The sequence below is a fragment of the Sparus aurata genome, chromosome 16 (assembly GCF_900880675.1).
Source record: "Sparus aurata chromosome 16, fSpaAur1.1, whole genome shotgun sequence".
NCBI classification, from domain to species: Eukaryota; Metazoa; Chordata; class Actinopteri; order Spariformes; family Sparidae; genus Sparus; species Sparus aurata.
In genome coordinates, this window is record NC_044202.1 from 8,045,347 (window position 1) to 8,115,905 (window position 70,559).

At 42.3% G+C, this 70,559-nt stretch overlaps 4 protein-coding genes across 6 annotated transcripts; 2 read left to right on the forward strand and 2 right to left on the reverse strand.

Annotated features, from left to right (window-relative positions):
* The first annotated feature begins 5,882 nt into the window (after positions 1-5,882).
* On the forward strand, positions 5,883-46,451 carry stag1a (STAG1 cohesin complex component a). 3 transcript variants are annotated; one of them, XM_030391662.1, is made up of 33 exons: positions 5,883-6,094; positions 23,218-23,306; positions 33,615-33,823; positions 34,045-34,165; positions 34,326-34,481; positions 34,724-34,820; positions 34,925-35,001; positions 35,767-35,971; positions 36,109-36,260; positions 36,495-36,568; positions 36,764-36,887; positions 37,032-37,130; positions 37,259-37,338; positions 37,442-37,549; positions 37,731-37,845; positions 38,107-38,224; positions 38,468-38,571; positions 38,843-38,935; positions 39,219-39,512; positions 39,616-39,686; positions 39,886-40,054; positions 40,744-40,836; positions 41,129-41,303; positions 41,420-41,559; positions 42,177-42,278; positions 42,403-42,551; positions 43,056-43,184; positions 43,492-43,694; positions 43,776-43,944; positions 44,029-44,145; positions 44,285-44,399; positions 44,526-44,606; positions 44,753-44,776. In XM_030391662.1, exons 3-33 carry the CDS (start codon positions 33,795-33,797, stop codon positions 44,774-44,776), a joined length of 3,783 nt encoding a protein of 1,260 aa, XP_030247522.1. In that variant the 5' UTR covers positions 5,883-6,094; positions 23,218-23,306; positions 33,615-33,794. The 3 variants fall into 3 exon arrangements, with proteins under 3 accessions (XP_030247522.1, XP_030247521.1, XP_030247520.1); XM_030391661.1 differs by lacking the exon at positions 23,218-23,306; XM_030391660.1 differs by lacking the exons at positions 5,883-6,094; positions 23,218-23,306 and having other exon boundaries at positions 33,795-33,823; positions 44,753-46,451.
* Positions 46,452-47,566: 1,115 nt separating this feature from the next.
* On the reverse strand, positions 47,567-54,030 carry pccb (propionyl-CoA carboxylase subunit beta). The gene is made up of 15 exons (XM_030443862.1): positions 53,748-54,030; positions 52,422-52,541; positions 52,233-52,301; positions 52,079-52,135; positions 51,825-51,938; positions 51,552-51,662; positions 51,137-51,245; positions 50,686-50,806; positions 50,494-50,575; positions 50,276-50,399; positions 49,992-50,099; positions 49,516-49,616; positions 49,155-49,253; positions 48,957-49,056; positions 47,567-48,834 (listed from the first exon to the last, which is right to left on the reverse strand). Exons 1-15 carry the CDS (start codon positions 53,991-53,993, stop codon positions 48,713-48,715), a joined length of 1,683 nt encoding a protein of 560 aa, XP_030299722.1. The 5' UTR covers positions 53,994-54,030; the 3' UTR covers positions 47,567-48,712.
* A 427-nt stretch (positions 54,031-54,457) lies between these two features.
* msl2a (MSL complex subunit 2a) lies at positions 54,458-60,060 on the forward strand. Its single transcript, XM_030443863.1, has 3 exons — positions 54,458-55,639; positions 56,558-57,960; positions 58,294-60,060. Exons 1-3 carry the CDS (start codon positions 55,498-55,500, stop codon positions 58,594-58,596), a joined length of 1,848 nt encoding a protein of 615 aa, XP_030299723.1. The 5' UTR covers positions 54,458-55,497; the 3' UTR covers positions 58,597-60,060.
* Positions 60,061-60,645: 585 nt separating this feature from the next.
* On the reverse strand, positions 60,646-67,778 carry LOC115597689 (tumor necrosis factor ligand superfamily member 10-like). Its single transcript, XM_030443864.1, has 6 exons — positions 67,394-67,778; positions 65,552-65,692; positions 65,068-65,113; positions 64,852-64,968; positions 62,668-62,888; positions 60,646-61,932 (listed from the first exon to the last, which is right to left on the reverse strand). Exons 1-6 carry the CDS (start codon positions 67,505-67,507, stop codon positions 61,723-61,725), a joined length of 849 nt encoding a protein of 282 aa, XP_030299724.1. The 5' UTR covers positions 67,508-67,778; the 3' UTR covers positions 60,646-61,722.
* Between the last annotated feature and the right edge of the window lie 2,781 nt (positions 67,779-70,559).

Below are 70,559 nucleotides of genomic sequence, written 5' to 3' on the forward strand. Positions count from 1 at the left end.
ATCAGTATGGAAGTATGACATTTAATATGGATAAAAGTATGGAAATTATTATGGATCAAAAGTTTAAATCATGACATAAAAAGTCAAAATCATCGGATAAACTTAACGAGCTGAATGGGCTCCCATATCATGGACGTTAAATTTACAGTTAAATCAATAGTGATGCTTTCTATAATAAATAAACAGGAGCTATTCACTGATGTATCAATCAATATCCTTCACTGTCCCACCTCTCGCTCTGACTGCCACAGGGGATTAAATGGGTCTGTTTTGGGGGGTGTTCGCTGTTTATGAAGCATAACCAGGACGCCATTATTCAAAAAGCTTGGGTCCTTGGATGTCTGAGCGCTTGTTCTCATTACAGCACGAGCTGATGAGAGCAGAAATAAGTGAACCGCAACCGCAGACAGGACACATTCATCACCGGGCCTCCGCGGTGGAGGGGAGGGAGACGGGAGGCAGAAAGGAAAAGTGAATAGAAACACTCCTGTAGAGATTAAGATGAGGATCTTCTACAGGAATTAGGAGCCTTATGGGCCGGAGGTGGATGACACACACACACTGTAGAGAAGAAAATCTTGGCTCTGTCCACTACACCATCTGTATGTGTGTGTGTGTTTGTGTGGTCCAGTGAGGGAGGTGGATGTGACTGCCTGGTTCACAAGTGAGGTTTGTGATAGACTGTAATGGCTTTTTCCCAGCTAATACAGCACTCAGCCTACTCATACATTTTGCATCAGTACAGTGGTGGAAAGGAAGAGAGAGGGTCAGAAGGAGAGGAGCTGGAAACAGGGCGTCAGAAAAAGCAGCGGGCAAAAAAGAAAAAAAAGCCTTGAGGAAAAAAAGCTGCGAGCAAGGTCAGAACAAAAAATAGAACCGACGTAGAGCGGCCACGTAAGGCTTCTCCGTTAGTCAACAGCCCTGGCAGAGATGAGACAGCGCGGGGAATAAAACAGACCTCTCACTACGTCAAGCGAGAGTGTTCCTGCATGAATAAAGAGCCCATGCAGCCGTCATCACCCCCCTCCCTCCCCCCTGTGGACACCTGCGTTGTGAGATGCTTGTCAGCCTCTCTTGACTATTTGGAGTGATAACCTGTGATTACCTTGACAACCTAAAAGGGTTTTTCGCCGTGCTGACACCGCACCAGACAGCCTCTGTTGCCATGGTTACAGGGATATGGATGCCCTGGGATAAGTTCTTTTTTTTTGTTGTAGATTATGGAGGGATGCTTCTGATTGAGTATGGCAAAAATTGTCTCTGCATCAAGACTCCAGAACTGGGGCAAGGATCCAGACGTTGTGATGCAGACACCCCGGAAGTCTACTGGTTACATAACCCAACACATAAACGTGCGCCGTGCATGCTAATAAGATAAAAATGTTTGCGCCTACATTACCGGATGGATTTGAATCAGATTAACCTTGATATGGACAAGCATTGGCAGAATGAGTTTAAGAGTTAATGTTGAGGATTTGAGCCCAAAGGAACAAAATGAAAACCAAAGATAAAACCCTGCAATACATTGCAACACCCTGAACAGACAGCCCCCTTTTGTCTGGGTTTGTCTGACATGGTTGAAAAAAAAGAAAATCTACAAGAGGATATTCAGCCACACAGTTACCTCACAAGTAGTCCATATAGATTTGACGTTGATTGTGTAATCGTACAGATGTAAACAAGAGAATGCAGCAAAAGGTTAAATGTGCAGGGCTATAAATATGCGACTAAATTATTCATCTGCTCACGAATGTGTGTTGACTCAAACTGCATCGCCGCTGTGGGTCAATATGTGTACGTGCAATTTTATATTTAGAACATACAGATATTGATTGGGTTCAATGATGACATGCAAAATTGATATATTGTTGAAGATGTCTCAAGGTACAATGTCGTTATTTGAAACCTGGGTCAAGAAACAGCTTCTGCATGTGTTTTACATTCAATATTGTTGAATTAAAATGGCAGAATTGTGTGCAGAGGGTGGTTTCAGAACACAGGTGTTAAAATATTTTAGCATCTTATCACTGATCCTCTGACTGATGCACCAGATCCTCCTCCAGCCTGGTGAAAATCATCCATCTCTGCTGCTGATGTAATTCATTTTCATGTTTTTTTGTGGACAAAGTCATCACCGGGACCTGTCCTGTTCTAACCCAGTTCTTGCATCTTTGTCTGAGAACCGAACATACTGTACCCTGGTTGTTGCACACAATGTAATTTGCTCTGGAGTGGGGTATTCTGCTACCTTGAGATTTGAGCATTAAAGAATTTCTTTTTTTTTAATTTCTTTTGCGGATCATATAACCTGGTAAATTAATCACAGTTGCAAAAAGATAGAACAGGCTCATGACAAACAAGTCACCCACTCAAAAACTGAAATAAACGATTACTATAAGCCATTTCTTGTTTGTGATGAGTAAAAAGAAATCTGCCAACTGAACAAGTGAAAATGGTCTAATAACAGCTCCTGTCCATCTCACTGGGATGCTTCTTTCTAGGTGATTGCATCTTATATTAAGTGTCATGAGATGGTATTGACTGGAAATTAGTCAAGTACGCTCCTCTGACCTCCCAGTGAATTAGAGGAGAGACGCAGGGCTGAGCTGTTTTCTTAATGTGAGTCAACAGAGCACGTCAAGACAACAGACGTGGATTATTCCACTGGTTTGGATCTCCAGAGCAACCAAGGAGATATAAATGTTGGCCATAAATCACTGAGGCATTACCTGAAGTGGCCTTTCACGAGACACTTGTCCATAAAGCTCCAGACAGCAGGCTCTCGTGAGTAAACACGTCTTCTGTAAGTGAGCATGTGTACTCAGCAGAGACAGAAAAAGGTATTTTAAGCATTGAATTACAGAAAAATTAGGATTATATTCACATATGAATCCACATACTTACAATATTTTGGATGTTAGGGGTAACTCTGGTATTTTTGAAGTATTGGCCCTATTTTTATTCTTCGTTTTTTCAAATGTTGTTGTGTAGATGACTAACAGGTAAAGAAAAACATAATTTGAAAGTTCCAGTGGCTGCGACATAATGTTGTGGGGCAATTGTCATCTTAGTCCGCCCACTAACAGTGTTTGTTTTTGCCACTGAAAGGCTCAGGCTGTTATTCAGCGTGTTTGGCAACATTATGGAAAAGGGCCATTTCACTACAAGACTCAAATCCTTTCTGTTCAACCAGAAAACAGCTATTATCCTGTTCTTTTCAAAGCCACCAGACTCCATAGACAAAATCAGTCATTTTACCAAGCAGAACATGTGAGTAGCCGGTCTACCGCTGCCTCGATCTGTTTGTTTGTTTGTGTTATTGTGCGTCTCATAAAAGTTTAGATCCGAACAAACCTTTTAATGCATAGTAACTTTTACAAAACTTTTGCACCTATTAGTCTTTCAGACACCGAAATATGTAAAAATGGGTTCCGAAATACACTTTAATGCATGAGCAGGGTTTTCAGAATACACAAAATTAAAAAATATATATTTTATAGCATCTTTTCTCTATTTGTTTTGTACAGAAGTACACACATTATTTTAGATGTTTATCAAAGGGTTATTCAAAAGAATTATGAAAGGAGCAGCTTTATAATTGCTTTTTTATATCATTGCACATGGCACCTGTGGAATGCCTCATTACCCAGAATATTAGACAATAATAATGTCTGATTATTCATGTGCGTGTGTGTGTGTGTGCGCGCGTGTGAAATAACCCTGAGGGGAGGATCTGGCTGCAGCTTTTATGAGGAAGACGTGCTGTTGCTATGGCAAAACAACAGTGCGTCCGTCGGATGAAGCAGCACCCGGTGCACTTGCGCGTGTTTGTGTGTGTGCGTCATTGCTTTATCCATCACAAAGATACGCGGATATAAAAAAGACTTTCGGTCATCCTTTCTTTTTTTTCTCATGCACCCACCCACCCACCCACACACACACACACACACACACACACACACATTCATAATGCAGGTGTTTGATTTCCGCCTAATGACTCTCAAGTGGGAATAATATAATTAACCATAGCCTCTCCGTCTCTATCTCTCTCTTTCTGGCAGTATCAGGCCATAGTGAGCAGGAGTGAGTAATGTGCGTACATCCAGACTCTGTAATTGGGTTTATGCGCATCCAATTCCAGCCAAAGGACCTCATGGAGACGAATGGTTATAGGAGTTAGGCCATTGGCACACGCTCACTATTTACTTTTCCTCTCTCCATTTAAAGTTGAGAGGCATAGGTGTGATAGGACGGGAGAGAGAGAGGTGGAGAAAATCAAACAAAACCTCAGGTCAAAGGTCACTGGTGCACTGACGTGCTCTGCAAGCTGAGTGAAAAATCCTTAATATCTCCATACAGACGTGCGCCCAGGGAGTTTATTAGAGCTGCAGTGATCAGTCGAGCGATAATTAAAAATGAATCTGCATCTACTTAGATAAATAATTCATTGTTTCAGTCACTTTAAAAATAACAAATGTTTACGGCTTCCAGCCTCTTCAGTGTGAGATTTGAGCAGCTTTTCTTTGACATAAATAAAACTTATTGGGGTTCTGGACTCAAATCAAGACATTTGAAGACCTCGCTTTTGCCTCTGTAAAAGTGTGATTACTGTTTTTCACTAGAGAGATCGATGTTAGATTTCAAGGCTTATGTTGCCCCCAATATTAGAAAGCATAAAACAATAGAGAGATCGGTATATTTGCTGTTATATACTCATTTTTCTTTTTTGCAATGATCCCTCAAATAACAAGAAACTTTTTGTTTTTTTAAAGATGATATTTGTTTTGACTCTAGCATTTATTTAAGACAAATTTGTTTCACAGGAAATTGGGATGAAAGGGTCACAGGCTGGAATCGAACCTCATCTAAAATCACACCAGTGCACTGAAACAACAAAACTACTAGGATAGCTGATTTATCATCTTTACAGGAGTTTTTATATCGATTCATGTCTGGCAACATTTCCAGATACCAATATATTTGTAATAAGCCAATATTCAGCCCAGCTGCAAGGACATAATGTTAGCAGTTAACCTTCCTGAGAAACCACAGATACATCCAAGACTGACATTTGTACTAAACGTGGCACATCACAGCAACATTATCAGCTGACTTTTACATCCAGACATGAAGGAAATCGTTACTGCCAACAATGCCAACAAATGGCCGACAGCAGTCCGAGTCACACAAGGGGAACATTTTAAGGACACCTGGGGATATTTCCAGGTGTTTTTGCAGCGTCAAAAGCGGCTGTTTGAGTTGTGACGAGAGAAAGAGAAAAGTCACCCTAAACAAACAAAGGAAACATACAAACTCATGAGAGTTTAAACTTATCAGTGGTTTTGCAAAAACTAATACAATATTGGTTGATACTATTGGCCAACACATATGTTGGTAGAGCTCTATTTTTCTTCTCTTTTTTTTGGCATTTCGTTCACTAAATAATCAACGGAGAAAATAACACACAGATTAATTATTTGCAGCCCTGCAGTTTAGACAGGCTCTATTATATCTCGTGAATATATCTTTAAATCTCCTCTGGTGTTATTTAAGGATTGTGTGACTTATTTAAAGCCACAGTGTTTTTGTTTGTTTTTAAAAAAAAATCATATTAGAATGTGTATAAAAAGATAATAACTGTGTGCTGTTCTGAGTCACACCCTTCAGAGTGCTTTACATTTCAATTAGACAGCCTTGTCAAATTAATAATTGAGCTGAGAGAGAGAGAGTGAAAGAGAGAGAGAAGGGGGGAGTCGCTCTGCTCCCGTGCGCGTCCCCGCGACTGTTGTGTTGCGGGGTCTTGCGGTCCCTCCCTTTTTCCCGCGCGCGTGCACCCCCATCCGGAGGCGCGTGCCCGGCGCGGCTCAGTGTGTCCGCCAGGGGGCAGCTGTGTCTCGGTCTGAGGCTGCGCCGCTCCCGCTGCATCACAGAGAGGAAAATACCACCAGATGGCGGTTTAGGATTGCTGCTCTTCTCTCAAGGCGCGGTTCCGCTCGCACGGCCAATTTTCAATATTAAAATACGCACAATATTAACACGAAAATCGATTTATTATTCCGGAAGGTGGTAATCGATTCGGGGATGGTCGTGAAAGGTGAGTGCCTGGTGTTTTTGTCGTGTTTTGTGCGGCGGGAAGGGAGACGGAGCACAGATTAAAGATGGTGGACGCAGACAGGGGAAGACTGGTCGGTTGGGGGATGGGCATTAGCGGCTAACGGGAGGTGAATGTGCTCTCCTCGCGCTTCCCTTCAGTTACATTATAGCCTAGCAGAGCCGTTAGCTTCGCGGAGCTAGCCACACAATTCCAAGGCAAGGCAACTTGGAAGAAGGGGGCAAGTAGGCTGCCGCAGCACCGGCCTCGTTTTTTGCCCCCTCAGATTTCCATCCGGTGCTAGAGTTTGGCTTGTCAACAAATAAAGAGCCATGCGGTGTGACGTGCTTTCTCGCTCTGTTTTTTTTTTTTTTTTTGCGAGGCAGCATTCAGAGCATCACCTTCCCCTCATCTGCACAGCCGTTATTATGATTGTACGCTACGATACGATGCGGCGCGTCCTCTTTTTTTTTTTTTTGCTTTGGTTTGTCATGTCAACCTCAAATGCAACCTTGTTGCTCACTTAGTTTACCACCTTGCCCCCCCTGGTTAGTTCAAGCTCCGTGCACACTCAGGAGGCACAATATGAAGACACATGGACGTGGCTCCTTGTTGCTACTTTTTCTCGTGTCAACATCCCCCCTCTTTGCCTTCCCAAGTTTTTTGGAGTAGTGGCGGTGACTCCCCTCGCACGCCTCTTAAAAACATGTTGTCTTTTCTAATGAATGACAGCACGTGAGTTCTTTGTAGTATAATGTTTTAGTACAATTGTTGTTATTATTATTATTATGGCGCTTCTTTCAGCCCCTCTTCCCGCCCCCTTCTGTGCGGGAAGCAGGCAACACTGAGCGGGGAAACATGAGTCACATCAGGGGGGATGGGCTCCACCACCAGCCGTCCCCACAGGTCTAAATGGGTCCAGTTTTTTTTTTGTTTTTTTTTGTAAGTGACCCACCCTCCCCACCCCACACTGACCTATGTGCATGTCACCCTGTGCCGTGCAGCTGTGGGATGGTTCATAGTGGGTCAGAGAGTGCCTCCTGGCAAGTATGCATGAATCTCAGATTGTTGCATAACTGCTTTGTTTACAGTCAGCCATGTGATTTCTCATCCAGGCTGTCTTGGATTGCTATCTGCGGCCGCTTGCCTGCCAACTTGTCTTCCATTATCACTCAATGTTTCCACCACACACTGCTCAAGTCATTTTTTTTCATATCCTCTATCCATGTGAAACATTGTGAGAATTTCATTTTCACGTTTTGATGAAATGTGTGATTGTTTCCCCTCAAGAATCAGTTTTATCCCCTTTGCTGTTGAACAGGATACAAAGCTAAAGCATTGTTTTTAAAATTGACAGTCTGCCTTAACTATGAGTTAATTATCAATAACCTTTTAAACATTTTCCCCCACGTTTTCTATCAAAAAACAGTTTTAACCACTGACATTGTCTATGTTTGATAAAAAATCAGATTAGGTTATGTTCGCAGTTAAAAGAGCACGAAGAAAACGCCAATTTTCTTGAATAGCAAACTGAATAATGCAAAATAACAACCTTTTACAATTGCAGCCAATCCATTCAGGCTACTAAAGGGCTACGAATAATTTGCATTTTAATTATGTACATTTTCTCATACCAGTATTGTGGCTGCTGAACAACATTCCGTATGATTGTTATCGGCAAGCTCAAACCTGTTGTAGCAAACATCACTGTAATAGAGCAGTTTGGCTTCCTAATGTAGGCGTAATCAATTAAGATAAAACCCTGTATCATATGTATTTTAAAATCAAAATATCACTATAAAACATGATAAAAGAGATATTATTTTGCATCAATCAACTGAAAGATTAAATGCACTTTCTGCAAATCCAGCAACTAAACACTTGACTAATAGATTACTTCAGAAGCAGTACTGCTCATTGTTTTGCAGCATTACCCAAAATGATCTAATACACCCAGAGATGTTGAATGGAAAGAAGCTACCACAGTGGAAACTGTATGGAAAAAATCTTGGAGGGTTGTTTTTAGTTGAAGGTAAAATGTGTAACAAAGACATGCCATTATAACTGAATCATTGTGGTTCAATAGAGATGCCCTGGCGTACAAATCATATTCTCCTGATGTAATGTTAAATGCTTGTTTGATAAAGAGCCCAGCAAAAATCACATCAGCATCTTTTTATAGATTTTCTTCAGTGAAACTTAAATGCCAATGTAATATGACTCATATCCCAATCACGGCATCTGTCAAATATAGATACTCTTGCATACTCTTCATCCCTGATACACTATAAACTACACAAACCATCCTTACGGAAACAATTTCACTAAGGCTAACTAAAGCTAACAGATGGCTCCAGTTAAGCTAGACAGTGGAAGTGAATATACTTTACTGTCAAGGGCAGTGTTTGGCTTTGATTATTATGTTATTATATCATGTCCAGTTTTAACATCATTCCTTGCACAATATTATTACTTATCACCTACTTTTCCCAGACAGAAAATGGATATATAATTTGCATAGGAAAATTAATGTATTGCTTCTCACAAGTGGATTGGCGTATTTAATAGGCTATAGGCTACAAGAATATGTGAATTATACCAGCCACTCAATAGGTTTGATTTGTTTTTCGGCTGCTGAGTGAAGCAAATCCACCAGCCACTTGCGCACTTTACCATCTGGCTTGTGGCTGGTGCTTATCTTGAGCCCTATTTGCATGTATTGAAAACTCTACTGGAATAGTGAAACCATGTGGAAAGATAAGATCTGAATACAGCTCTGAGTAGACTGAGTAGTTAGCTGAAAAAAATCTTGGGTTTTCTCTCATTGCCTTATCAGGATACTTCAGTGTGATATGTATACAGATATCTGAGATCCTCAGTTCCCACACACAAATTGCACACAACGTGACCTTTGCTCTGCCTCCATGTAAATATGCACAATGGGCGCACAAAATTGCACAAATTAATACACATGTCCACATTAATAAACATGTGTATAGTTGGTCTTGCTAACCTAAAGAGGAGATACTTTCTAGGTTTTCCTTGCTGGTTGTGGAATACAGTAATCAATATTCATTTACACGCCAGCCTTTCCTTGCCTTGGGTGTTGGAAGTGAAACAGTTTGACGTATACATCTTGTGGCATTTCTTGCATAACTCTCTAAAGGTGGTTGATATGAAGAGTGTGTCATAGTTTAAACCTTTAGAAAGCATTTGGGGTTAACAAAAAATGGTGACTCCTTTATCCTTTGGATTGCTTGGCTGTTTGCCCTGGTTCTTCCCATAGTAAAAGACTGAAATGCTTCTTATTTGTAAGACATACACATACTGTTGTTTGTTGTCATTTTAAAGGTAATTATGGGCAGATGTGAATATGTAATGTGTTTGTTTGCTTCCGTGAAGGAAAGTCAATAGCGAGAAAATTGACTTTATGAATTAATCCCGATGAAAGCAGATACTGTTAATTGTTTTTGGTGTAAAGGTATTTAAACAAGCATTAAGCCAATGAATAATGCATACTGAATTGTGCCATCTAATAGTCACTAAGCCAGAAGCTCTCAACACTCAACTGCAGTGTGCTTTTTTTGTGAGAGCCATATGCTTATAATGATACTGCCAAGGAGATTATGTAATGGCTTTGACATTTGTCAGAGCCTATTACACGGTGACCTTGATTCAAAAATGTTGGCCATAGAGAGAATGTTTCCTCCAGTCTTTGGCGTTTTTTAGCACAGTGGAAGGAATGTCAAAGAAAAAAACAGATACTAAGGAGATTTGAGTTAATTCCACAATATAGTATCAATACAGTAGTTTTCCTCATAATTATGTGTATATAAGAGATTTCCCTTTAATACAGTGGTGTGGTGCTACTGTGGAATAACGTGCCCATTATGCTAATATATGTAACACCTTATTGTCTAGGTGAAATGATGCTGCAGTTATTATCAGCCTTGAAGTCTGCTGTTCTTAGTGTGCAAACAGACCTGTGTGAAACTTTCTAAAATAGTTCTGTCACCCCTGGCTGGTGTTGAGGCGTTCCCTTGTAATGTGGTTTCCTGTTGTGTAATTAGCCGAGTTGCTGTTGTCACTTTTTTGGTGCAGGGAAAGTAAGGTCAGGTCAGCAATAAGCTTTGTGTTAAGCCAAGATGAGTTTGTTTACTTAATTCTAGGCTGCGGAAATGAGATCGAGCAGTAGATCAGAGCATTTCTTCCCCGTTTTTATACATCCACAGTTGTAGAGATGAAAAAGAAATAATTATGAAAAACATGAAAATCACATAAGAGACTGAAAAAACTAACTTTGCACTTTAAAAAGCTGGAAAACAGTAGCAGGTGTCTTTGTTTTGGCATGTTTTTCCAGTTTCATTGTGTAACTGCTTCAACAGAATTAACTGTAGATTCATTGGCCTCACATCATTTCTTTGCCGCCTCATTACACAGTCATTACGGGGTCGTCCCCTACTTGTTCTGACCTTTTCAAAACTATTACACTTGCACAGAAAACTCAAGGCATCATCGAGCAAAATATTGATTGTTTGGAAATGTTATGCACAGCAGAGTGTGATCAGCAATGAGTAGGTGCCAAAGTGTGAAGAGCTGCTGACCAAAATGTACATTTAATTACCTCCACCAAGGAGTTCATAGTTTCACCCATGTACATTTGTTGGTTGGTTTGGTTGGTTGGTTGGTATGTCAGCAGGGTTATACAGAAACGACAAAAACAGATTTCCACAAACTTGGATGGAGGATGGATGTCAGCCCAGAACAGACTTAATTAACTTTTGGTACGGATCCGGATAAAGAAAAAGATCCAGGAACCTATTCTCACTTTCTTTAACATTGCGAGATCATTGTGTCAGGGAATAAAGCATGGATCTCTAGGGAACAATCTGTCATATTTAGATGGCTGGCAGGTATGCGCTTTGACTGAGTGCCATTTATAGTTAACTATAAGATGTGCATATTTGGAAGTATCATATATGGTAAAATTACTATTGTTTTTGTATACAAAGCCATTGATAGAGTTATAGAGCTGCAGAGATTTGGCAATTAATCAATGGTTGGTTGCCAGCTGTTTTGAAAATCAATATTAAAGCCATCAAGTCTTTTTTAATGCAAACATATTCTGGTTCCAGCTTCTTAATTGTAAGGATTGAAAGAGAGTCTTTGGGTTTTGGACTGTTGGTTGGACAACAGAAGCAATTTGAAGACAACACTTTGGGCTCCTGGAGAATGTGATGTTTAGACCTTCAGAAGAGAATGAGAAAGTGCAGCTGGTACTGGTGTATCGATACTGCCGATACTGTTTCAGTATTTGAATCATGATTCACCTACAGTTGTCGAGCCCTCCATAACTCAAAAGTACAACAAGGTTACAGTAACAGCTGACGACCGCAGCATGTGTACAGGCTGGGAAGTTTCCCCTGTAGATGTTTATACACACATTAAAAAGGATTACATGGATCTCTGGCTTGTGTTCAAAGTGCTAATGCGTGCTAGCTGTGCTTAACACATGACCGGGGCTCATCTTTTATCACACCACCAGTGGTGTTACAATGCTGAATTTTACTGAAGAAGATTGTGTTGAAAATCGCTCAGCAAATATGGAATGAAAATTGCACATTGTCAGATAGCAGATTAATGCAGTGTTGACACAATGATGGTTCAGTTAACATGATATTTCCAGTACGACAAGAGCAGTAGAATCTGCAGTCAGAGGATATTTGTTAAAGTAATGCTCTTCAGCTGTCAGGTTGAACAGTAATGAGATGAGGTACGTCATGTCTCGTTTCTGTGTGTGTGCGTGTGTGTGTGTGTGTGTGTGTTACGGGTTTGTGAGGTCTCTCTGGTATTCCTACATGGCTCAGTGGTTGCTAGGCTGAGCAAGCTGCTTTTACCTGCAGCTAACGTACAAGTGTGTTTGTTGATGCAGCCAAGCCACCGGCTGCCAGTGGCTATTACTAGTTTAATGAGTCAAGAATGTGGAAACAAGACTATGGGTTTACTTTCCATCGTCAAGAAAGACACTTCTTTTTTTCGTAAAACTCAGCTCTGGATCTGACTCAAACATACTGCTGCTGTAGTGCAATTATGAGTCTCAGCCAAAGCCTTCTGCTCCTGCTGATCTAACTCTTCTGACTCCTCTGGCCTTGAAAATTGGTTTCAGAGTTGGATAGCTGGCTTCACACTGTTCTGGTTTGCTTGGCTGCTAGAGCCTACACAAATGCTCTGTAAATCATTTGTCCTGTGTTCTCTTTTGAAAGAAACGACCAGAAACCTGAAGCGATAAACTTATATTGTTTTGCTTTTCAGTTTCATGATGTTACCCTCTTTCGACAGAATGGGTCTCCGTCTATGTATAGCGAGACATGCCTTTCCACAAGTCTTTCCACCCAGCAGCCATCTGGGCAACAACCCTGTGTTATGTTTGAGTTACGACACCCTTCTATGTAATTCTTTGCATTAGCGTGATATCCTCAACTTCGATGCTCATTATGAGTCTGTCTCCAGATGCACCAAATTGGTTGAAACTGTCGCGAATCTCCTCTGTTATAACGCCTCTGACCACATTTCAGTTAGCCATTGAAACTTATATAAATCAGCAACATTGGCAATGGCATCTATTACAGGCAGACCTGGCCGTCAGACTGAGCCAGGCAACACAGGTACCAAAGATTTTAAACGGCAACCCACATTAGCGTTCCTGCGAATCTCCGTCTTCTTCTTATCTAACTGACAAACATTACCATGTCCGTCCTGCACCATAGCTCATTGAATGAATGACAGCATAAAAAGAACATCAGTGAAAAGTGCTCTTCTAAAGCCATTTAGCTAGCCAGATGGCGAATTAGCTGCTCAGCTAACAGCATTCAAACATAAATGAACAATGTCTCAGTTGACTAGTTGCGTGGAAAAGAGGGTTTTATATATGAAATACAATATGATGTATTGTACAGCTGTAACATTAAGAGATTACCATTTAAACCATGAAAGGTGTTTCCACACATTATACTTTTGACTCTGAATTTTGCTCTGAGACTTTTGCTCATTGTTACTTCACTTGGATGTTTGAACCTCACCGCCTTAAATGATGTATGTGCAGAGTTTGGCACTAGAAGGCTGTTTCTGCATTCATTGCTGAAAGGAGGAAAGTTTCCCTGTGCTCACCTTAAATCTGAGTTTGAACTTCTAAAAGGAGAAATATTAGCACGTTCATGTTCAGATTCTGGATTATTCAACACTGTCTGTGCTCTCATGGACACCTCTAATGAATCATAAATCTCAACCTCACAGTGGCTCAATGGGATGTAAATCCATGGTAACACAACCCAAAAATAACCTAGGTAATTAGTGTTATTTTGAATAGTGTGAATGTGATCTGTGATAATGTGTTAATTTTCTTTGCTTTTAATTTTGTTCAAGTCCACTGCAACCACAAACTTGCCTCTCTCTGACAGCATAATAGGTGAAACTGTGTTGCCATTTCCTTTGCTCGAAAAACATCCAATTAAAATGCCAAAGCATGTGGTATGGTTCCTGCGACAGCTCAGCTTATATAAAGAAATATAATGACTGCTATTATTGGCCCACTTGCATCAGATATGTTATGTTATATCTGGGGCATGAAAACAGGTGGCACAGATATATTAAGAGCTGCTATTTGATGAAAACAGCTCATAAAATAACTCAGATTGTTAAAGGATTGAAAATGGTGTATTTTGAGTGTCACACACAAAGATGTTTGGATGGGTGTTTGTGGGCTGTTGGGACAGTGAGGAAGTGATGCTCCCTCCTGTGTTTGGATTGCCTGCTCCGTTGAGACTGACAGCAGTTCATTTTTACATCAGCGCTGTAAAGTGGAGCTTTGTAGACTGGAACACCTTATTAAAGACTGAGCCTCAGACAGACGGCTCTAAGAAAAAGGCTGCCACCAGCACTTCACTCACATTCAACGCAGGGGAGAGTTTGAGGTTGTATGAACACCGAGCTTTTGTGTGAAGGAGCAGATGCAGGTCTCCATACATTCACACTCACTACAGTACTTTAAGCAAAGTAATACAGTCGTTCCGATCATTTTTTGTAAGACATTGCCCCACAGCCCCGTCAGATTATCTCATGTAACACCATAGACTTATACTGAGCCCCTTTATAATAGTGAATGTGACCCAAATATTCATGACTTCTAGCTAATTATTTCAACTCCTCTGCTCTCTTGATAAATTGATTTTTTAAACACACTCTTACTTGCAATTAAAATGCCCTAATCAATGCATTAGTCCCTTGTGAAATTCACCTAAATGTCGAATGTCTCGCAATGTTAATGACAGTGGGAATCTGTCCCTTTTATCCGGATCCATACCAGAAGTCAATGGGGTCTGTTCTGGGCTGAGACCCATCCTCCATCTGAGTTTCATGGAAATCTGTACTGTAGTTTTTCTGTAATCCTGCTGACAAACAATAAACAACCGGACACAGGTGATAGTATATCCTGTCAACAGCCTCTGTAACCAAATAACCTCTGGTAAACAACTGCTGTAAGAGATATACTAGAAAAGACTTCAGACATTGTGCAAAAAGTTGATTTACTTAATTTAAAAACATGCCCCCTATTGAGCAATTATAAGATGATGATTCACACACATTGAAATGTAGCCGTAGTCATTTTAAGCCTTTACTTATCACTTGAAAACTACAACTCAACCGAGTCAAACCTGCTGGTAAATATTGTACATAAATAGATGCATGTTAGTAATTTTTCAAAAGACTGTATTACAATGTGCTATTAAATGATGTAAAATAAAGACAATAACAAATGAGAGAGGTATGAGGGAATAAAAGCATTAATGTAATCAGACAAATCATTTAAATACAAGAAATAATCAGACATTTGAGTGAAAAGCCAGGCTACAGAGATGCCTTAAGATCATCTAGCAGGCTGATCCAGCATGAAAACTCGATGCTAGCTCACCAAATACTGTTCATATGTCAGTCTCCTCACTCCTGGGTGGAAAGAATTTCTTTTGGAGCATTGGCCAACAGTATGGTAGTGAAGTGAAACTCCTGGATTTCCAAAAACATGGATTGAAAATGGTGGGAATGGGTTTTTATGAATGGTGAAGAGAGGTTATGATACATTATTGATCTCTTTGTGGGGCATTAAAAGGTTCCTCCAGTTTAAAAGGCAGATATTTGAACCGTTGCTCTTAGATGCTCGATGTTAGGGGCGGTTAGTACATTCTCGTCTTGGCTTTATAAGGTTTTGACTTGTTATTTTGAATTTATTTTAGTTTGTCAGAGCAGCCAGATCTAAATTTGGCACCGGTTCAGACCCACAAATCCTCTAGGTGTCATTTATACAGGCGAAGTTAACAACCAGCTTCAAGCACCAGCAAATACCACCTCCTCAGCATCAGCTGTGGCTGTGTATGTGTGTGTCTCAGCGGTCAGTGTTATTTGTACACACTCTTATTTAATATTGATTCACTGGCCTGTGCCAAGGCAGTTCTGTGGTTTTTACAGGGTGAAAATGAAGTGGCCGCAAGATGAAAAGAGAATTTCTGCAAAGTGAGCTCTTGACGGGGCTTCCTTGCAGGTCTGGAAGCTGTAAATGTTAAGATATTTTGGGGGATTGGAGGCAGACATCATGAAAAACTCTTTACCACATAAAGAGATAACAATTGATAGTCTCACAAAAGCTTCTCGGAATAAAACTGAGGTCTGGAAAAGCCTTGTCTTGTAGAGCAGCAACGGAAAGAAAGTTGGTTTGATGCTTGGACTGGATCAACAAAGCTGTGTTATCTGGTGTACATGTTTCCGTGGACTTCACATGAATCACTTTGAGGTCTGCTGCTAGTGGAGATGTGACGGGCTAGATTTCCTCCCAAACCTGCCCTGAGACATCATTAGTTTGTATCGCTCAGACCCCATCTGCTGTTTCAGCCTGTGTACAGAGGATTAAGGGGTTTCCCTGCCCGCTCTGGCTGACTCCAACAGATTATTTACCCATAAACCTCCTTCCTTATTCCCCACTGACTGCATTATTCCTGCCAGCATTATCCATGTGTAGCACAACAGTTGGACACATTATCAGACAAACCTGCTGCGAACAGTTTCCTAAAGCTGTTGACAGTTTTATTCAAGGTTTGAAGCCTTAATTGAAAACCATCTACACAGACTTAAGGAATGAAACTGCCAAGACTTAATTAAGATTTGACAAATATTATACATTTAGTTGTCTTTATAGTAAGAACAGAAAGATTTCTACTTCTTAAGATTATTTTGAACCTTCATAGATAAATGATGTATACCACCTATATTAAATAATGCATGTTCACCTTGGTAGCAGTATCCATTTTTCCATCTTATTGTGAAGAGAATTTGAAGCAGACTTTTGAAACGTAACAGAAAATAAAATACAAATTAAGCAAGTTTCCATATACTAGCTTGGAGTAAAGGAGCTAGGCTAACTAAGACGTAGTTTCATCGGAAGTTGTCGGTGTTGGCTACATTATGTATGGCTGACATAAACAGCGTAGAAGAAGTAGAAGACAGCGACGGCAGCAACAATAGCAATGTGCATCATCAAGAGTAAAATGGAATTGCGTGTAATAGAAATAGACGTCGACAGGATAAACAGCTTCTCCTCTCAGAGGACTACGTTCTATGATCTACATTACAATTTATTCCTAAAAGGTGTTTCCACCCCTGGTAAGTGCGTGAATACTTTTTGTGAGTGTTGTGAAATTGAGGACTTTATTTTAATTTAGCCATTTCCATCAACCTTTTCTAATGCGATACTAAGGGGTTATAAAAGAGGAAACGCCTCAGGTTTTAGGTTTTAATGACAGAACTGATTAAATTATTATCATTAATGTCGTTTACTTAATTTTCTGAGATTTGAGGAATCTCATTATTGAATCTGTCTCGGCTCCAATCTGAAGTAATGATCTGTTCTTAATGTGATTGTCAGAAACGATGACACACAACACTGTTGTCGCTCCCCGAGCAGGAGACATTCATCTCAAAACATCATTGAATGTACCTCTCACAATGATTCCTGTGATTTTTAGTCACTCCTTCTCAATGTGCAGTTTGTGTCAGATACCTGGCTGGGATTTAAATACATCACATCTTTCGAAGCATTGTTTTAAATCAGCCATCTGCTTCACCCAAAGCTCTCTAGCCTCTTCTTGTATTCCCTCACACTCAAGTCTATATCTGGGCAGTCATTATTCCCCTCAGCTTCCTCTACATTATCACTACATAACACCATTATAATTTTTTTCTTTTTTTTTGCTCTGACTGCTCAGATTAGCAGGCTTCTCCTGCTCCTGTGAAAATCCTCGACGTGCCGCTAGATCGTTAGGTAGTAATAATGGGTGTGAGAACTAATGGCCTCCGCAAGGGCTTGTGTGTAAGCCTGTGTGTGTTTGTGTGTGTTTGCGAGTGTGTGTCTGCCCCTCTATTAGAAGTGAATATGAGGCAGACAGAAAATCGGGGCCAAGGTGAGAGAGGGAGGGAGCCCAGACAGATGAGAGAAGAACAAATGAGTCTCTCCCTCTCTTCTGCTGCTCTTCTCCTCTGTGCTGCTGTCACACTTTCTCCCCCCTGTTTCCCCACCTTACCCCTCCTCCCATTTGCCCCCTCACTCTCCCTCTCCCCCATCTCCCCCCTTCCTCATTTTCCCTCCCCACTCTCACGGCTCCATTTTGCGTCAGCTGCAGCCAAGCAGGCAGCCATTGCACAGAGAATGGGGGGAGAAACATCCGCTGCCTCCTCTAGCCATCTCTTTTATGCCGTTCCATAGCCTTGCCCTTTTTTTTTTTTATTTCTTATGATCTATTTATCCTTTATTCACAGAGGTAGTTCTCAGGAGATTGTAGAGGGGAGAAAAATCTATTTTTCAACACAGATTTTTATCAGTTTGTGCAGTTTCACAGCATCCTTCCCCTCCCCTGCTTTCTGCTAAGATCAGTCTTTGTGTGCTGCAGAGAACGAGTGTACAGTAGTTTGTAGCTATAACAGATGGCTGTGCATTGCTTGTGTTTGTGTATGTGTGTGTGTGTGCAGGAACATGACGATGCGTCTGACTCTGTGACTCTGTGTCGGATGGGTAATCTCCCGTGTGACATAATCATAATCTGGTTAAACCAGACGGCCACAGTTGGCCTCAAGGCTGTTCCACTGTATAAGGCCAATGCACTTCAGTCTCAGTATGTATGGAGGCTGGCAGCATGATAAAGTGCAATTATTGTTTTGGTGGTTCAGCTCGTAGCGGTGGCCCAGAGGGACCGATTGTGGTGTACGCACACAAGTCAGGCTCTGGATGGCTTTAATTTTACATTGGTTTTGAAAAAGCACGAGAGCTTGCTGATTCTTTTTTGTTCGGTAGTTCAGAGTTTTATGGCTGTCCTGCTTAGGGCTTAGTAATTAATCAGAATATCACACGAAATCCCAATATGGCAATGAAGTACAATATCAAACCATATTCTGCAGACATAAGGGAAGGTTGAACATTGCTTTTTTTTGGTTAAGACAACAGCAAAAAAACATACCAGCATCATTTGAATGTATTTGTCCCGTGAAATTGAGATGCTGCTAAGATAGTGACCATATCTAATATGCATTATTGCCAAAAAACAAAAAAAGCTGCCAAGTGCCAACAGTGTAGGATACACCGTGACAACTAAAGGCTAATTAATGCTCACCATTATATATGCGTATGGATACAGGCGTAGCATTCTCTTCGTATTCTGCGTTCATTTCATCCATATGTCTTCACCTTTTCTGAAAGCTTACGGATACGGACCAACAGTGCAGTACCTCTAGTAGTCATCAAGGGCAATGTAGTAGTGTAAGCAATAGTTCGAGTGAGACAAAGTTTTTAAATTAACTTTTTTTGTGGCGGGGGGTTTTAGTGGTTCTATTGCTCAACATGCCGGCATGAAGGATGCATAGAAGTATGTGGGCTCACTGTTATTTCGTTTGAAATGGATGTTTCTATTTTTGTATGTAAAAGGAGCAAAAATTTGCCTAAGACCACAGAAGCTCCCCAATGGCTTTGTCTGACTGGGGTGTATCAGGGCAATAAGTAAGTGACTGTCAGATAAAAGTTTAGCTTGGGCGTAACTGTCAATAGTCAATTTTTTGTTGTTGTTGTGATACAACTTTGTCTTTGCACACGTGTGCATACTTATTTGTTTCCTCCAGATCAGTAATGACACACTCTCCACGTCCGGCCCCAAACATATTCAGAGTTACATGTTTTCCAGGGAGGAGAAAGCAGACTGCCATTGTGGCAGCAGGATGATTTATGTAGTCTTTAATGTGCTGTTTACTGAGGTGCTGTTAATGCTAAACGCTGTTGTAATGTACAGTAGGTTCAGTGAAGGGATCAGGAAGGTGCACACAATACAGTTTTGAAGTAGTGTGGATGATTAACTCATGGCTGCCATCTCTGTGTCTGCCTTGTATCAGTTCTAACCACATGGTTTTTGAATTCTGCAGGAGTGAAGGCCATGTGTTTAAACTAGCATTTGCCCTGGGTCGTAAAGATGTTAACATCACTTTATTACCATTTTAATTTGAGCTGGCAGGTGCTAGGGTGAATGCCTCATCACACCAAACTTGAACTCTCCCAGCTCTGCCTTTCTGCAGTTGACAGGACTTAATTTCTGCAGCACAGAGAGCTCTGCTGAGAGTAAGTATGCATGGTGTCAAGTAGTTAAGGTTGAGAAGTGATTATGAACTAAAGCTATTGCTAGTATGTGACATATGCCTCTGGTCTACTGAGTCACAAGAGAACTCAAAGTTCCTGTTTGTAGTTGGTTATTGTTGCAGCATGCACAGATCAATGCAGGTTATTGCCTGCTGTTGCCATCTCCCGTTTCTGTTCCTTTATTCAGACAGATCAGTCGTGTCTGATCTTCCAGTAAATCTCTACCTCTACTTGATATTTCTTCCCTTACACAAATGCTTTGTGCTGACTCGCATACGTTTTCATCTAAAGCTATTGTAGTTCACACATTGACATTTGAACTGTGGGCACAGAGGAATATAAATTCAAAGCCCCTCTCAGATATATACGCTCTTTTACATAAATCTGGCAGTAGTTTAACCCTGGTCACTTAGATGTTACAAAGCCTTCAAACATCAAACACATTTGAATTAAATGCCCTGAGATTAATGTAAAGGCTGCATCAGCTCAAGGTGAAACATGTAGAGAGAGGGAGATTAAATGCACAACTTGTACTAGCTTCTAAGATCATTGTTATAGATGTATGTTCTCAATCTGTGAGGGAAACACTGAACGGGTCCATTTAAAACAGGTAAGGAGATCTACCTCCTCATGTCGGATCAGTATGTAAAAACTATTTTCCTTTCACGATGCAATCAGGCAAAAGATGTTAAAATCCATCTTTCAATAATATTTAGACCAACAGCCTCTCCAACAGTTTCCATGTTTATTAATGCCAACTGTGTGGACGGTTAAATGAACATCCTGCAAAACACTTCACATACAGCATGTGAGCAAGTGGACACAACTAAACATCCTCTCATGTAATGCTTGTGCACGGTCTGCTGTTGTAAAAGAGCCAACCGCATTTGCTGTTTGATAGATTTAAATGAAGACACAGATGAGAAAAATTACCAGTAGTTTCACTGTATCCAAATGTCAGAATGGCAGAACGCCAACTCTTCAACAGATGGATGAAGCCTGCAGTGTCACATATTCCTTGTCTGACATATCACATACTCCTTGTTTACAGTTTTCTCCCTTGCCTCACACGCAAAGTAGCCATTTCTGTATTTGCCACCTGGTTGAAACTCAAAAATGTATTTCTGTTAATGCAAAGAGAGTCAGACCGAAACTGAAACCCATTCTATTCTTTTTTCATTGTCATTGCTCAGTAAATTAAAAACAGTGGGAAATATAATTCTGAGTTGGCCAATATAAATGTATTATTATATCGTCATCATAATGTGAGAGAAAACTTCAAAATATTAAGATATATAATGAGCATCCTGATGTATCTTTAATTTAACTTTAACTTGGCTTTTAAACCAGTCACATCTGTAAATGACATGTGCCCATCGTTAGTTTGCTTCATTTGTACTGTTACATCTACTATAATTAAATGAATGTATTACACTACTGGCTACCTAAAAATGATCCATTAACACATCTAGGCTTGTTTTTGCACAGTTTAGTTTCATCCAGTGGTTTGAATTTACTCACATGCTCCAGAAAGGTCACTTCTTTCTTCTCCTAACGCTCCACCTAATGGGGCTTGTGGATAGTCATCACACTGAAGACTGGACTCTCTCAGTTTCCCTCTCTTACTTCTTCGTATGAATGAGACATTTCCTACAGCCTGGTCTATTTTTCACACATTAACTCAGTTAAAAAAAACATATCATGTAATGTCAGGCTGTAAGAGAACCATAAAGGCTTCACCCACAGTGTGATCAGGGTCGGGTTATCCGTGTGAATGTACCGGCGGACTACCGACCTTCATGTAATAAAATATTTCTCCCTCTGCGAGTATTATCGTCCCTACATATTTAAGTCGGCCATTTAGTTCATGTTTCAATCTCTGCATGTATGAAAGCTACTTAAACACGTCCATCAGTTTTTCTCCCAGCGCATGATTTTTTCCCTTTGATTTGTGTCTCAGATCTGAACTGAATGGCCGGTCTGTTGCCATCAGATACCAGCTTTAAGAATAAGCTGTGCTCTGTGTGATGCAGCAGGACTTTTTCGGTGTGAAAAAAAAAGAAATTGGTGCCAGTGCTCGGTATGACAAGCAGAAGGGTCTTAGATGACTGAAATATTTAAAGATGGCATGTTTTACTAATCATACTGTTGCATGGACCTCGTTGGCCCTGCAGCCTCAGAATGTTAGCAAACTGAGCAGCGTACTCTGAATGGATGCTGGCCCCTCGCCAGAGTGTCTTGTAGAACAGAAAAGTCCTCAGATTTAACAGTTTTTTCCTCCAGTGGTTTGTGATGACAGGCTCTCTAGTATTACATTTAATTATAGAAGTACATCATTTTTGTCAGTTACAACCACTAGATGCCGTTCACTGTGCTGCTTAGCCATTCCTCTGAGTGCTCCTGCCTTTAAATTATATTTATGTAGCAGCTCACAGCTTCTCTCGCAGACACAAAGCACATGACCTTGGCCAGTTTATTTAATGAATCTTATAATGTAGTGAGGCTGTTGGAAGCTGCCTGAAAAATACAGTTGTGGATTGTTGATACTGGCACAAACACACCTTTTGATTATCGAAGCTGCTTAATGTAATTTATGAGCCACGAAAACATCGCTCAATCGCCTGTGAATGAATAGAGGAAGGTGTTGAACATTTGTATTTTTTACAAATTTGCATGAAAAATCAACAAAGGTCCTACCAATATCAAAATGCATTTTATAATTGTGGTCTTCATAGCTGTTTATCAGTGGCTTATATTTACCTTGCGTCCTCATGCACTTGCAGACGATAGTGATTAAACATACTGCACATTAACATCCCTTTCATCCTGGATGCATGCTGGGGAAGATCTCAAATACATTCTCATTCGCTCGTGACCCTCTTAGTCTCAAGCCCTGATCAGACTTTTTAAGGATCAATGAGAGATTATCATTGTCCTAACTCGCGTGAGATAAACAGATGTTTCGTAAGAGCAACAATAACCCTTTTAGGTGTGGCAAGTAAAGACCTGAGTTCACACACTGTTTCATTATCAGAGTAAGCAGTGATAGCTGTGAGGAAACTGGTTCTTCCTGAATTGTTCTGCAGCTGAGATTTACACACGCAGCTGTCTGACTTGATTGCAGGCTATTTGTCTTACTTTAAGCTGCTGCGATGTATTTTACAACACATACTGGAGATGTCCGGGGGGCTGCGTGGAAACTAAGCAGGTGGTTCCTCTGGCATTTATAGGAAACGGCTAATTCAGCTCTGACAGACATCGTCAATCTGTTCAAGGATTTCTTTTTCTTTCTTGAAATAGATTGACGAAGGCCTTGTTTCTTCCTGTTTTCCATCACATTTGTTTAATTTCACACTTGTTTTCGTTATAATTCAGAAACACTTACACTGTATGTTCTTGTTGCTTTCAGAGGAATGACCTGCCGTCTAGAGGATTGACCCACTCATTTTCCATGTTATGGGATGATCCCCTCAGGCCAGCAGGTCAACCAAGATTCAGGTTAATTGAATCCATTTAAATCCATCCGTGTTAAACTAGTCGGCTACCCTCGACCGCCCAGACTTCACCTTTTGCTCTTCACTGATACACCACAAATCAATGAAGATTAGAGACACCTCTCTCTGCCTCTGCCTCCTAACAACATCTAAACACTGTGACAAATTGAGGTGGTGAAAGTACATTGAGCAGACCACCACCACATCCTGCCAGGGAGAGGAGGAGATAACACGGCATGCTTTACAGTTCAAGATAACAGCTAAGGCTGATTTGGGTCAAACTCTCCGCAAGCCAAAACTGTCAAGATAAACAGTTTTTGGAGAAAATAATAGAAGTGGTAGATGACCGCTGAGCAGAAAATGACTCAAAGTCTGTGTCAGGTTATGTTGCTATGGAAACCAACCTTGTAAAGACAAATGTTTTTGAAAAGGGGGTTCCCACCTATTTGTTCAGACAGGTCCATCAATCAGTTTTTATGTGATTGGGCCTCCCAGATTATTGTTGGGACGACTTTAGATAGAGCAAACATATAGAACAAGAGAAGGAGGTTTAAAAGTTAATCCACTTCAGCCTGAGCTGAGTGTAACATCAGTACTGTACAGTGTCGAGAGGCTGGAGGGACAAAGTTAAGCAGCTTTAGCTTGTGCCAGTCAGTTAGAGCTCTACAGAGCAGTGCATTAGCTCTAATCTAAAGGGAGATAATAACTTCCCAGTTTCTTCGTCTTGAATTTACTTTACCCCCTCAGCGGTTCATTAAGTAATATAGCGGGATAGTCTTCCTCTTAAGTGGCTTTTTTAATCTTGCACAGCTTTTGTTTCCTTCAAGGACAGCAATTCAGTCTTAATACAAACCATTTCTTTGGAGGCATGTTTTAGAATCTCCCTAAATATCTTCTTTGTGGCACATAACTTTTTGCTTTTTTTCGAAAAGCTGTGGAGATTTTGAGGGAACGCACTCCTTGTGGCATTCAGTCGTCTTGTTATCCGTATGTGCCGCGCTCTTTACTTGAAGAGGCTTAGAGGAGTCATATTATTTTGCAGATATGTTGAGGAGTGGAAGTAATGATGCATGATATTGTGGTGGTAGGGACAAGGCTGTAAAAGCTGTAAGGAAATGTTTAGTGGGTTTTCCTCTCCATCGTCAAGTTGTAAACTCTTAAACTACTTCTGCATGTCTGCGGTTTAGGATTGTCAGCACCTCTTATGTGTGACCAAGTAAGGAAGGATGACCAAAGCGAGATTCAATGATTTAATGACTTCCTTCTTTTTAAGGTTCCTTTTATAATAACCCAGATTGAGGAAATGTAGTGCCTCTCCACAACCATTTACTGAAACGAGAACTACAGATTTATTTTACAGATTTTTTTTAACTATCAGTTTTTGTATCATCAGTATATACCTTGTTGGTTCTTGAAGGTGTTATTGAGACCATTCCTGGAGAAATCCTGATATTTGAGAGTACAAAACCAATTTTTCACCAGCTTTAGCCGAGAAGTGAAAAAACAGAAAAAATAGCTTGTGAACATAATTATGACTTCCTTCCTATTCCTGTATGTTATGTGTGTTTTCTATTTATATTTTTTCCCCTTCCTGCACTACTCTACAAGCCTGTGCTACCGCCCCTTTGGGACAAATATAGTGATTTGAATAATCCTGATTAACAAATGACAATTGTGGTTTTCCTTAGTAGAATTTGGATGTTAGTTCAATCTTCTGAAATGTCCTGCATGTCTTTTGTTTTGTGCAATTGAATGCATTTTTAATGAACTCGTGGGGCGTCTTGTTGACACTCTGTCCTCTTGTGGAGCTTGAATCTCTTTGTGCTTTCACTGGCAGCACACTTTGATGTTTTGCATTGTGCCCACTGCCTACCTGAGGCCACACAGACACTGTAAAAAAAAGGGGGCTAATTATGCATTGTAGCTTAATTAACATGACAATAAAGGCATTGACTTGCAAACAGCTGGTAACTGTTTGACAGAACACACCGAAGCCAGCTTATGCACCAGCACAATGACTAGATTAATATAACTTTTATCAGTGTTTTTTTAAGTACACAAAGATGACATGTTTTCTGGATTAGTCTCCCAAAAATGTCTGTTTTTCGACTTTGTTCTTTCCCGTTATGAATGTACACATTCCTCTCGAAGGTGGCCCTCGTGGGAAGTGTTAATACTCAGCTTTGCTCACCAGTGCAGGATTTTCACATCCTGAAATATTGACTGTAGAGACAGAAATAGTCACAATAGATTTATTGATGACAACACATGCACAAGGACACGTTCAGTATCTGGACAACCATCTGTTTTTAAAGTCTTGTGCTTCTTCCCTCCTTATGTTATTAGTGGTGAATCCAGTCTTGAGTTTTTTTTTTTCATTCTATTCCAAACGCTTCACAGTAGTAGCCCACAGTATTGGATACAGGGGCTCACTACAGTCTGTCTCGAGAGATAACGGCCAATTATAGCAGACGCAGTGCAGGTTATAGTTGTCAAAAGAATCAGCCAGCAGGGACCATGACAGCAGGACTGTGTGTGTGTGTGTGTGTGTGTGTGTGTGTGTGTGTGTGTGTGTGTGTGTGTGTGTGTGTGTGTGTGTGTGTGTGTGTGTGTGTGTGTGTGTGTGTGTGTGTGTGTGTGTGTAGTCGAGTTTGCAGACAGATTTGCAAGACAAGCTCACTGCAGTCATCACCTTATTGTTATCACCTGTTCAATCCTCGTCATGCTGCTTTAAAATTGTAATCGTTAAAATAATTAAAAGGGAATGATTTTAAAGTGCTACAATAAGTTGTCCACCTGCAGTGAAAATGTTGAGCCCCCTGCGGCTACCTGCCATCCACCTTGCTGAAGTGTCACCATTACAAGTGCTCAGTCATTACGAGCTGCAGTGGCACTGTAGTGTGATTGACCCTGCACTCTCTGATCTCACTGTAGAAGGTGGGAGAGAGGTTTCCCATCGGGGATCGTTGAAATAACACCTCATAATAAGCTGTGGGCTATTTTCTCCCCATGTTGCCATAATGGTTTAGCTGTTGCTTCAGCACAGAGCTGTCGGGACGTGTTGCGAACTTGTTATTTTGCTAATATGAGGACATACTGTATATTTCTTTCATGCAATTGCGGTTGTTTAGCTGAAACGGGAGCAGAATTTTAAATGTAAGAAATGAAAAAGACAAATTATTCAAGACTGTTTTCACAGTTGAAGGGCATGAAGTGACCATGAAAGACTTAGCTACAAAGAGAGGTATTTTGTAAAAGTGGATTTAGGCTTTTTCTGTCAAGGTGTTTTGGCTTTCTCGACCATACAAGCCTCTGGCACTGGAATTGATTTATTACCTTGAGAAGGATTTCATCCATTCATTGTCAAAGCACCACCGCATAACCAGGTGTGTCGTGTCGTGCATTCATTGTGTTGACTCTCTAACATTTGCTCAGTGATAACCGGTTTGCCTCTGCAGATTGTTTCTCCTGCTAGAAACACAAGTTTATCGAGCTATTACAAAAGTGTTTTGCCATGTTTCTTCATAGCCAAAGTAATCCTGTTGCTCTTCTTCTCTATAATTGTGGCACTAGTGGTGAGGAGAAACTTTGCACTGGAAATGATGCCGTTGCTGGATCGCAGAGGGAATTGAGAAAACAGTACTACATTTGAAAAACAAAAAAGGGGATGTGTCAGGAATTGGTGAAGTCTGTCTCGGTAATGCATCTAGTAGTTTTAGGCTCATCAGATGACAAAACAAAGGCTGTATTATAACTTTATTCTATTATCATCAGTGTCTTATTGCTGCAGTTACACACACCTTGTTTATGTGTATTTTAATATCAATAAAACTAAATATGTTTACATATGCAAAGTGTACATTTGTGTAGCCATGCGACTGTATTGGAGGCAGGCTATGATACAGTTTAATGATAAACTTTAGTGTCTTAAATGACATTAGAGGTCTGAAACTGTAAATCTCAATGGAGATGTTATAATTTACCTGAGGAATCCTTTTCTGCATCACAATATGTGAAAAAAAAAAGTTTTCATATCAGTACCTATTGGACATCATACATGCTAATACCAATATCTGTTATAGCAGATAATATGGGCTGACTGATATAACAGTTGGGCTCTGATTGAAATAGACTACATCATGTTGCAGCAAAGGGAGGCTTGGTTCAAACTTTTTAAACTTGGCCACCCTCTGATTTTAGTTTGTTTGTTTTTTGGCCCCGATGAAATGAATGAAGAGTTTCTTTTTCCTTTCTTTCTCTCTTTACATTGCGGTGTTGTCTGTCCGAATGTGGCTGTGTAACAGGCTTGTGTGTCTAAAAAATGCACTGGAGCTGCACTGTAAGGGGTGTATTGTTTTGGATACCGGTGAGACAATGAAGTCCAGAAAACCAGGAAGCCCAGTTTCATTAAGAAGTAGTTCAAGTTAAAGTTGGGCCAGGTTTTGCACGCTGTGTCTGCAACTTTTTTCTTAAGTCCGCTGCTCACTGATAGTTGTTGCAAAGTTTTAGCAATATCATGAATGGGATTGAACGGTGACCATAAAGAACTGAAGCAGCAGGCTGATTTAATGAAGCTGTGTGACAGATGTGTGTGGACACCTACAGAATCGTCTCGGTGAGAGAGGAACTAATCAGACAGTAACTTTCCTCTGCACTGTAGGAGTCCTGCAAGAGTCTGTAAGTCAGGTTTCACTGATTGGATCTGCAACTGGTCCCGTTCTGTTCTGCCCCCCCTCTCTTACTGTGGGTCCCTCCTGCCTCCACTCAGCCAATCAAATATGCCGTCACCGCCGGGCTTATGACCCACACCAGTTGCTATAGCAACGCCGGCCTGCCTCCTAGAGAACATGTCATGCATGTTAAGTGGTTCTCAGATGCTCGCTCGTTGTCTCTCTTTCTAACACTCTCTCTTAAGTAGACACACACACACACACACACACAAATCTCTGCAGACCAGAGATAGTTAACATGTGGGTTTGTTTCTAGTTCCTCTGAAGCAGCTCTTGGAACTGCACCACCTGACCCACGGTGTGTTTGTTTAAACATGAGTGTCTATTGTTACCTGATGAGCATCTTGCCACTTCATGAATTTCTTAACAGTTGTAAAATGGAGAAAGTTCTGAGTGTGAAATCAGAATAAAGCTTACCTGCTCTTGCATGTGTAGTTAGTCCAGTTCTCACAGCAGTATAAAACTTTTTACTGTTCTTCTAACGTCTGAGTGAAATGTGCTTGTTTTCCGTCTGTGTTGAAAGTTTGTTCAGTTTTTGGACGGTGTTTTAGAAATTTTAAGATGCTCATTAACACCTCGGTGTCAAAACAAAACAACCCGCGCACATTATTATTTGTTCAGAACAAGAAGAAGTCAATTTTCCATTTTGTTTGCACTGTTAGCTCCTAATGTTCCCTATAAACCTGGCAACGTTTCTGTTGGCCCGGTCTGTGCGTTTGAAGAGGCTACATGAAGTTTTATTATTCTCACTGGGGCTGTAATTCATTTTATTAACCTTCTGCCCTCCTACTGCCAGAATTAAACTCCTCTACTGAGCATTGTGCATATCTATACTGTGTTCCACATTGAGAAGCATGAATGGTTTCAATATGACAACATGCCTTGATGAAATATGGGCCTTTCCAAATTACCATTTAGAGTTCTTACCTGCTGCTTTCCATTTAAACAGCTGTCTTTTTATTTACCTTTTCTCCCTTTCAGTATTTTAAACTATCCCATCTGCAAAAACAAAAAGTGCTGAAAATGTGTATTCTGTGGATAATGAAGAAAGAAAACATGAGAGGTAACTACTTTAGATTCAAGATTTATAGAACTGAAATAAGTTCTCCACTTTTAAAAGCAAAAATGCCAAAATGTCACTGGTTCTTACTGGGTTTCTTGAGGGCCAGGGCACAAAACCGACATTAAAGGCTCAGGAGCACAGGGGCCGACGTTTGAGTTGCCTCTGAGTCATAAAGTTTCACTTGAACACACCACAAACAGTGTAGTAGCAGAGGAGGGGTTTCTGGTACAACTTCACCCACTTATAATGCACGTGGAGAAGGTGAAAAGTCTTAAGAGGTGGAAACTCCAGCAACACTTGTAGTATCTATAACAACTTAAAAGTTACACCAACACAGTTCTGAAGGACCCTGATTAATGTTTTGTCCTTTTTATGCACCACAAAGACTACAACCAACACCAACCAGCTCGTACATTCTGCAACTCTGTGAAACACTCTACTACGAGGTGGAGGTAGTCTGTATTTGTCTTTCAAAAAGGGAAACTGTGAGTGTTGTTCACTGAACATTCATCGGAGGCCAAAATCAATTCCATTGATTGACTGCCTTGCTCAGATTCTGAATTCTTTACTTTTTTTTATTTTGTTGCTACAAACATCTGGCAAGCCAAACTCTATTTGCCCCACTGTGAGCACCTCTGGCCTAATTGAACAGCCAATCAAAGTTGTTATTCTCAGTGATGGGCTCTGCCGCTGATTCAGTACGCGCAGTTGGCTGAAAAGCCTTCTTCAATGGGCGATGGTGCCCGGCATATCGCTATAAATTAAGTTTTCAGACTCTCACCATTGGCCGGACATTAGCTGGTGTCTCTCTGCCTGGTGTTTTAGGGTCCTGATTCTTTTGTTGTAGTAAATGTAATATCTTTTTAGCTTTGGCCTGCTAGTCAGACAAAAAATGACACATGCAGAAGCTTTTCTCTCTAAAGTTTTGATCAGGGACAACACAGCTCAGTTTAGGGTAGAGACGATAGCAGTGCAGCCAGAAATGTATTAAACTGAGTCAACAGGAAAGTGGCCTTACATGCATAATTCATTATTCTGCTTTGGCAGTAATTGCTGTTATTTATTGTGAGAGTTTGTTTCTCTTTTTGCCATTTAGAGTAAATGGTATTGAGCTGAGAAAAAAAGGGGAGAGAGAGGTGCAAAGTATAATGCAATTGGCTGCTTCTATCCTGTCTAAAATTGAGGAACAGTTCAGGAGACTCACTGCAAATTATTCATAGCCTCCTGTTGAAGCTGCTACAATCTCTGTGTGTTTGTGTGCGGGTGTGAGGAAGCCAGGGAGAGTGCCAGTGTGTCGGGAAAAACCAGAAAAGCCAACGTGCAACAAGGATTATTTAGTTGTTGGACGATAGTGGGTCAGACAGACTTTCTTTCACACACACAGACACACACACACACACACACACACACACACACCCTTTTCCTGTCCCTCAAATTCTGTGAAAACATGACACAAGGAAGTTGGCTTTCCCTTTCCCTTCGGAGAAAGATAATCGGATGATGAGAGGGACTCGGAGGCATGTTGGGGTTCAAAATAAGAGCAGGTGGCTGAGATATAACAGTCTCTGAAGTGGATAAGGAGGAGGGTGGAGGTGGAGGTGGAGGGGGGAGTTAGCAGGTGGGACAGTGGTGAAATGACATAATAAGAGCGATCTCGCTGCCTTCGCTATTTGGTGCTTCGATGCCGCTCGGCTGCGGCTTCAATCCAGTTACATTTTGTGATGACATTAATCAATTATTAATTAGTTATAAAGCAGAGCTAATAGCCAGTCTCAAGAGCCAGTCACTGGAGGAGAAATCGTTTTTTTCACTGTGTTCTAGTGTCTTGTATCGACATCCTGATTGTTTTCGGTTACAGCCGGCTCTCTAATGATGTCTGGAGCCTTGAAGTGGGATTCATTCACAAATTAAAATCACTCAAGCTGATAAGACAATATTAAATGACGTGATGATTCATTAACACGAGGCTTCTCCGGTCATTGTCTCGTCAGTTACAGCCAGATTCTTTCCCTACTTCTACAATATTGATCATTTGCAGTTTAATGTTTATTTAAGTTTGTATTTGACAGAGAGCCTCTATGTTTTGTAGGTGCTCCTATCCCTTTGTTTGTTTGTTGGTTCAAATCATCATACTGTATCAGTACCCTGTGTCTGTAGTGGGTAGACTTTGTAGAATACAACACAGCCAAGTTGAAGGAATATAATGTATTCTAATATATTATGTAAATGATTGTGAACAGGAGTAATTGTGCGGATCAGTGTTTTCTTCATTTAAATGATAGCACACAAAAGAAGAAATGGTTACAAAGTGCTGATGTTTAAAATGTTTATCAAACTAAAATAACTCTTATCTTTTGTAAAAACATGAATTCATCAAAAAATAGCTTTAACATAGTGTTAAAAGTATAATGTTTACTTTAGTGAGGCTTTGTCGTTCTTTAGCCTGACTGTCACTTAAACAAGTATTATCTGAAAGTGTCCACACCGCATGTCTCCCTCAGTTCACCTACTTCAAGATTTAAGGAATTCATATTCCTTTTCTAGTTCCCTCTGTCCGTTTCTTTGCCATTTCCCCCAGATCACCTGCCAGCGTCTTATTTAAAGTGATTTATTTGCACATAACTTACAGCATGCTTCTGAGCTGTCAGCCTTTGCACATTTTATCCCGTTCTATGAAATATTCTTCTAATGCTACCGACACTGACGACGCTTGCGTGTGCAGCTTCAGGCATCGCATAACAATTTTAAAGCGCAGCTGGATTTGTCATCTTTATTGTGGCAATTTGTGCGAGTTAACATTTCTGCCGCGTCCAGTGGAGTTTTAACATGCCGTGCAACAGACGGACAGGATTATTTCCCTCACCGGCCTTGTCAGCAGAAATGGGCTTCTCTCTCATTTCTGTAGGTTTAATATCCGCGGTGAGAATATCAAGCACCGAAATCGATGAGGAGCTCGTGTGCATGCAAGCAGGTCGAATACCAGCCTGTGGCCTGTGGAAGGCTGGAAAAGCTCTGATTTCATTTAATATTACTACAACCAGCCAGACGCCAAGCAAAATCTGTGACTTTAAAAATAGACTCTCAGGTGACAATGATTGAAATCCTGCCTTCACCTTGACCTCCTTTCTCACAGTGTTGCTGTTTGCTCAGATGACTGTGTAAGAACTGTGTGTGTGTGTGTGTGTGTGTGTGTGTGTGTGTGTGTGTGTGTGTGTGTGTGTGTGCGCGCAGTTCAGTGTGGTGAAACAGGGGGCTCTTCTGACCATGCTATTCCTCAGTACAAACACTGTGTGGAAGACTGTATTTAAATACATACTCTCTTAGCCTGCCCCCTACTGTTGCCCAGACCTACTTTCAAACACACACGTATACACTCACACACACTCTGGGGAAAATACACCCTTAAAACTGTTCGTAGGTGGACAGAACTGGACCGAAGCCGAGCTGCGAGTTAAATGGGTGTTTTGGTGATTTTTCTGAGTCCACACGTCCCAGTTAAAACACAATGAAGCAGTTTGGAGATGGACTTTGGGCAGAGGACTTTGTGGATCGTACTGCCTCTTGTGGCGAAGAGCGGCAGTGCTCCTCCTCTGCTCTTTGCCCTCATTAGCATACGAACAGGTTAATAACTAATGTCATTATTAATTTAGCTGTCAGTCCTCTGAGTGAGAATTTAGCCACACATTTAGCTGTGACTGCAAGGCATTTTTGGATTGTTTTATTGAGTTTGCATCATTTGTGGCACATGTGGAAATTTCACAATTTAGGACAGATTTGTTTTCTAACAAATAATCAGATTGAATCTCCATATTTTGTCTAAAATAACACTAAATGTCACTTTGAACCAAAGGGCAAAGCTTTGATTCTACTTTCACAAAGTTTAAAATGTGTAATGTCACACTTTAAGATATTCTCAATCTTAATTAAATACATTAAATAAAGGAAGCTTACTGGGTTGAGGTATTGTGATTGGTTTTTAACACTTTACAGGATGTTACTGAAATTGTTTTATACCAAAAACACTCCTGTGTACAAATCCTCACTATACACCCCACAATATTTTGCTGTTGTAGTTCTCAAAGTGGCCAGTTGGTGTCTTCCTTTCCCCGTTTCCACCTCTATAGGCTGATTGACCAGAGTGAATGATTGAACTGTCTCTCTCTGCTTTCAGTGACATGTTTACTATTGTGACACTTTGGAAACTGGGTCCTCACACATCATATACACTGTCAGGAATTAGGTAATGTTATAAGCCAGTTAAAGCAGCCACTTGTCATAGCTGTATCTAAATAAATCATCAGCAATTTGTGGCCATCGGTATTTCACCTCATTCAAAATGTGACCTCTTTCACGTCTAAATCAGTTGTTTGTGTCTGTGCTCATGCTTAACTGTTGCTCAGGCGTCCTTGTAACAGAACACCTGCATCATGGATTGTTATTACTGTTGGATTTATTTTGAAATGCATGTTTTTATAACAATTTCCTCTCTTTCCCCGTGTTGTTTTTTTTATATTTGCAGGAGCTGAAGAGAGTTAAGTGCCACCAAGTTGAGTGCAGTCCGTCCTGGAGCCTCTTCTCCCTGCCCTCTCCTGAACTTTCCCCCCAGCTGAGCAACAGTCTTGCACCTCCAAACACACTTGGTCTTGCAGACGCACATAAGACAGAGTTACACATCCCACCGCCACCCCCATAAACCAGAATGATCACGTCGGAGCTGCCTGTCCTACAGTGAGTGAAACACACACTTAACATGAAAAGAAGATTGCATGCATTTACAGCACTGTAAGAAATATGTGTTTATTCTTGACTAAAACAAGTCATTTGATTTGCTTTTCGCCTCTGTAGTTTGACTGTTATTTATCATTTTGGAGCTAAACATTTCAGCTCTTCTATGGATGAATTAAAGCTTTCAAGTGCATGTGAGTTATATGTCTGTTTTGTTCTCTTAGGGACTCATCCAATGAGTCTGGGGCAACAGATGCAGTGGGCTTAAGTATGAGCATGAGTGAAATGGAAGATCCAGAGGTGAAAGGCAAGAAGAAGAGAGGGAGGCCTGGAAAACAAGCCCCGGTAGGTGCCCACGTCTGTAGACGTGTGTCAGACTTCCCTGCTTTCTATCATTGAGTGGATGCATAAGTCAGACTCTGTGTGCACCTCAAGGTTCTGTCTGAATATGAGTAACTGGGTGATTTGTTTCCCTCCTGTTTGATTGATATATCTGTCCCCACAGGCATCCAATAAGAAGCCTCGGAAGTCACCAATGGACAAGGCTGTGGGCGTAGCAAGAGGGCGAGGGAAGGCGAACGGTGTGGCTCAACATAATGGAGACGGGGGGGACCCCGTCACTCTGTTTGAGGTGGTCAAACTGGGCAAGAGTGCCATGCAGGTGGGTGAATGACACTCTTAACTTTTTAGAGGTGAACTTGTTCAATTAAGTTAAAATTGAATTTGAAATTTGTTTGTGCTTATATCTCACAAGATGTTTTATTTTAAAGTTCCATCTGTGCTCCTGTAGTTTGAAATCAGATTCCGCTTTGTAAAATATGTTTTCTATCTGAAGAGGAGACATTAGTTATGACTGTGAGTTTTACTTTCTCGGTGTGTGTGTGTGTGTGTGTGTGTGTGCAGTCTGTAGTAGACGAGTGGATCGAGTCGTATAAACAAGACAGAGATTTGGCGCTGCTGGACCTCATCAATTTTTTCATCCAGTGCTCCGGGTGCAAAGGTAAGAGTCGTAAATTTAACTGCTGCAGCTTCGTAAAATCAGTTCTAGTGTGAACTTGAATCAAACATCTGGAGTAAATCGTGCTGTTATTGTTGTGTAACCAGGCACCGTGAGGATTGAAATGTTCAGGAACATGCAGAACGCAGAGATCATCCGCAAGATGACTGAGGAGTTTGATGAGGTAATGAAATGTTATGAATATGACTTCTGTTGCCTGAAGGAAAGGTACAACTGTCTCATTTTCCTCATATCTTGCTATTGTACTTTTGTTTATGACATATTTGGTCTATTTGGCTACCCCCTTTGCTGCCGTAAGAGTGCAAAATGCCCAGTTATAAAAGTCCGACTGAATCGATAGATTTTAGGTTTACTTTGTAAGGTATGAATATTTCCATCTCCTCTCAGACCCTCCAACAGGCTGTGCCAACAGATTTGACACTTTCATGTCTATGTTGAGCTCAAACCTGTTTCTTTTTATATTTAAGTTCATACGATTTTTAGATTCCAAACAGAAAATACTGGAAGAAAAACATATTCATATGTGGGTGCAATGATTAATATCACACAATAAAAGATGAAAGTCACTCTGGAATCTCACATCAATTCCGTTTTTATTTGTTTCTCACCATACGACACATTTTTGGACGGATCTGAGAGAAACAAACAAATAGCAGCGGTGAAACAGATGCAAGTGGTTCTGGTCTCGTTCATCTATAACAAGAAAGAAGAACGTCAAAACAAGCGGCCAGAATGAATAAAAGATCATAGAGTTCTCCTGCTGTCAGCGTACAAGAGCGAAGATATTTGTTTTACTCTGACAGTGAAGTGAATAATGGAACGGTTTATTACGTTCAGTAGCTGCAGGAATGCTCTTCATCAAATGCCAATCAGGCTTGATCATTCTGATGAACGATATTAAAGCTACTCTATGTTTTTTCATCAACAGGACAGCGGGGATTATCCTCTCACCATGCCAGGGCCCATGTGGAAGAAGTTTCGCTACAACTTCTGCGAGTTCATCAGCGTTTTGATCCGCCAGTGTCAGTACAGCATCATCTACGACGAGTACATGATGGACACAGTGATCTCACTCCTCACCGGACTGTCCGACTCCCAAGTGCGAGCCTTCAGACACACGTCCACATTAGCAGGTAATGAGACCAGCTTCATGACCACTGCGCTGCTAAATCTTAGCGGCAGGAAATGGCAATGAATAAATAACTGTTATCTCCATGCTTTTGTGCTTATTACCGAGTCTTTTCATGTGTCTATTTGTGTTTCTGCAAAGCGATGAAGCTGATGACAGCGCTGGTGAATGTGGCGCTGAACCTGAGCATCCACCAGGACAACACCCAGAGACAGTACGAGGCTGAGAGGAACAAGATAGCTGGCAAACGAGCCAATGAGAAGCTGGAGCTGCTGCTACAGAAGAGGAAGGAGGTTGGTCACGTTTAATATTTTATGGAAGGCATTAGCTTGTGTAGTGTTGAACTGAAATGCTTAATACTCAGAACCTTCATGCATAGAGCTGAAATTAATGCGCAGCAACTTGTACAAACATATTTTTAAATCAAAATTGTTGATAATAACAGCTGTTACCACTATTTATCTTGTTGTACTATAGATCTAAAATGTTGCTTGCCTGTAACTTGCGTTTTTCACTTTTTCACACAGCTTCAGGAAAACCAAGATGAAATAGAGAACATGATGAACTCCATCTTCAAGGGAATCTTTGTGCATCGCTACAGGTAACACTTCGGGCTGGTCGCTGCTGATAATGATAGATGTAATGATGCTTAACAGAAATCTGTCAGTCCTAATGATAATGGTGATGACAAACATTGATAGTGTTATTAGTTAACATGATCAGTTTTTGTTTTTTTTTCAAATCTTGTCGAGCCTTGTTGGTCACAATGACAACAACGTCTTTTTTTCCTCCCTAGGGATGCTATAGCTGAAATCCGAGCCATCTGCATCGAGGAGATCGGAGTGTGGATGAAGATGTACAGCGATGCTTTTCTTAATGACAGTTACCTGAAATATGTTGGTTGGACACTACACGATAGGGTGAGCACACAGTCAAACAACCACCCAACTCTTTAGTTGGCTTTGTTATCATATTTCTTCAAGACTTGGTTGATGTTTATTTTTAAACATTTCGGTATATTCTGACAGCAGGACTAACTGACTGACTAACTCTGTCTTTTTCAGCAAGGAGAAGTACGTCTGAAGTGCCTGAAAGCTCTGCAGAACCTGTACACAAACAGAGAACTGTTCCCGAAGTTAGAGCTTTTCACCAACCGCTTCAAGGTAACGACTGCAAGAATGCAAACATAAACATTTACTGCTTTTAACTGAGTGATTTTTTTTCTGATTTCTGTTGCACTTCTGCTTATTAATCCCAGTTCTTTTCCTGTTCAATTCTATTTGTTTGACAGGACCGCATCGTATCAATGACACTGGATAAGGAGTACGATGTGGCTGTGGAGGCCATCAGACTGGTCACACTCATCCTGCAGTGAGTAACTTTATATATGTAATACATTTAGTTTTGTGTAACTCTTACTCCTATTTTTTTAAACTGTGTGATGAGTGTGGCTAATTTTGGTGATCTGCTGCAGGGGCAGTGAGGACGCCTTGTCCAATGAGGACTGCGAGAACGTGTACCACCTGGTTTACTCTGCTCACCGACCGGTGGCAGTTGCTGCTGGAGAGTTTCTGCACAGGAAGTGAGTCCATCATGATTTATCTTAAGATAATTCGACTTGAAATAATGACAATCTTGTTTTTTGGGATCTTTTTCGTCATTTGACAGTGGTTTGTAACGCCTACTTTATCCTTTCTAACTGTTTCATCCTCTTTTCCTTCTCTCTCTTTCTCTCTCTCGTTCCCCCTCTTTTCGTCTGTCAGGCTGTTCAGTCGTCATGACCCGCAGGCAGAAGAAGCGCTGGCCAAGCGCAGAGGAAGGAGCAGTCCCAATGGAAATCTCATCCGCATGCTCGTGCTCTTCTTTCTGGAGAGCGAGGTAAGGCTGTCCCTGTTATTACCATGTTGTATAATTTATTGTTACTTCCTCTAAGCTGACACAAATATATAATTGATTTTTTTGAGACAGTAAAATAGATAAGATAACATAAAGAGTGTCTCGATTTTACTCTGTTAAAGAGAAATGTTGCTATCATTGTAGTTTATGTAAAAATGTTTTCAGGTATTTTTGCTGTAACTTTTCACACAATGCGTGTAAAAGTTTATCGTGCTCAGAGTGTCTTTCTTTCTTTGTGTGTAGCTCCATGAGCATGCAGCCTACCTGGTGGACTCGCTGTGGGAAAGCTCTCAGGAGCTGCTGAAAGACTGGGAGTGTATGGCTGAACTTCTGTTGGAAGAGCCTGTGCAGGGAGAGGAAGGTAAGAACACACACACACACACACACACACACACACACACACACACACACACACACACACACACCACACACACACACACATACACACACACACACTCTGTAAGCCTGTTAGCTAAAAGAGGTGATGCAATGAAATCATGTTCATTGAAACTCTGTCTGACTTTTGCTGACATTCTGACTCAATCTTTCTCTCTCCTTTGCTTTAACTCTGTATGTCTGTCTGTCTGTCCGTCTGTCCCTGCAGTGCTGTCAGACAGACAGGAGAGTGCTCTGATAGAGCTGATGGTGTGCACCATCCGACAGGCAGCAGAGGCACATCCACCTGTGGGCAGAGGCACGGGCAAACGGGTAGGTCAAGCATATGAACACTCAGTGTAATGACACAGTTATTAGTCTTTCAGCAGCAAACTTGGATTTTTCACAAGTTGATTTGAAGATGAGACTGATGTGATTAGATGGCAGCTCTGGACAAAATTAGCAAAAGAAGAAGTTTTCTCCCAGTGATTAATATTCCCAGTCATATCAGCAGGGCAGAATACCACCATTTTACTGCCTCTGTCTTGCCTATTTTTACGCCTAAGGCTACATCCGACATAAAATGTTGTGTCTGTGTGTTCAGGTGCTGACAGCGAAGGAGAGGAAGACCCAGATAGACGACAAGAACAAACTGACAGAGCACTTTATCATGGCTCTGCCGATGCTTTTGTCCAAGGTACGACCATCCTGAAATCCAACCCGAACAGAGTCAGCACCAGACAGGCCGGTGACACTGACTAATGACTCGGCTGGAGTGACTGATCTGTTTGTCGATATAATTGATCAGTGTTACTTATGTAGTCGTGAGTAGTGTTATTGAATTGTCCACTCTGGACAAGTATGTCGGCTGAATGCACTCAAACAGGGATACAGAAACAAGTATTAGCTGTTGATTTATGCTTCTTTCTATCTTCTGCTTCTTTATCTAATTCCTGCCTCTCTGTCTCCACCCTCCGCAGTACCAGGCAGACTCGGAGAAGGTGGCCAACCTGCTGCAGATCCCTCAGTTCTTTGACCTGGACGTGTACAGCGCCGGGCGTATGGAGAAGCACCTGGACGCCTTGCTGAAGCAGATCCGGCTGGTGGTGGAGAAGCACATCGAGATGGACGTGCTCGAGGCCTGCAGCAAGACCTACAGCATCCTCTGCTCTGAGGAGTACACCATCATGAACCGCGTGGACATCGCCCGCTCGCAGCTCATCGATGAGATGACCGATCGCTTTACACACTCTGTGGAGGAGCTGCTGCAGGAGGTATGAGGAGGACAAGTCAGGGAAATTTTGTCGAAGTTGTAGCCTTTTATGAAGAAATATGAGTCTAGACTTTGAACACTAACACATGCTTGTTATTCTGCAGGCTGAAGAGGCCGATGATGACGATATCTACAATGTTTTATCTACTCTTAAGAGACTCACAGCTTTCCACAAGTAAGACTTTCTCTTTACCTTTTACTTTCCATCTGTTTAGGGCTGCAACTAACAAATATTTACATTTTTGGTGAATATTTGGCAGTTTTCTCGATTAATCATTCAGTCCATATCTGAAAATAGTTGCAAAAATGTTACTATAAAACTTCCACTACACAAACTTAATGACTTAACTTTTTCCTCTTTTTCCTTGCCTCAGTGCCCACGACTTGACGCGGTGGGATTTATTTGGGAACTGCTATCGGTTGCTGAAGGCAGGCATCGAGCAGGGCTCCATGCCGGAGCAGATAGCCGTTCAGGCCCTGCAGTGCTCGCACTACTCCATCCTGTGGCAGCTGGTCAAGATCACAGAGGGGGCTCCCAGCAAGGTGCTGGATTCACCTCATTGACTGGGCTTTAACAGTACACACTCACAGATCCAAACAGGAGCTTATCTGTATTTCTGCAGAGAGCCGCCCCGATTCAGAGGCTTCACCCCCAATCTATCTCATTTAACACTTTAAATCAGCATCGAGGCGTCAGATCCCAGAGCTGTTTTTCACCATTTTGTGGTGGAGGGAAGATGGAACCTTCACAACAGCTTAACGTTTAATCGATTGCTGGCAAGTCTCTTGCAGCGTAGCATCACAAGTTGAAGGATGCTGTTTTTAGCTCAAGTTCAATAATTCTGCTCTCACCCACAGTAGCTTAAAGATCCCCTGTGTGCAACCATTATATCTCACTAAATTCTTCCCTGTTGACTAGGGTTGTCACAACATGAGCGGAAATTGTATCTGAAGTGGATACAAATAATATAATGATAAACTTGATCATCGTTAGTTGTGCAGTCTGAGCCCTCCGACGGACTCCACCAGTGTCAACACAAAGTGTATTGATTATTCTGCCTCAGCTGAGATAGCTGATGATTAATTCTAATCATTAAAGTTCGATTACTTCATTGGTGCAGTTAGCACAGGCGAGACATTTAGCCTGACAATATTGATTTCTGAGTGTGGCTAATAGTGTGTGTGTGTGTGTGTGTGTGTGTGTGTGTGTGTGTGTGTGTGTGTGTGTGCAGGATGACCTGGTGGCTCTCAGGAGAGTGGTGAAGTCTTTCCTGGCTGTTTGCCAACAGTGCCTGTCCAACGTCAACACACCAGTCAAAGAACAGGTAAGAACACATACCTGACACGACCCCATCTGTGTTGAACTGTGAACGTTACTGTCACAGATGCGTTTGGAGAGTGGATGACAGAAACAGTGCCACAGTGTGCGACGTGTTAGGTCAGCTTGATTTATGAAACAACTTGGAGTTTTTAGAAAATTAAATCAAAGCATCAAATTAACACTTCAGGACTGTGATTGTCCAAAAGTGTGGGACGAGGGAAGCGTTAGAAATGTTTTCTGTCATCTCAAGAAATCAGTATTTTGTTCTGTCCTCCTCATTTGTGCCTCTTGTCCAGGCGTTCATGCTTCTCTGCGACCTGCTGATGATCTTCAGTCACCAGCTGGTCTCCGGCGGCAGGGAGGGCCTCCAGCCGCTGGTTTTCAACCCCGACAGCACTCTGCAGAACGAGCTGCTCAACTTCGTCCTGGACCATGTCTTCATCGACCAGGACGATGAGAGTCAGAGCATGGGTGAGGATGAGGGGAACACCTTTTGGGAATTAGATAAGAATGACGTAAGCTTAAAGATGGCTTTAAGAAGATAAACAAAACCCTCATGTTTATTTGATATTTCCTTCTGCCTTCAGAGGGAGACGAGGAAGACGAGGCCAACAAGATCGAGGCTCTCCACAAAAGGAGAAATCTGCTCGCGGCTTTCTGCAAACTCATCATCTATGATATCGTGGACATGCCCGCTGCTGCCGACATCTTCAAACACTACATGAAGGTGGGTGTTCATATATATTTGACATGAATAATGACACCATCAATAGAAAATATCAGGCGGTATGAAAAGTAATGGAAAAAAAAATCAGAAGCCGGCAAATCATTTGGTCAAAATAAGATGATGACAAAACCGATAATGTGATTCAAAAAATGTGGTTCCGAGATACCATTAAAACTCTCTTCACTACTCGCAGAGATGATTGGTTGATCAATAGCAAAAATGCACATCTTTATTCTTGGGAGTAGATTGTGGAAGAGATTTTAGAGCAATTTTCTCTTGCAGTTTCTTTGATTTCCTATAATAATGCCAAGATAAAGTATTCTCAAGTTTGTGGTTGTTAAATGTGAAAATGAGGCTCTTTAGGATGCTCTAGGGATATAGTTTTATCTCTGTAGTCATTTTTAGTTTTCAGTGATGAAGCACAGAAGTGAACTGGCAGCAGTAAATAAAAACAATGAGGAGGAAAGAACCGTCTAAAGAGGGAAATACATTGGAAACACTAAATAAATATTTTAAAAATACAAAAAAGTAACCCTAAAGTTAGAACATATGATTTTATTCACGTAAGTTGTGGTTCATCTTGCATGTTTTTAACTGTTTGGTTTTTCTGCCCTTAGTATTATAACGATTATGGCGACATCATCAAGGAGACTCTGAGTAAAACCAGACAGACAGACAAGATTCAATGTGCCAAGACCCTCATCCTCAGTCTGCAGCAGGTGAGACACTGATGAAGACCATATGACAGGCTGCTTACACAGCTCCCTGGCCCGAAACATTGCATGCTTTGATTTATGTGCGCTCCAACACCTTGTCAACACGTGTGTGTGTGTGTTGTTGCAGCTGTTCAACGAGCTGCTGCAGGACCAGGGACCAAACCTGGACCGGACGTCTTCTCACGTCAGCGGCATCAAGGAGTTGGCCCGCCGCTTCGCCCTCACCTTCGGCCTGGATCAGATCAAGACCAGAGAGGCTGTTGCCACGCTGCACAAGTAAGACCAGACCGGACTTACAGCTATAATCAGGAAGTTGATAACCATTACACACCCATGTGGGTTTTAAACGTGTGCAGACCACAGTGCTACATTTTAATGATGCTGATTTCAATCTGGAGATAAAAATGTGAATGTTGGCTGCAGGATTTATATTCAGTCATGCACAGAAAGAATCTTCATTCATGTATTCTCAATATAAACACAGGCAAACTGATTATTATTTCAGACTGAAATCAAAATAGGACACTACTCCACCACTTCAGCCTCCACTCTTTGGCTGCTATTACATATGTAGGCAGCTGTAGGTGAAATTCACCAAATCTGCTTCTGTGCTGAAGAAACAAAGATGAATACTGGTGGAAGTGGAAGTGGATGTTTTAATATTTTAAGGTCAACCCAACATTCAATAAACTTAAGTGAAGAGTTTGACTTTTGTGTTGTGAAGATAATGGATTTCTAACTTGGATACAAAACCTTCTGTCTCTTTCTCCCTCTCTTCAGGGATGGAATAGAGTTTGCATTTAAGTACCAGAACCCTCGGGGACCAGAGTTTCCTCCCATCAACTTGGCCTTCCTGGAGGTTCTGAGTGAATTCTCCTCCAAACTCATCCGCCAGGACAAAAAGACAGTGTAAGTGCTCCTGTCCATCTTCTCTCCTACTCTCAGTCAAAACCCTTGATCTTGCCATTTCAAAATAAACCATCATTTATCATCAAGAATTATGTTAAAATGGCACGCAGGTGGTCGAGTGGTTAGAGCGCATGCCACATATGCAGCTGACCCCGGTTCGATTCCGGCCGGAGGTCTTTTGCTGCATGTCACATCCCCCTCTCTCTCCCATATTTCCTATCTGTCTACTGCTTAATAAAGGTGTCTATGCCGGAAAAAATCTTAAAAAAAAAAAAGAATTATGTTAAAACGCCACTTGTCTCCTCAGCCACTCGTACCTGGAGAAGTTCATGTCAGAGTCGATGTCGGAGCGCCGGGAGGACGTGTGGCTGCCGCTGATCTCCTACAGGAACAGCCTGCTGACGGGAGGAGACGAGGACCACATGTCCGTCACATCGGGCTCCAGCAGCAAGACCGGCTCAGTCCGCAGCAAGAAGGGACGACCGCCGATACACAAGAAGCGCATAGAGGGTGAGGAGACGGGCAAACACACACAGATCAGGCTCCGTTCATGAATCTTCTTACTGAACTCTTTCTCTGTGTTCATTTCAGAGGAGAGTAGTGTGGAGGGCTCGTGGATGTTGCGTAATGACACTCTTCAGACACCGGGGGCGCTGCAGACTCCTCAGCTCACCTCAACGGTCCTCAGAGAGAACAGACCAGCAGAACACATGCCAGACCCGGACTCAGAACCCGGATCAGAGAACGACTTCGTACACAAGTGAGTGTTGCGCATCACGAAAAATACACAATGAAACATAACAAACGAGACAGAATGGAGGAAAGTGACTCTGTCTGTCCTCAGTCCTCAGATGCAGATGTCGTGGCTCGGCCAGCAGAAGATGGAGGAGGTGAACAGGAAGGACAGGACGGGCCTGAACTACATCAAGTCACGCAGCAATCAGGGCGTCCGGCAGACTGTGTAAGTGTGTTAGGATTTAAAAGCAGCCGCACGAACTGATGACTTAATTATTCCTAATGAAGTTACAGCTGATAAACAGGTAGATTTGCTCCTTCTTCTGTAATTGTGTGTCTCGTCTCTCCCTTAATTTCCCCTTCAGGCGCGGGCTGATGGAGGATGACGCAGAGCCCATCTTCGAGGATGTGATGATGTCATCGCGGGGTCAGCTAGAGGACATGAACGAGGAGTTTGAAGACACTATGGTGATCGACCTGGTGAGTAAAATCACAACTGTGAAACTCAACAGAAGAAAGAAAGATGAATTCATTATTAAGAGTTATTGACCTGATTCATTGTTTATCATTGTTTAATGGCTTCAATTTGGCTTCTGTCCTTCGCAGCCGCCATCGAGGAACAGACGTGAAAGAGCAGAATTAAGACCAGACTTCTTCGACTCTGCAGCGATGATTGAGGACGAGTCGGTGAGTAAAACATTGACAGTTTGAGTCTTAGTTTGAACTTGTGCCGTTGCCATGGATTGCAAAGGGATGATCAATGTTATTCACTTCAGTGGTTGTAATGTTCAGGTCGATCAGTCTAACAGTCGATCTCGTCTCCACTGTTCCAGGGTTTCAGTATGCCCATGTTCTGATCTGGGAAAGAGGCAACGATCCTGAGATCAGGGTCCACATCAGGAGTAAACACAAAGGGGAGGGACGTCTTAACCCACATAACCTGCCAATCAAACTCTTAAGAAGAAGAAAAAAAACATTGTTGAAGTACTTTTCTCTTTCTATAAGACATGATGGAAGGATGTTTGTCAAGTGGATCTACTGATGGATCCCGCATCGGCCGGATCTCACCTGGAAGTGTGAAGCGCGGACCGGCTCTGTCCTATCAGTTCAGACGGGCCGGAGGATTCGGAATCTTGTCCGGATTATTCGAGAGCTTCGTCTTGCTCCTAATCCTTCTCCTCCTCCTCTTCCTCTTTCCAGCCCGTCGGTTTAGCTCTTGTTAGCGGTAGCTCTGACGGCTGCCGGCCCGACGGAGCACTCTCAGTTTTTATGGTCCCCCTGTAACACAGATGTACAGTCGTTTGGTTCGGCTTCCGATCGGCGTGAAACTCTGTACAGCCCGCCCCTCTTCCCTTCTTTTGGTGTCGCACTTCGATCCGTCTGATTAAATCCAACATAGAGAAGTTCTCAATACTAAATGTTCTATATCTTTGCTCTTATTACCACCCACCGACCCCTCCCCTCTCTCTCTCTCTCTCTCTCTCTCTCTCTCTCTCTCTCTCTCTCTCTCTCTCTCTCTCTCTCTCTCTCTCTCTCTCTCTGTTCGCCATCTGAGTCCTTGTATGTGGTGGTGCTGGTGTGTGACGTGTGTGTGTGCGTGCGTGCGAGTGTGTGTGTGTGTGTGTGTGTGTGTGTAAAAGTGTTGATGGTGGTTGAGTTAGTCGCACATGCACACTGAGGTCAACAGCTATAGGAGGAAGTGATGTAACTGTCTTGTGCGTGACGTCCAAGCAAAGCGAGTGTTGAAGCCACACACCCGCCCCCCCCTGGACGGCCGCTCTACTCTCTCGGATCTCTGACGTGTTCTACACACACCCTCGAATAAAAAAAACGGCTTTTTTGAAGTTAAAACATTTAAAAAAAAGACAATAAACATATTTTGAATTCTGTAGCTTTAGTACTAAAGTTTTAAATCGAGTGTGTTTTTGTTTTTGTCCGATGTTTGTACAGCTTTTTTCTTGAATATGTATCTTGTTTGTTGCCAAATTGTGGCCTACATACTTAAAGTATATTCCAGCCCCGTCCCCTACACCCGTAACTCATATCTAACGGTTACCAAGCTCAGATTGTTGCTGTGGGTTATAGCAGCTTTTTCAGCGCTGTATGGTCTGATTGTAATCGTTTCATGGTTCAGTATTATGGCAGATTATCTGTTCGGTTTGTTCCTTTTACAGGTCAGATCAACTTGCGTTTTTTTTAACACTTGCCTACAGTTTTAACTGATACGAGAAGATTTGTTGTTCATATCCAGTGCAGTGATGGATCTCTACGTCTGACAGATTTGTTTGAATGTGTTCTGAATGTTTCCAGCCATATCGTCGTTCGCCCAACGTTTGTTTATCGATCATTTACCTTTTTTCCCCTGGCTGGCTTGGCAGTCCTGTAAATATCAGAGACAATTGGATCTTTTCTGCAGTGCAGTTGACATCAGTTGCCCTTAAAATGCTCTAAAAGCCTGTTTTTGTTTTTTTTGTTTTTTTCTGTGATCCTAAATTCTTTTTAATAAAATAAAATCTGTAATCGATTTATGGACCAGTGTTTGTGTGTGTGTCTTTGTTTCATAACAGCTGGTGTAGTTTAAAACAGCTGCGTTTTTGCTCGGCTTCGCCAAAAGATTTCATAGTAGAGCGGAGCTGGGCAGCTCATTTACGACCTGAGAAACAAAAGTCTCCAGAGAGGTTTCACTTCTCATTCATGCTGGAGTTTACAATGCTTTCACATGGTCCTCCTCAGCCGTCATGGCAATAAAGGTTTATAACCTTCCATGATTTTTATGAGCTCCTCCTCTTCTCATCCAAGTTGACTTGAATGACGATTTTGACTCTCAAAATGATGGAAAGTTCCACATAAATCCAGCAAACTTTCATCTGCTGGTGAGGACCATGAAAAGGTCAAAGGCTCCAGAACAGAAAACGTAAACATTGACAACAGAAATAATTTGTCAAACGTTAACAGTGAGCACTTTTTATAGTCATAAAAAAACCTGTGGTTTCAGGAAGAAATGATAACAATAACCAAATTGAATTACATGTATCCTGAGCCGGAACTTTTCTTGGCTCCCTCCATTTTATCTTCAATTTAAGTATTTCTTCACAAACTTCGAGGACTTGTGGGAAACCTGATTCTCGCAAAACAGTGAGGTGATAACGTTGACTATCGGCGTGGCTGTAGCTCATTTGAAGGTCACTGGTTTGATTTCCGGTTCTCCCCCAGCTGCACGTCGATGTGTCCTTGAGCAGGAAACTTGCAGTGTGTGAAATTTGTTTTGCTTTCCTGCTAAACATTTTTGTAGCTGATCTTCTAAAATCTTTCTCGCATTAAGTATTTTTTCCAAAACTTCTACACATTTTTCATTCATTTTAATTGTTTGAGTCCAACAGCTTTAGCTTCACCAGAAAACTTGGTTATACCTTCAATCTCTCTCTCTCTCTCTCTCTCTCTCTCTCTACACACACACACACACACACACACACACACACACACACACACACTTAAGTACAAAGCAGCAATTTTAAATCATCTGACTTTATTCTCAAAACCAATACTACTATAATTACATCATACACATTTGTCATATCTTTTAAAAACACCCAACCGGCTACAGATAGAAACTATTTTATCAGGTGAAGTAAAGAAAACACACACCGTATTGAGTCCATGATTTATTTTACAAATGGCAGAGCAGAGGCTGCCGGAGAGAAAAGGCACAGTTCCAGGCTGTAGGTTGACTTTTTCTTGACCATAACAGTGGACATTAAACACAGGGAGTGCATCTGAAAGAGCAAACTACTATACACACCACAACCCTTCAGGACTAAATACAGTACAGTAACAACTCTGGAGACACTTTACAAGGCAACAGACTACTGTATTCTTGCATTTTTCATCATATTGACAGTTGCCCATGTTTTTTCCAGTTGCATTTACGGGTGTCACAATTCTCCAAATTCAGGATTAGATCTGACTTTTGAGTTTGTTTTTTTCAGCACTGACAGCTATGCAACTGTTAGACTCTTTTTTTAGCTTTTCGAACTCTTCTTTACAAAGATTGGCTACATGGTGTCATATTGTTCTTTTGGAATGTACCACTCAAGGTCATATGGTCAAATTTAAATAACTGATTTACAATGTGATGACAGTGTTTCACCAGTCAACTGCTAGAAGGGTGCTTACATGACCCACATGTTTAACTTGTAAAAACTATAAAAGCAGTGTTCATCTGTGAAGATTTTCTTGCTGAACAAAACATGTCAGTATCATGAACTGTTTGTCACAAAGCGCATTTTCTGCTCGAACTTTCGGGTTGGTCTACAAAAATACGTCATCCCTGCAGCACTACATTATATGTAATCTGCCCTTTCAGACACAATCTCTACAATAGTGACCAATATGGCCACTACTCACATGATGAGTAGCTTAAATGTGTGAGACCACTGTAGTATACTGTTCAGGTACTGTAAAGTGGATTTTCCTATCAACATATTGCATATCATTTGGTAAAGATGAACTTTCTGATTTTGTTTTACAGGTCACCAACATTTCCTGTGAATCTTTTCACAGCCCGAGGTTGATGTTTTAACAGTTCATAGTTTAAGGAAGGAAAGTTTGGGCTGTTTTGTAGCATTTACAAAATCAGGGGGTCTATCTCTATGTCCTGCTTTCAATGGAGTTGTAGATGACAGTCATGACAACAAACATCTGCTTGGCAGTCAAGTCATTGTCACAGGGTACCACCGCACTTCATTTGAACGTGAAGCCTTTAGTAGTGTTAATGTGGACAGTGTGGGTGTGTTTCACAGAGGAATGTTGGCGTGTTTCTTCCAGGGGTTGACCTGCTTCTTGCTGGCCAGCACCTCCAGATCTCTGCAAATCTTCTTGCGGGTTGTCGCCGGCTCGATGATGTCATCCACAAAACCTGAAAACAAACATTTGTCCAGTCAGAGACGAGTGTGTAATGTGTTATATTGTTGTATACAGTTTGAACAGACGCAAATACGAGCGTTCAGAGAGAGCTGTAAAAAGTGTGACATTGTTTACCTCTGACAGCAGCTGGGAAGGGGTTGGCGAACTTCTCCACGTATTCCGCCTCTGCCTCCGCCTGGTTCTCCTTTCCTCTGAAGATGATCTGCACAGCGCCCTGAGAAAGAAACGGATGATACACACTGTCAAATCAAAAAGGAGCGAAAGAGGAAGAGAAAGAAAGAAATACAAACAGAAAAACACGTGTGTTTGTACCTTGGCACCCATGACAGCAACCTCAGCTGAGGGCCAGGCGTAGTTCACATCTCCTCTCAAGTGTTTGGAGCTCATCACGTCATACGCTCCTCCGTAAGCCTGGGATACACACACACACCATTTATTTGATCCATTTTATTCACTAAAGGACGTTTTAAATTTCATGTTTAAGTCTAAACATTCTTATAAATCAAAAGTTCATTTCTCTTTGAGAGGATGTACGAAAACTACGTTTAAAAGTTGGTCATATTTTTTTAATCTATACAGCGACAATTTTATTTACATTTTATTTAACTGAACTGCTCAGGTGAAGATCAGCAAAACTTCTAAGGACTTTCAATATCATTTTGATCACACACACCTTTCTGGTGATGATAGTTATTTTCGGGACAGTGGCCTCAGCAAATGCATACAGCAGTTTGGCTCCGTGTCTGATGATGCCTCCGTACTCCTGAGCGGTACCTGTTGACAGCAATCACATTAGTCATAATGAGTGTGAGTGTGCACTGTCAAATGTGACAGTGGGTGTGTTTCAGGGCAAGGAAAAAATGTCTTCTTATGTGTAAAGTAATGCAGTTTTTGGCTCGTTTCATTAGGTAATTATACAGCCATGTTAGCCAATATTTATAGAAAGAGTATCTGTCTTTAGATACCTGCTTAATTCATATCCAAATTTGTAACTGTGTTGTGCATTTATTATTACTACAAGCTTCTTATTTCTTTGCCCTGACAGACTGAGAATCATTGTTCAGTATCCTAACCCGGTTCGGTATGGCCAATAGCTGGATTACTCCATGGATGTAAACAGAAGAGTTTATATGCACAACTGAAGAATACCTGGCAGGAAGCCGGGCACATCCACAAAGGTAATGATGGGAATATTGAAAGCGTCACAGAAGCGTACAAAGCGGGCCCCCTTCACTGAAGAGTTGATGTCCAAGCAACCTGATAAGGAGACAGAAATGAAGGACTGAACAGCAAATCTAAAAACACATCACAGCAGCATCATCATTCAACTAACACTTCCTTTGTTCCACATTCATTTTCAAAATGCAGACAAAGAAGAAAGATGATCTTATGCACACAACACTGATAATGTATCCCTCGATTATTTTACTTACCAGAAGCAACTTTGGGCTGGTTACCCACGATGCCTACAGTGCGTCCGTTCATGCGGGCGAACCCCACCACAATGTTTTTGGCGTAGCTGGGCATGATCTCAAAGAAGTCCCTCTCATCCACTATCTGAAGAGATGCATGCAGAAATGTTTACCACTTGCAGAAGTTAAATGAGGTGTGGTTACACGTGTTTTGATTGCGAGTGCGTTTGTGCACATACTGCGTGAATGATGTCCAACATGTCGTAGGCTTTAGTCGTCTCAAACGGGACGATGGTGTCCAGTGAAGTTACCAGACGGTCGCTGAAAATGAAATGAGATACAAGACATTGAGTTGAAATAATGCAGATATTCTCCAATGAAGAGGAAGTGATTGGTTGTTTGGTAAAGTGGAGGTCAGGGTGATTGGTCACCTGGGGTCGTGGCACGCCCTGATGGGGGAAGGATCTTGATTGCTTAGCGGCAGGAAGTTGAAGAACTCTCGCATGTTGAGCAAGGCGTCAACATCATTCTCAAAAGCATGGTGAGCCACTCCTGAGAGCAAGACATGAGACACAGTTGAGACCCTGAAGACAATATGTTTCAGCTTATCCCTCTTTGAACTGGAAAACCAATCTCAGATGAGTAATTGTGTAGTTTAAATGTTGATGAGACAAGTATTCATGATCAGAGGTTTGAGAAATATGGCCACTGGGATGTAACCGTGACACTGCCAAAGGAAAAATGCTGGTACAGGAAAAAAAAACAAAACACCTTTTTTACAGCTGAATGTTAGCATGACAACAGCAAATACAAAATGGTTTAGAAAGTTAAAACAATTATAAAACTCAGGATTAATGGAAAGCTTTTACAAAAAGAACTTACCGGACACGGTGGTGTGAGTTTTGGCTCCACCGAGCTCCTCTTGAGTCACGTCTTCATTGGTGACAGACTTCACAACATCAGGTCCTGTGATGAACAGGTACGATGTGTCCTATCCAACACAAACATGCACAGTTGTCAGGCAAGTGTTAGACAGAAAACCATCTTAAGTAACTCATACACAGCCTGGAACTGTTGCATCTTTATCCTGCAGTGCGGTTCTTTCCAGGTACAAAGGCGGAATGGAGGAGATATATCAACAAAGTCGGATCCATGTTTATGTAAAAAAGAGTGAGCCAGCAAAGCAGCAGGATGGGACAGGGGTGTGACGTTTGATGATTTGTGATGATGATCTCGTTACAGATTCTAATAAAAAAAACTCGGATTGGTATTCTAGCTCTATTTTGAAGCCCCATACCTTAACCATGAAGGTGAAATCTGTCAGGGCGGGGGAGTAGACGGCTCCTCCTGCACAGGGACCCATGATGAGGGAGATCTGGGGGACGACTCCAGAAGCCAACACATTCCTCTGGAAAAAGGAGAACATTTTGTTGTGGGTTTTTCATTCATAATGTCCAAAAATTATTTACCTGCAGTCAAATAAATGCTGAAAATGTTAGGAATATGGTTAACACACAAACATGTACATCTATGTGAGGTGCCTATAGAAGCAGCCACTCAGCCCAAATACCAGGAATATATCTGCATATCCAGCCAGAGACTCTACTCCCTCCTGGATCCGAGCTCCTCCAGAGTCGTTCAGCCCGATGACCGGAGCTCCAACTGTCATGGCCTGGTCCATAATCTGAACACAGAATGTGTAAATGTTGTACATTCAATCAAGGACAAAACATGAAGAACCACGACAAAATACAAGAAAGAAAATGGATGTTGATATTTTGTCAGTGCCTGTTTCGGACATCTCAGTATCTCAGCTTGGTTTACCTTACATATCTTCTGCGCATGAGCTCCAGACAGACTGCCACCAAAAACTGTGAAGTCCTGAGAGAAACAAAAAGTGCAAGATATAACGAACATGATACACGCTGTCATGTATTTCCACAATGCAGGATTCTTACTGTATAAGTTCACACTGTACCTGGCTGAATACATAAACCAGCCTGCCATTGATCCTGCCTCGACCGGTCACGACGCTGTCACCGGGGAACTGTGGCAAAGACAGACAGTGATGTGATAATAAATATTTCAAATCCCAGAGAAAGAGACAGTTTCTAAAATCCAGTGGATGAGGATGTTTCAGAGTTGTAGCCTCTGTGCAACCTTTTACCTTGTTCCTATCCTGCTCCATGCCGAAGTCAGAGCAGCGATGCTCCACGAACATGTCCGACTCCACAAAGGACTCGGGGTCCAGCAGAAGCTCCACTCGCTCCCTGGCTGTCAGCTTACCCTGCAACACATAACACCAAGTTACTAAATGATGACGTAGTAACACTATGACACCGTACAAACTTGTCAACGAATCAGAAATGGAGCCAAAACCAATAATGGATGTTTTGGGGCCGACACGGATATTCAGAAGTAAAAAATCTGATAGATATATCAGCCGGTGCCCACACTATTTCTTTTGCAATGATACCTTAAATCTGGTTAAACACTGTGACCTAAATATGCAAGGATGGCAGGATACTTAAGGATAAGTTCACCAAAAAATCACAATCAGCCATTATATTCTCACCCTCATGCCGATTAAAAGTTGGGGAAAGATTCGTAGTCCCAGAACATTCCAACATTGCTGTATTTTCCTGAACAACTGAAGTTGATGGGTTTAAAAAAAAAAAAAAAAAAACAACAACCAAAACCAAATATAAAATCGCTCCATATTATTGTCCAGCATGATCCAATACTCCAGAAACTCTCAGAACCAAATTGATTTTAAACGACATGATCTACACCCTTGAGGCGCAGTTGAGCTTGTGCACCCACTTCAGGCAGGGTGCTTATCAGCTACAGTGAAGGTTTAGGCTCAAACAACGGTGTAAATTCATGGTTTTCTAAATGTATTCAGGCTCTCAGGGCTTCAAGAGACTTGGACTAAGCTGGAAGAGCTGTGTGGAGCCATTCCACACTTATTGTTGCAATTGTTTTTTACGTTTTAAAAGCCAGTCCCCATCTGCTTCAGCTGTTTAGACAATCACTGTTTTGCTGGGAAGCTCCAGAAACGTTTTGTGGACTTCAACACTTCTGAGTGGATAATGACAGAACTTTTATTTTGGGGGTGAGTTAACAGTTCCTTTTAGTACATTCTGAACCTGCAAACTATAGTTTCCACCTGCAGTAGCAGAGGATTTGTACCCTGCTCAAGGGCACTGGAAATCAAGATGGATGTTTACCCATATGGAACACTGCTGAATGTCTAACTGTTTAAAGTTAGGCATGCTAGGAAGTTGGTTTTAAAAGGTCACTTTAAAGTGTGTGAGTATTAATCAACACTCAAGCAGCAGTTTTTGACATGACTCGAGCCCTTGAGCAAGGCAGTTCACACCCCTACCACTCCAACAGTCAGTGAAATTTTAAAGTCAGGAGTAAATGCACACATGCTGCTGTAAGTGCAGGTTACATTTAAATTTAAAAAGTCGATGTTAGCTGACTTTACCCTTTTGTGCTGTGCATCTATTCTCTTCTGACCTCCTCCGACTAGCGCCGCCTTTCGCTTCATGTCAATCCGCTCCTTAACGGACAGGTGGCCGACAGAATACCTGCGGCAGTCCGGTAGCAGGCTCGTCTGCAGAGCCGCAGCAGCGACTGCGCCATGTTTCACCGGCGCTAAACTCCTGAAAGATACCCTCAACCCGTTTATCAGTCCGCAGCTGCTCCGAGCCACACTGAAGGCCGCCATCATTGTTCTGCGTGTTCTCGGTTGACAGCGGGCGGAAATGAAACGCAGAGATTTGAGCCAATAGCGAGCGGGGGGCGAGCTCTCACGGCCAATTAGAAAGAAGGAATTTGTAGCAAAGCCGGGTGGGCGGGACCTTGAAGGTATCATGTTTCCCTTTGGTACATCGCGGCCTGGCGTCTCAAAGTCAGGATTCTTTGGTTTTCGCCCTGAGCTTAGCCTGTCAGGTAAACCGTCCTCACAGTTCGGGGCCTCTCCTCCTGCGTGGTTTTTGTCAACCTCAAACATTGCTTTAAACTTATGAAACAGCATGCCAATTTGATCGGTGGAGCTGATTGGAGACCCAAGTTCTGCACTGCCTGACTAGTTCAAGGATTGCCTGACTAGTACAACGCAGGGGGAAAAAAAACCATTTAAAAATACTATATTTCTTTAATGACATTTAAATATTTAAATTTTTTTTACTGTTGTCTGCATTCATGAATGAAGTGTGGTACAGATTTGCTGCTTTTTAGTGTTATTTTGTAATATTTTGATAATATAACCTTTATGCACTGTTGTGTACAGTTCGTACACTACGGTAACCAGGGTAACTAGCAGAAGTCTCGCGTGATGAGCATGCCTGCCGTGAGGGGTTGATGCGAGGAAAACTGGAAAATCAAATGATTGATGCATTTGTAAAACGGATAGTTAGCTATGTTCCGGTCGCTGCTCGCCAACCATTGTTGTAAAACGTATCCAAATCGCAGGATTACATTTTACAGCTTGCATTTCCCTCTTTCGCTTTAGGTATAAGGCGGCCCGAGGGGGTTAGTGATACCGTTGAATTTTTCGCTAGCTAACTTTGCTAGCCATGCTAAAGCTAGTTGGTTAGCTTTGTTTACATCAAGTGCGCGCCTGGGATCTGGTGGCTAATTGCTAACCAAAAGAACTCGTGATCTTAGGAGAAGCTCTTCGCTCAGTTAGACACCGACAAGGAGACACTGTTGGATAGTCAACGGGTTCAATGGCCAACTTCGACCATCTTTCGTGTGAAACGTTTGGTTGATGTCGTAAGCTAACGCTAGCTGCAGTATGCTAACCTTTTGATCATGGGTCGTGTGATCATTTGATTCACTCCCGGCCCCTATTCATCGCTAGGGAGAATGTGAGTAATTAAACCCCATGGTGTAGTCGGTCCGAATTCAGAGAAACTCAAATTTGATCTGAAGGATCTCGGTGGGGAATTGGAGTGGCTACCAACCGGTGATGCTAACTTTAGCTAGCCGCCTGCCGAGCTAACGTTGTGCGCGTTTAGTGATAACCGCTTCAGCATGTTCGTTGTCGATTATCGTGTCTATTACTAATTCATATGCCTGCATTGACACACTGGAGTGGCTGATTGTTGCTGCACCAGGTCAGTTTATATTTCCTCCATCCACCCTGAGACCTGGCTATCTCTAGCACCGTCGCAGCGGCTGGATTTTTTTTTCCCGGGCCGTGTTTCCCTGAGTCTGCGGAGTACACCGCTATGAACCCCGTAAACGCAACGGCTCTGTACGTGTCCGCCAGCCGGGCCGTGCTGCAGTGTGACCCGAGGCAGCCTCACACCTTCTCAGACATGTACACCCTACTGCCCTTCTTCCGACAGTCCCTCGCATGCCTTGTCTGTGGTAAGCAACCTGATTTATCAGTTTATAATAGCAATGCAACGATGCTTCATATCACCAAGCTGATGCTAGCTTATCAGTGCTTTCTTGCTGCAAATTAGTTTCACTTCACTCAAATGAATGGGTGTTTCATAACCTTATCATCCACATTGACTCATGTGTCCGTGGGTGTGTAACAACTGACATGATTTGATGTGCTCACCGCCACCACGGTGTCCTCGGCAACTGAGGCCGAGCCCCAGTCATCTGTCCTCCTGTCAAGACAGATGACTCCTTTGTTGTTGTGTCTGCTGCAGGGCCATGTGTTCCCTATTCATGCTTTATTTACTCAGCTCCACATAGCTTGTGGAATATCAACAGCGGCACAGCTGACATTTGGACATGAGGAAGATTGACAGAAGATCTGTGGCAATATCTCTGATTTCGGTTGTTTGTGTGATGGGGGTTTTTGGCTTGATTATTTATGCTTTCATGCCACATTCAACCAAAAAATGTGGGTTTGGGGGATGTAAACAGTAAAAAGTCAATAATGTGAATATTCGATCACCTTTTATGTTTATTTGACAGATAAGTTCAGAAAAAAAGTCAAAAATCACAACCTTTTAGGGTGGAGAGACAGTAGAAATCCCATCACTGATTATGATATGTCATTGATTTTCCTGTTCTGCTTGAAATGCATCACTTGGTACTGAAACAGTTAGTTGATAAATTGATTAGTTTACTGACAGAAACAATCTTGGATATTGATTCGGTCATTTAACCCCCAACAAAAAAAACAAGCTGTTAATTGAGAAAATAATTGGCTGATTTGTTCAGATGTTTTTTTTAAACAGTTTCCGGAAGCATGATGATGAATGTAAAAGTGTAAGTGCAAAGTGGATAACCGTGTGGTTTAACAGCTCCCTCCTGTTTTTGTTTCAGGTAAACTCCTCCAGGACCCTATTTCCCCAACACATTCAGAGTGTCAGCATTACGTCTGCTTGGGCTGTAAAGGCCAGAAGATGCAGATCAGGCCGTCGTGCAGCCGCTGTAAGGACTATTCCTGCTTCCAGGAGAACAAACAGCTCTCTCTGCTAGTGCAATGCTACAGGAAGCTCTGCCTCTATGTAACTAATTCGCCGTTGCTGCAGTCAATCAGCAGCCATGTAGGAGGCTCTCCGGAGATTATGGACTTGCTAGAGGAGGTGCTGATGTCTCACGAAGAGGAGATAGAGGCAGATGACCCAAGCCTAGCGCTAGAAGATGTGAATCCCTCTGCCCCAGAGTCCCGTACCCCCACAGAGGCACCACCTGCTCCTGCAGAGCTCTCAGCTATACCACAAAGCTCCTCTTCTAACCCTCCCTGTTCCAATGGACCACAGGAATGCAATGGAGAAGTGCTGGAGGACCTGGATCCCTCGTCTCCTGAGCTGGAAGTATGCGAGTTGGTAGAGGAGCAGCCACAGGCAGGCCTGTCTGTGTCCAATACTGGTTGTGGTGGTCTTGAACTGAGTCTGACCACTGGACCTTTAGCCCCAACTCCAGGCACTGTGTGCTCACTCAGGGATGGGGAATCTAGCAGCAGGGAGCTGGAGGAGGGGGAGGTGTTGCTTCTCAGTGTGGAGGAGGTGTTACAGACTTTAGATCCCCTTCAGCCCGGTCGAGATTCTCCTCATATACAGCCAGAAAGAACTCACACTCACATAACAGACAGAGCACATGCTCAGATGTACATACAGCTAGACGCAGCCCACAACTACACACAGAATCGAACAGACAGGACTAACACAGTTGTAGGCCATGGTGCCCACATAAACACATCCTCCTTCGATCCTCCTCCAACCTCAAAGCCCCCACCAGTCCGCCTTAAACGTAAACGCTCTCGTTCAGAGAGCGATAGGGAAAAGGTAAATCCCCTCCCTATCGCCACCATCCTGCAGGGCTCCTCCACCCAACTACACACTCCAAACCCATCTCAGACACTGCACACACAGCCACCCCCACCCTCCTTGACTGTACCAGCACACACATACTCGTCCCTTCCTAACGGGGCGCCTCCCAAGCCCAGTCGCCCTGCGCCGAACCACAACAAAGGTGCCAGGAAGCACGTTGATGGGGGCCCTAAGAAGCCCCATGCGAAGGCACGCAGCGGTGGAGGCTCAAAGACCAAGGACGGAAGCAAAGACCAGCGGTTGATGTCAGGCTGCCTCGTGCCCCCAGCGCCTGTCCGGCCTCCTTATAAGAAGCCGGTGGAGAAGAAGGGCTGCAAGTGTGGCAGGGCTACCCAAAATCCATCTGTGCTGACCTGCAGGGGGCAGCGCTGTCCCTGCTACTCCAACCGCAAGGTTAGACTATGGTTTTATCATTTTTGGTGGTCAGATCTTCATTGAGTCAACTGGCCACACGCTAAATTGTTCCTGTTTAATCAGCACTTCAGATGTGTAATGCGGTCATCATTATTGTAAAGATTTTTTGTTACATTTGTTATAAATCTACCAAAAAAATAAATAAATTAAAACACATTTTTAAAGAGAACATTTGTGTTATTTCCTTGTTCTACAAATAACGTGTTACGTTATCTGGGGTGTTGGAGTAGAAATAACTTAGCAGCATTCCTGTGACACTGGTGTGACGCAAATGCTAATGATCCGTGTCTATCTTTTTGTCACGTTTCTCAGGCATGCTTGGATTGTATCTGTCGAGGTTGCCAGAACTCCTACATGGCCAACGGCGAGAAGAAGCTAGAGGCCTTCGCCGTGCCAGAGAAAGCCTTGGAACAGACGCGGCTCACGCTCGGCATCAACCTCACCAGCATCACGGCGGCCGCGGCGCTCCGCAACCCGGCGACCACCAGCATCCGCGCAAACACCCTCCTCAATGTCGCCACTGCAACGGGGACCCCCGTGACCACGGCCTTCCTGTCCCCCAGCCCCCCGCAAGATCCCAACTACGAGGACAGCCTGGAGCTGCTGATTGGATGAGAGGCTGGGACTCCAAAAAAAACAATAAACAGACAGCTCGGTGCTGATTGAATGTGATGGCTGATCATTGTGTCCGTCAGACAACCTGTGCCTCCCCCCCTCCAGAGGGGAGGCGGTCTAAGGCAGCTATGGGTCTGTCCTGTCCTGTAACCTGCTCTTCTTCTGTGTTGGAAAATGCTGAGTAGTAAGACTAGCATGGGTGTGCCAAAGCCTCCTGTATTGTGCCTGTGTGCCGGTGTGTTCTGTTGCCTGCCTGTAGTTAAACACTTATACTCGGTTCCGAGGCTGTTCTGTACTCCAGAGGTGCTTTTTTTGTTAATAGACCACAGACATACTGTAAGAGGCAATAGGAACCCATCCCAGGTTTTGTGTTCGTTACTGTGTGCGCACAATTATAGATTTGTGCATACGTGTGTTTTTCGGAGCATCATAGTAACAAAGAAACGGCATCACTATATCTCGGTCACCTGTCACAGCATTTTCCATGTTTGAGTATTACTCCATGTATGTTTAAGAAATGCATAATTGGTATTAGGACGGCCCTTACTAACCCCTTAACCCTGTATGTGTTCACACCTTAATTGTGAAGTATGACTAATCTATGGAGAAGTTCTGTCTCACGCAAGACTGTATACCTTTTCTATGTCGTTAACTCTCTCAATCCAAGTACTGTCGACTGATAACGAATTTGTCTTAATGAACTTGACTGATGCAGGCATTTGTACTGTACAGGCAGCGAGATAATGTCAAAGCACTTGGCTGGCTCCACGGTTTCTCTCTGTGTGCGTAAGAGTGTGTGTATATGAGTGTGTGTGTGCGTGTGTGTGCGCATGCGTCCGCCTGCTGAGATTTACTGTAATGTCAGCGGGGAGGCGGATGGTGGGTTGTAAGCACTTAGACTGATTGATTGGCCAAATTACAAGTAAAACCATTCTTGGTTACCATAGCAATAGGAGCACCAACAAGGAGCCTCCCAGCTCTCGTGCGCACACGCAGTTGTTTACAGCATTGCCATTTATTTAGGCTATAACCGACTGTCTTCTAAAATATTACAACGTAATGTTTTCAAGTGTGGGACTGTACATGACTGCGTGCGTGTGTTTGGGTAAACTGAAGCCATAGGTTGTCATTAACAAAGACAAAATATCCTCTGTTGTGTGCATTTCTTTCCCCCCGTTGTAGTGTCCCCGACTGATTAGGAGACCAACTCAGAGACTATTTTTGATACCAAGCGTTCGAGATTTGGTACCACTGTCTTTTTTTTTTTTTTTGTCGTTGTGTGTGTGTGTGTTTTGGTTAAAGCACCTTGAAAGCCCTCCTATAAACTCAAGAGGCCGTGTATCGTCCGTGTTCACGTTTACCGTCTCAGCTGTAACTACAACATGTTTGTCAGTCCAGTCATGGTGACCAAAAAAAAAAAAGAGACCGAAGGACAGAGAGAGAGAGAGAGAGAGAGAGAGAGGACTCGGCAGACCAAACAAAAACACCTTGGTTCTCCACTCATAGACCAGAAAGTAGCAGGTGGATCTCAGTGAGATCAGCATATATGATCTTATCTTCCTGCGAGCGCGTGTATGTTTCAAAAAGATGTATTTCTGTTGGGCATTACTTGAACCCTGATTAGTTTTTTGGTATTGTTTTGTTTTTGTTTTTTTTGTTTTTTTTTTATGTATAAACTCTTGTTTGAGGAGTGACTCTTATTATTGCTGAAACATTCACTGCCATAATATGGAGAACATGTAATACAACATGAATTAAATGATAGTTTTTTACTTTTTCAGTTGTGTGTCTTTTTGTGTAGAGGGGACATTTGACTCAAGTTTGCTTTTAAAACTTGGTCGCGGACGGGTGCAAACAGCGGATCGACACATTATCAACCAGAACACAGCAGTGGAGGGAGGACTGAGGTTGACGATAACAGTCTTTTTTCCTCCTTTTAAAAGTTGGTTAGTCTTAAAGTTTCTCTACTTGGATCTTTTCATACTAGCAGTTAGGGATGCACAGTAAACATTGAACCAATAAATGATCAGCCCAATATTGGGACGTGTGTATTATTGACTTTTTATTGGTATTGGTGAGATTCTAAAAATGTGACATGATGATGGAGCCGACAAAAAGGTTAAGGCACCATCGAAGTTACATTTCATCCTGAGAGGAAGTTGTTGAGATCACTAAAAGTCGTCAACGAACCACAAAAAAAAAAAAAAAAAAAAAAAAACTTTTGCGACCGTTCATTGAAAGGTCGCTGAAATACTACCGTTCTGTTCGCTAGCGTGTCGATTAAGTTATGGAATATGTGGGATGGTTGGTTCTCTTCTGTCACTGGATGAAGAAGCGTAAGTCAGTCAGAAAACACTTTAAATACTCGCTCCATTCATACAAGTAAGCTGTTATCTTTAAAGGCCCCCACTCACAGGCCCCCCGCAGGCCTTAAGACCGCGGGACATCCAGATCTGTGTCACGCCACACATTCATTCATCACGTTGCACAATGAGGAAGTTCAACCAAAAGCAGGCCTGCTTTAAACAAAAAAAAAGAAACAAAAAGGCTTCCTTCATGATATCAAACATCTTAAAAATCTTGTCCTGTGGTGTGATCCTTATTTTTAATAAAAGGACAAGTGTCATGTGTCCCACAGCATGCTGTCACTTCCTGGGCAGGACAAGCCCGACTGTTGGCTGTTGGACCCGCGGGCGAAAAACAGCTCTCTCCGACTCTCAATGGAAGTCATTCACACGCGAGAGCACAACATTTAATCTGCATCTATTGTGCTGCTCCAGATGACCTGGACTCTGAACGCACCATGTAATCCGCGTTTGCTCTGTTATAACGGTTCGGCTCTGTTTACCAGAGTTAATGACCTGTGTGAGGTTTAGCTGTGACCGCTGCTGCAGTAAATACACAGGCCACCAAGAGTCTGCCACTGCGGTCGGTTTGATCTTATCCTTACTGCTTCCACAGTCCAGAGAATGTCCTTTGCACTTCCTTCTTTGCAGTCCATTCTTCTCCAAGTCCTGTACCTTCAGACAGCTGTTCATATGAAGAAGCAAACCCCTTTTTTATTTGGGCCAACTTGAGCTGGTGTCTATATAAAGTTATCACAGTCCCGGACACTTTTTCTTTTCTTTAGCCCACGAGGAAGGCCCCGAAGTAGCTCGCCCTCCCGTCCATCTCCATGGTGCTGGCATTGCTGACGGTGATGAAGAGGCGGTCAGCAGGCTGAAGGAAGGCGGTACCGGCCTGATGCAAGGAGAAGAGACCAGGCTCCTGCCCCCGAGGCCAGCAGGCACTCCGGGACGATTTCATCAGCAAGATGGGGACGGGGTAGGAACTCATCTGTGGGCCACACATCACAAAATCAACATATATGAGCACTTAACAGTGATTTGTTATTAGCTTTATTCTTACTTTTGGTGCGTTTGAGGTCACTGACATTTGAGGTTTGAGGGTAATCAAAAAAAGATCATTCGCCACAATAAACACATCTGACACGTATGTTCTGTTGACAAGACGTTGGTTAGCATGCTTTTTTTATAAAGAATGCACTATATTTGCGCCCCGAATAATTGTCCGCTTGTTTGCATCTGTAAAAATGAAAGCTGCTATATAGAGCAGATAAATTGCGTTTCATTGACTTAACAGGCGCGTCATAGACGCTCTTCGACACAGAAGCTTCACAGTTGGTCTGCAAGCGCCGATGACAGCGGACCAATAAGGTGGACGTTGTTGTCCCGCTCGTGACGTCAAACTGCTGCACCAGTGGACTAGCTAACCAAATGTGTCGTCGACCTTGTGGACATTTTTTCACGCTTCGAGAGGAAGGCAACACAATTGCAACTTGCAGTACATGCTCCACAAGGGGTTTGGAGAGGAGGGAGCAACTCCATCAATCCATCCATCTCACATGTTAGCCTTGCTTAAGTGTGCATAAACTACAGTCTACATCTTTTTTAAGGGTTATCTTATTAGTGTCAGCTTTAAGAAACAGCCTATTAGTCGATATGCATCCCTACTTTAAATTGTGAATTTTAATCAAATGAAACTGTGTGTCTATGTTGTTTCTCGCCTCACCTTCTTGTAGATATACTGGACGAGCTGTGCTTCCTCCTCCCCGTCCGTCTCCCCCGTGGAGGGCAGTCTGAAGTATGTCTGGCCGTAGATGTAGTAGAGGCCTGCTCTGGGCACCAGCAGCTCTCCTCCCCTCAGCTCCATGTTCTGCAGGAAGGACAGACCTCTCTGGCCCTCCCACGCTCTGATTCGCTCGCCCAGGTAGCCCCTGCTGCTCCGTGAGCCTGCGAGAGCCCATAAAACACACACAAACAAGCAGAAACGCACACATGAACACGACAATAAAGGCCATTCACATGCTTCGAGGGTGGAGTGTTGACTGAGTATCAACAGCCACTTCTTTTCAAATAAGAAACAAATGTTACAGAGACACTCAGTCTGTAAATGAAGCTCACAGATGTGCTGACAGACCACTTGTTTTTTTTGTTTTTTTTAACACAACAGTCTTAATAGGCAACAGAAATAACAAATGTTACTCAACTGTTACTAAACTGTCCTGTGGTATGTTCAGCCAACCTTTTTAGTTTCATGGCAGTCAGAAATATATTCCTAATCGACAAAGAAATACAAATTGTTTGTTTGTCATTACTCTTAAATTATCCCATGGAAATGTCTCATCCAGTTAGTGTACTACCCAAGCTGCCGGCCCAAAGCGTCAGTATTGACCATCTGGGGCGATGAGACTCAACAATCTGTCTTTACCCAGGAAGTTTCATTTTTTTTGCTTTAAAAAAAGGCGGAATATTCGCCTAAAGCAGCCAGGCACGGTAGTTTTACGCACACTTTGCTCATACAGGAGTATATGGTGAATTTGTTGGGGACTATTTTCTGCAGCGGATTAATACACATTTGATGCTCTAGTGAGTTTTGGATGGTGAGTGACATCGACTCAAAGCTAATGCACAGTTTTTTCAATAATGAAGGAACAAAGTGCAGCAGTATGGTGTGTATATAATAGTATTTGGTAGGGACGCACAAAATATACTGGGCCAATACTGGAATATGTAGATTATTGGTAAAGTATGGCCAACAGTGGAGCAGCAGTTTTGAGAATAGATCAGGACATTACTGGTTTTGGTCATTTCATGAGGTTTATCTACTATAAAAAAAAAACAAACGTATTACTACTTATTATTACTAACCAACATGGGAAGTCGTGTGGCGTGGGGACCACTTGGCGGCGCCCTGGCCTGCTCAGTCGTCCTCCTGAATTTAAACTCTTGATATATTCTGTCATGTATTTGTATCAGATATTTTTTGTCATTGTAATCAGTGTACTCTGATTTTGTTGGTCTGTTGTGTACATGTTACATTTATCGCATGAGAGATCCCTCCTGTTCTTGAGGTTTCTTCCATGTATTCGTCCCTGTTACAGATTTTTTTTAGGGAAGTCGTTCCTTACTCGAGGCGAGGGGTTGTAAGGACAGAGGATGTTGTTCACTGGACAATGTGATTCCTGATTTTGGGCTACATAAATAAAATAGAACCATACTTGGACTTGTGGAATTAAGAAAAACTTTGACTTTGGCGACCCCTTCTGGTCATATAAAAAAATACACCAGATGTCCCTCCTCCTTCCTGCAGACCTCCCAGGGGAGATGAATGGTCTGAGGGCAGCACAAACACTGCATTAATTATACTCGGCAATTTTAAAATATAATGGGCTTCTAATGGAGTGAAACTAAATGGGTTTGGAGCAACCAAATGAAAAAAAAAACAAAAACACAGCTAGCATCTTTGAAAAACTAATTACAATGGTTGAACAACCTTGTGATTTTGTTGCAATTACAGTCACTTGATTTAATGACTTGAGGAGGAATGGAGGAATTACAGATGTGTGCCTCCCGGCATCTGGGGATAAAATAAACATCTTCTCCCACACTCCTGAAATTTCTGAAGATACCGAAAATGTTTGTTATATATGTCGGGTCAAAAAAGCAAATTGAGGCCTGCTGAAAGTGCACCTGAAGGACACCTGAAGGACGGCGCAGCTGCACACCGGCAGGTCCTGACAGACATGCGGGTCTGAGAGAATCCTCAAGGCACATTCCTCACCTCGGCCCCTGGAAAGGTGCGGGTGGAGCCCCACAGCAGTCGAGGGCGTCTTGAGCACTGTGATTATCCCGAGTCCAGGATGTCTAACTGACTCTACGGCTTGCATGCAACGTGTTTCACTTCTGTCCTCACCCTCAGCTGGTGGAGGCTCCGTGGACGAGCTGACTCCGGTCACGTGGGCGGCGACTTTGGGAAGAGGGACCCCTCGGACCCCAGGCCTCAGGACAGGCAGCACTCCTGTCAGCTTATCTGTGAGAGTACGCACAAGACACGTTTTTTTTTACCGGAAAAAGACACACTCGCTCTGATTAGCAATGCTTGATAGTCAATGGAGGGCATTGTGCTCACCTCTCATAGCCGTGGATATCTCCTTCTGGAATCTGTCAGCCATCGTCTGAAGAAGAAGGAGGAGTGAGTGAACACGCAGCAGGGCAAAGGAACTCGTCCTCTTCAGTTAGGCCTATTACGATATCTTTCCATGTTTAAAATCTAAAAACAACCACAAGGGACCTTGCCACCCCTATGAATCATTCAGTCCCCACGCTGGGTCAACACATATGTCATCCAGCGACCTGCAATAGCAGCATTCCCTTTTGGGTGGGTTGGTATCGTTTAGCAGTGATGTGGAGCGACATCATTTTCCCCATTTCAATCAGAGGTGCCTGGGTAACTGTGTCTAATGACCCCAAAAATATAGTTATTAAGTGCTGCAACACTGTGGACACAATATGTACCGGGTGCACACACAGTCCTGTACAAAAAAAAGTGACCACTGGTGTCTTCCATAAACCGAACACAAATTAAAAATGAGATGAGGAAATAAATCAAAAACCTTCTCTATGTGGTAGTGGAGCTGTTGCGTGACTTGCCAGCAGGGGTCGCTCTTCTTGTCCTCTGCCGAGTCTTCCGACACAAGGAGCTGATTCGCGTTAATCAGACAGGAAACGCTGCTCCGGGAGAAACTCTCCTGCATCTGTCGACAGAGAGGAAGTAAAAACACACACAATACAACCCGATTTTTCTATACAATGTCATAAAAAAAAAGGCCAGTTATATCATCTCAGATCTTCAGATTGATATTATTTTTTCCTGTCAATCAGCGTATGGTTTTTCTTCAGGCTGTCTGAGGGGAAAAGGGCTCCAGTCACGTGTTGTATGGTGCCAATGTGCAGAAAGTCATGATGCATTTATGGTGAAATGGTTCCAAACCCTTTTCCTGGATTTATGGACAGCTTATACAGCAGGGCATTGTATCTGCTGCATTTTTAACGGCACCAATTAGTGAACTTTTCCCCGTAAACCAGCTCGTCCTCATGAGACAAAAGAGCACACAGATAGACCGTGAAAGCAGCTTATTGTGTTGGGATGTTTCATGTTGGGCGACGACCTCTGGTGGCTATAAGTTATTATTACAGCAGCAAAGGAGGAACTCACATGAATAGGGATGGTTTGGTCAAACAAGCACAGGACCTTCACTCAGGAGACCGCTGGTTGTGTCCATTGGGAAGTCAGCAGTGATTTATTTTAAGTTACAGCTCGTCCATATTTAATTCAAGTCACATACGTAAAGTATGTACATTCGTAACTTGAGCTGCATAAGTAGCCAAGTAGTTTTAGTGCCTGAATGAACCGAACTGACAGCGTACGACGAAGCCTGTCACCAGTCAGTCATTGATTTGTACCATTTTTCTGATTTAATCAATCGGGTGAAAATGAGCTGTGCTTTAAAATGATTTTTGTAAAATCTGGTCATATCATTTCAGCATGTTATAATCCCGTCAAAGCATGTTGTCATCAATAAAACAGATTTTCAAAGATGTTTTTTATTGTAGCCTGACCCACATATATCGACTGGCTGATATCAACAGCCAATATTGACTTAACAGCAGGTTGACGAGGATGCATCAATATGAAAATGTTTTATTTGAGAGATTGTGATGCAGAACAAGTTGCTTGGCATCATTTTTGATCATCAAATCCCAAGAAAGTTACCGTACATTCGAAGGATCATTGCCAATATTGACCAGTGTATATGACCGTTTACTCCCTGATATCTGTAGCAGCATCGCAAAATGCAAAGCAGCCCGTGTTGAGGGAAGTTGAATCAACTGTCACTCGGCCAATCAGAGCTCAGCGCCGGATCCATCAGCTTTTTTATCTGCTTGTCATAATATCTGCTCAAAGTCTGAAACATGTTGCTTTAGGGTGTCACAGCCTCCCCAGTCCTAAATAGGCTGGTTTCCTGCCTTTGTGTTCTGTTATCTACTCTGCCAACTTTCTCCTGTCTCATTGTCCGGCCTCAGAATGACACAAATTCTTGCATAGCTGGGAACGTAACCTCAAATACACTATTCAAAAAATGGGATTGCTGCAAAATGACAGAGGAACAAAAGAAAAAAGTGGGTTTTAGGGTTTTACCACACCTTCTTTAAGTTTTCTATTGATTGCATATTGATATCAGGGTTGATAAATAGAGTGTTAGGGGGGTATCTTTAAAGACCAATGAGACATGAGATCCTGTCACTGATATGTAATCCCTGAAAAACAAATGGTGGATCAGCATGAGGCTCACTTGTCATCAGTAAAATATGGGTCACACCCGGTCATGTGGCGGTCAGCTTGATGCTGTCATCTGTTGGATGAAGGGCTGAGAGGACAGAAACACACATCTTACCGTGTTCAGGACTCTGTTGAAGTACACGAAACTGACGGCGACCGCGATGGTCTGCAGGAGGATCGCAGAGAGCGTGATGAGCCCCAGACACTGGAGAGAGACGGGAATGGCCATATCACAGCGGTGGAGGAAGGCAGAAAAACCCCCCAAAAATAAAGTTCCGAGCAAGGAGGGAAAACGCTTTCCAGCAGGGGAGGACAAGTCAGATCAAGCTCTGCTGCATTTCTGCTCTGGAGGAAGAGAGAAGGAGGGGAGGAGGGGGAGAGAGGGAGGCAGACAGGGCTGCAGTTTGAGGGGTAGGTGGAGCAGAAAGGGAGAGAAAGACGGAGGGAGGTATGGAGGATTACAACAGCCTCAATAAGTCACTGTGAGCAGACAGAAGTGAGCTGAGAGAGCTGCACGCTGCACATCCAACTCCGCGACGCCTTCAGGGACCGTCGGACATGTGCAAACTTCGAGTTGAGCGCACAGGTACAACCAGTGGTGGGATGTAACTGAGTATTTTTACCCTAGTACTGCACTGAAGGACAGTTTCTAAGCACTTGTAGTTTGCTTCAGTAATTAAAGTACATGTTAGGAGGCAGATATTGTACTTTTACTTATTTTGTTGATACGTTTAGTAACAAGTTACTTTGCAGATTGCGTGCTGCATCAGAGACAAAGAAGCACATTTTTAAGTAAAGTTTTTTTATTGACTTTCTGCTAAAAACTACGGAAGAGGATTAGGGCCACATGTGAATTTTTTTTTTTTAGTTCTGACTTTAAAGTCAGAATTCTGAGAAAAAAAGTCAGAATTCTGAGATCAAAGTCAGAATTCTGAATGCTAAATATTGGATCTGATAATCGTCACCTATTATGAGTCAACCCACAGTATACAGTTTATACATATAAGTAAATATATGTATAAATTACTCGTAGTTTTTGTACTCAGGTAGATTGATTGGCAGAATATTTTTTTTTATATTTATGTACATTTAATATCTGATGCTTTAAGATGTTTACTCGAGTACTATTCATCTGGGCGACTTTTGCTTTTACCAAATTCATATATTAACACAATATCTTTTAGCGAAGTACATTTTACAACACTTAAACAAGAGGCTAACACTACTAATAAAGGCCACGTGGACTGCCACATGAAAAAAAAACAGATGAGCACACTGGGGGACTCCCTCTACAGGGGTCCAATGTGCAAGAAAATATGACACAACAACTGTTTCACCATTGATGCAGCGTTACTTTCTGGTGCAGCCGCAGCCCTTTTTAAATAAAATAAAAAAATATTCGCCCCTGAGCTTCAGACAGCTGGAGTCTGGGAAGGGCAAGCAAACTGCACACAGAAGGGCCAGTAATCAAACTCAGGACCTTCTTGTTGTGAGGCAACAGTGCTGACAAGGATGTTTTACTGTCCAAGTCAAAACAAAACCCTCATCCATCAAGTCTTAAATGATCATTTTACTTGATCAATATAAAAACAGACTTTTGCGGGGGGAAAAAAGTAAGGGGTTTTCTGATCCGTTTTAGAAAAAGTCTAATCTTTTTCATCCTACATGTTAATTTGTAAGAAAAGAAATTGTGAAATTGTAGTCTAGGAGGCGGCAGTTTTTCGATATCTGACATCGTTTACTCCTTTTTCTGTGGTTGAAAGTAACTTCGCTCCGGCTACATTCCCATGTTGCAACATCAAACACGGTTTGCCTTCATTTACAGATTACTTCCTGCCAGAAAAACTTTGCTGCGTTATACACCTTTACGACTGCTGGTCTTTTAAATTTGGAGCCCCCGAAGGCAGCGTAAGACAACTGTTGGTTTGGATTTAAGGAGAGCGTGGTGGCCCTGGAAACGATAAGTGGTAAAACAGTGATGTGTTTTATTAAGATATTTGGTCGTATGTCTGTAATTTTGTCTGTCTACTTTCATTCAACATTTGTACAGTTGTCTTTATAAGACTCGTACGTTCTCCTACAGCTGCAGACACACACTTCAAATACTGCTGCAGGTAGCTCATGATCAGCATCTGAGAGTAAGATGAAAAAAGCCAATTTTTTCTTCTCTTTCCTGCTATTGTTCAGTGATCTGAGTGAATGCTGGCCGATTAGTGCCAAATGACCCGCCATTGTTAGTGGTTCAGTGTAACTCTAAGTAGTATTTGTCACAGGGGAGTCATTCAATCCGGAGAAGTTAACCCTGAGAGGTGTTTCCCTTTACTTTCATTCCTTTACCTCTAACCCCTGCTCCATTGTCAGCGTACGGAAGTGAATTAGATGTTCTGGACCCTCCCGTGTGAAGCATGTTCCCCCCCCTGGCTCATGTGGTGTTCACACAGGTTGGTAGCGCTGTGCTTCAGGATCAAACTTCAAAAAATTGGTTGGGAGGGAGAGCCACAGCTGAGGAAAAAGAAGTATTTGGTTTGTTTCCGTCGCTGATTAGAATCTCAAAACGCGGAAGAGAAAGATAAGAAGTTCCTGCCGTCCCTGAGGCGAGCAAATTCCCAGGCCTGTCAGAGACGAGTAGGGGAGAAGGTGAGTAATATGTGAAGACTGTCAGGCCTCAGGCAGGGAAGATGACACCCTGAGAGACATGCCTGTCTACGGTCCCATGGTGAGAAACCAAAGAGAGAGAGAGAGAGAGTGGATTATTACAAAAAAAAACATTATTTTTTATTTAAAACTATTTTGATCATCATCTTTCCGATCATGTTACTGTTATTTCCTTGTCTTAAGTTCAATCAGTCGGTGACCTTGACCTTTGTCCAACATGTCCTCATGCAATCCTCCTGGCGTTTTGAAGCTTAAAGCAATAGTTTGACATTTTGAGAAATGTCCCTTTCTCGCCAAGTGTTCAATGAGCAGATTGATCTTCTGCTCTTCTTGCAAGCCCCGCCTTGCTCTGCCTGTGATTGGCTGGCTTCACTGGCGCCATTCACTACGTTTCACTCAAACTGTTAACTCACACAGTAGCTCTGGTTATTTCTGTTTTTCTTGCATTTCTAGTTGCGGTTTATAAACTGTAGTTTCCTTGGTAAACACACCTTTAGCCAAAGTGGTTGGTGTGTTTACTAGGGATACTACAGCTCACATAACGCTGTATGAGCTCCATCACTGGCTGCCGGTTTTACAAACCAACCACGAGAAAGACACAGGCACAATCTACTAACACCAGACAA

Excerpts from the sequence above, each read along its gene's own strand:
- stag1a (XM_030391662.1), top strand. The coding sequence starts at position 33,795 with ATGATCACGTCGGAGCTGCCTGTCCTACA. Across the intron at positions 42,552-43,055 it reads GCTGTTGCCACGCTGCACAA|GGATGGAATAGAGTTTGCAT; the intron begins GTAAGACCAGAC and ends CCCTCTCTTCAG. Across the intron at positions 43,185-43,491 it reads CGCCAGGACAAAAAGACAGT|CCACTCGTACCTGGAGAAGT; the intron begins GTAAGTGCTCCT and ends TTGTCTCCTCAG.
- pccb (XM_030443862.1), bottom strand. The coding sequence starts at position 53,993 with ATGATGGCGGCCTTCAGTGTGGCTCGGAGCAGCTGCGGACTGATAAAC. Across the intron at positions 51,663-51,824 it reads GATATGCAGATATATTCCTG|AGGAATGTGTTGGCTTCTGG; the intron begins GTATTTGGGCTG and ends TCCTTTTTCCAG. Across the intron at positions 50,100-50,275 it reads CCAGCCCAAAGTTGCTTCTG|GTTGCTTGGACATCAACTCT; the intron begins GTAAGTAAAATA and ends TCTCCTTATCAG.
- msl2a (XM_030443863.1), top strand. The coding sequence starts at position 55,498 with ATGAACCCCGTAAACGCAACGGCTCTGTACGTGTCCGCCAGCCGGGCC. Across the intron at positions 55,640-56,557 it reads CCTCGCATGCCTTGTCTGTG|GTAAACTCCTCCAGGACCCT; the intron begins GTAAGCAACCTG and ends TTTTTGTTTCAG. Across the intron at positions 57,961-58,293 it reads CCTGCTACTCCAACCGCAAG|GCATGCTTGGATTGTATCTG; the intron begins GTTAGACTATGG and ends CACGTTTCTCAG.
- LOC115597689 (XM_030443864.1), bottom strand. The coding sequence starts at position 67,507 with ATGGCCATTCCCGTCTCTCTCCAGTGTCTGGGGCTCATCACGCTCTCT. Across the intron at positions 64,969-65,067 it reads GATATCCACGGCTATGAGAG|ATAAGCTGACAGGAGTGCTG; the intron begins GTGAGCACAATG and ends GTACTCTCACAG. Across the intron at positions 61,933-62,667 it reads TCCAGTATATCTACAAGAAG|ATGAGTTCCTACCCCGTCCC; the intron begins GTGAGGCGAGAA and ends TGTGGCCCACAG.